Raw genomic sequence first — 72,089 nt, 5'->3', positions numbered from 1 at the left:
AGCTATGCCAATTTCCTTAAATTCAGCTTTTTTTCTTTTTGCCCACTGTCAGGACAAGGTTGAGTCTTTGGATTCAAGTTGGCTATTTTGTGCTTTTCCCCAATTAGAGAAAGCCTTTTGCTGAAGGCTGCTTTATATTGCCTTTTCTTAAACTACCTGACTGAAACATTGGTTTTCATAAATTCTAAAAATACTTTTTGCTTACTCAATTTCCCACATACCTGTCACCCCTTATTTCTAAAGGAACTTTCTTATTCCCTCTTTGAACATGTTCTCCACTCTGGAAAGAAATGACAAAGTTGAGGTAAAGACTCAGCCACTTTCTGATGTGCTATACCAATAGCGTGATAAGGTAAGGTTTACTTGAGAAAAATAGATTAATTGATCAAATAAGCAGCTAATGCTTAGTTTCCTCTCTTTAAGTAACCATCAGGTTTCTGATGGATGCAGAATATTTTCCAATCTGGCTTTATTCAGTCTCACAGTTCTCTCTGGACTTTTCCATCTATCATGACAAATAGATTCTAGCTCAAGCACCAATACATAGTAAGAAGGGTGAGGGTAGAAGGAGCTAAATACAGAAATACCTTTTCTGCAAACTGATAAATATCTAAATATAGTAGAAACTATACATCTCCTCAGAATAAAAATTATTAAAAACTACTATCATATTTTCTTAAATGAAATATGGCATACCCAACCCAGTGCCATAGATACGGCATGCAAAGTCTAAAAAAAAATAGAAATGAATTATTCAAGAAAATGAACTGGTAGATAGGATTGACATAGATAGAAATGATCCTCAAAGCAAAGAATCAAGACTGTCCAGCTTCCATTGAGCAGATGAGGGAAATTTACATGAAATCAGGATGATGGGCTCAAAGTCACTGTTTTCACTTACCACTCCTACCTCCAAAGTTAAAAAAAAAAAAAAGTTTTTTAGTCCCATGACCATCTGGTAAAATACTTCTGAGCTGAATTAGTAGAGCAAATGGCTATTTTAGATATGAAGTATGAACCATGTTTAGAGCAATAGTTATGTAGCATGGAAAGAGAGCGTTATTGTGTGGAAGGTCTCAGAATGAGCGCAGGTGTTGTGCACCGTTCCGATTCAGACAGATCTGGCAACCTGAGCAACCCGGACAGAGTTTATCTGAGTGAGAGCAAAGGATTTCCTCTGATAGAGCTCATCTTAATGATAAGACTCAGGTTTATAAGTATGGCCCAATAAAACAACTGGGTTACCAATATCAGTACCATGTGTGATATTGAATACAATAAGGGGTCTACCACCAATCAGATTTGCCTTCTGAATTGTCCTGATGTAGAAGTTCTAGGGAGATAAAGACTAAAAATTAGAAAAGAAAGCAAAATTTTAAAAGCTGTTTTTTTTTTTTTTTTTGGCTTTTTTTAGATAGAAAAAACCTTTATAAGATTGAGATACAAGCCAATCCTTTGAGATATAGTCACTGGAAAACATAGTAGTACTAAGACAACAGAGAAGCCCTCCTTCTACTCATCCAGTGATAATCTCTAACAGCTCTGCGGTATTGTGGGGTACACGGCATCAGCTATACTCTAGCTTAACAGGGAGTGGGAAGCAGCTCACGGCTCATGGGCCTGCAGTGGCAGGATTGCCCAAAAGCAATGGTATTAGAGATGCAGAGGGTAGACAGTAATGGATAGTAGGGACCATAGTTATCTGTGGAGAATGAGAACTTGTTAGAGAGCACACATATGGCCACCCAGCATAATTCCCAGATATTAGTAAGGCTTTGGATAGAGACAAGTTTTGACACAGCAGATGAAAGTGAGAGCCAAGGAAATATTGCTCATTTCTAATAATCCGTCTTCATACTCTGCCTTACCAGGTTGCTAGGCCTGGAGCAATAGGAGTTGTATATTTATCATAGATACCTACTAGGATTAGAAGTAGTTCAGATTCCAAGAACTCAGGAAAAATCTGATTCTTTGGCATTTTCAACCAGAACAGTTTTTTGGAATTTCATAAAAATGCATTGTTTTGTAAGTTTCCCAGCTTCATTTTTAAGCAGGAGGTAAATCAGAAAACTGACTAAAATATCAAATGTTTTTGGCATTATTGATTACATTCTTCTTATTAAAATTCTTCCTTTGGTTTCCATAAACCTGTCCCCCTCTCCCTAAAATACTGACCACTCCACCTTAGACTTTTCAATTTCTCCTTTCTCTGATCACCCCTTAAGTGGCCATATGCTATAAAGCTCCATCTTTTGTCATCAGATATTTCTCTATTTATTTTCCATAGAAGATGGTATCCCAAATAAGTTTTCACCCACTGCTTATGTGCTGGCAATTGTCCTACATAGTTAACACAGTTAAGAAACAAATTATTAAAAGTTTTCAAATCTTAAGGAAAAGGGATCTAGTGAGTAAAAGTAGAGGAAATTTCAGGTATGAAAAAGTAAAGTTTATAGCAGAGTCTAGAATATCTTTAATAACTGGGTGGCTTAAAAGATACTTTAATTGAGTTCAAATTCATAACCAATAAGAGCCATTTGTAGTCTTTTCAACAATAAAATCAGGTCCTCTGTGTGTTTGGAGAAACAATCCCTAAATCTCATACATCTTGTTTAGCCAGGAAAAATCCTTGAAGGATGAGGGACTCTCAGTCATTGTTCTGTTTTATTTCACTGATTCAAATGTACATCCTTTAAAAATGCAATCCAACGTTAGCAGATTCAGAAGAAAACACTGGGGTCAGAGCACTTGGCAGGTAAAAGAGAGTCCAGTGTTCAATACGCCAAACTCAGGCCCCAGAGGAAGGCCCTCCTTCTAATCATCCAATGGGTTAGACAACTACGTATATTTAAATCAACAGGTGTTTATCTCATAAAATACAAATATTATACTATTTGGCAGCCTCCTTGGCTGCCCTAAGGTTAAAAAAAAAAAAAAATACTTAGGATAAAATAAGAAGAAAACTCTTCCGGTCCCCGAGGTAATGATTTCCGCTGACTTGACCATGTCTCTGTGCATGTCTGTAGGATAATGGTGAGGAAGATAAGGTGAAAACATGGCCTTTCTTGCTTTTTACATCATCCATTAGATGAATTGAAGACGTTGACTTTACACCTATCAGCATTTGGCCTCTGAACAGTACCCTCTGCTCCGAAGAGAGCTTAAACTGCACCTGGAGCAGTGAGTATTGCCACCTCACCAGGCCCCACCGTGCAGAAACCTCAGTCAGACCCATGTGCAAGGTAAGACTCTGCTTGCTCAGTACAGTCAATGTCTAGCAAAGCTATAAACAACGAACAGTGTAAGTATGTAAGTTAGAGATACATATATTTTATATCTTATTTGAATGGGCCATAAGAAAGCAAGTCTTATAAAACTGAGTTAAAGTTTGAATATATTCTAGGTAAATCATCCTTTTCTATTGTGAGCACCGGCTCATCTCACTTAAGATCATTACAAAATGCCAGATTGAGTTTTACTTAAATTTCCCCTCATAACCTGTTTATAAACATAAATTTAATATTTACTGCATGCTTGATATGTTCAAAAGCCTCTGCTAGTAAATACAGGTTGTAAGGGAACACAGAGAGGGAGATGTGGCCCCTGCCTGAAACAGCTCACAATCTGTTTCAAATACAGGTAGTCGCTGACTTAACCATGTATTCAAGTTAAAATGAACTGCACTTACAACTGTCTGTTTTTTTTGTACATCTTATAGTTAGTACTATGTACTACATACAGTGTTGCAGCATGTAATTTGCTGATGTTATCATTCTCAGATGTAATGTTTCCAACCCCCAAAGGCAAGTAAAGATCAGATTTATAAAGATGCTGATAATGAAAGGCAATAATAATGAAAAAGAATGAGGTAGTCAACTTACATCAGAACTGACTTACAACAGAGTAGTCCTCTGAACGGAGCCCCATCATACGTCAGGGAGATGTGTAGAGAGAAAGGATGCTAACCCTAAAGCCAGGCACTTCATGGCAAGCAAGCTAACAGAAGCCACAAACTTTGAGCTGACCTCGGAGTTTGAGGACAAGTTTCCCCAAGTGAGGAAGGATAAGCTAGGCAGAAGGACAAGCATGGACAAAGGCACGGAGGCATGAAGAAATATATCAAAATTAAAATATTTCTTTTTCCCCTGGGAAAGAAAGGAAACAAGTTTGGGGGGAAAAGTAAAGGAACATTTCAGGACTGCTTATTCTACATGTAATCTGGAAATACTCAAATCTCTGTAGAAATTGTCTAACACACGATAAGTCTGCAAAGAAAAGAATATAAATGACTGAAAATACATTTTTAAACTTCAACATAACTGGATAGAAACACCCACTGCCACTGAGTGGATTCCGACTCCTAGTGACCCTGTAGTACAGAGTAGAACTGCCACATAGGGCTTCCAAGGCTGTAATCTTTACAGAAGGAGATTGCCACATCTTTCTTCCATTGAGCAGCTGGTGAGTTCAAACTGCTGACCTTTTGGTTAGCAGCAGAGCACTTAACCACTTCATCAGCAGGGCTCCTGGATATCAAAGGAACACAAATTAAAATAATGTATTCATTTTTCACTCGTCAAATGAGGAATTAAAAATAATTATACTCTGATTAGGCAAGAGTATGGACATTTTTATGTGTAGCCCTGGTGGCACAATTGTTAAGAGCCCAGCTGCTAACTGAAAGAAAGGTTAGCAGTTCAAATCCACCAAGTGCTCTTGGAAACCCTATAAGGCAGTTCTTCCGTGTCTTACAGTCATTATGAATCAGAACTGACTAGATGGCACATAACAACAACACAAGCAAATAATTATTAACCTATACAAAGGTATAGCAACAAAGATTTATCAGGACATCCTTTAGTAGTAAAAAACTTGGAGGCAAATTAAATATCCTACAATGAGAAACTGGTTAAATAAACTAATAATGAAATATTAAGCAATCATTAAAATATTGTAGAAGAATAGCCAATGTATTGGTTTTATTTGCACTCTTTATGTTAACTGAAAAAAATGATATCTATATATGTCTCAGTCATCTAGTGCTGCTATGACAGAAATACCACGAGTGGATGGCCTTATCCAAGAGAAGTTTATTCTCTTACAGACCACTAGGCTAGAAGTCCAAATTCAGGGCACCAGCTCCAGGGGAAGGCTCTCTTTCTCTGTTGCTCTGGAGAAAGGTCCTTGTCACCAGTCTTCCCTTGGTCTGGGAGCATCTCAGCACAGGAACCTCAGGTCCAAAGGATGCGCTCTGCTCCTGGTGCTACTTTTTTGGTGGTATGAGGTTCCCGTGTCTCTCTGCTTGCTTCAGTCTTTAATATCACAAAATAGATTGGCTTAAGACACTACCTAATCTTGTAGACCTCATCAGTATAATTGCTGCTAATCCAGCTTATTGCATCATAGTGACAGGATTTATAACACAGAGGGAAATCATATCAGAAAATAAAATGGTAGATAATCATGCAAGGGAATCATGACCTAGCCAAGCTGGCAGATATCTTGGGGGGACACAATTCAATTCATGACATATGTATCTAGATAGACAAACAGAGGATTAAAAGAATACATACAAAAATAGTAGCAGAAGTTATCTGTAGATGGCAGATATAATGATGGCTTTTCTTTTTCTGCTTATCTGTATTTTCTAAAATTCCTGAAGCAAGCGAGTACTAATTTTATATCAATTTTACTTACTCAACATACAGGAAGCAGGGGTACAGTAGTTGCTTCCTATATTGGGACCAGAGCAGGGTACTTTTGTAGTGAGTGTAATTTTCCTTCTGCCAGTGACAGGAAATATTTAGAAGGGGCAGAGGCCTTTAAGTCTTCTTTTCCTCAGAAATAATCACTTGTTATGTTGTGAAGTTATTGTCCTCCCTCATTTTCCCAATTGCCTCACCCAGCAAGGCCAAGTGCTCCCACGTGAATGTGTGCCAATCTGCCCACACACGGAATTGCATATATAACTTCCAGGGAGTTCTCCTCTCTCCAATATTGGCCTTCACTGGACCATTTTATTAGAGATATAAAGGAACATATTATCTTTTTCAAGTTGCTAGGGTGTTTTGCTCTGGCAAAATACAGTATCAAGTTCAACCAAATTAGGGAAAAATATTCAATTCTAGGAATTAAAAACATTACCAAGCAGAACATAGAAAATGTCCCACATTCAAACCAAAGTTATCTTTTGGGAGAGGGAACTCTTCTTGCTTCCTGTCTCAGAGGATAGACATTATTTTTAAGTGTATTTTTAAATTATATTCAAAATCCTCTGCATTTTTCCTCCTCAGCATTTAATAAGCCCAGTAGTTTATTTATTATAGAGGGAGGATGGTTTCTCCTAGTGGGTTTAGCACCTGGTTTAAAAATAAATGTCAGGACACATATGTGCCAAATGTGCCACTGAAAGGAAATATTTGGAAGGGAAAGAGGCCTTCAGAAAGGACATGACCCTATCGACACCCTCAATTTGGACTTCTAGCTTCTAGAACTGTGACAGAATAAGTTTCTGTTGTTTTAAGCCACTTCGCAGATAATGACTCTGTGTATTCCTTCCATCTCCTTCTGATGCTTCCTGCGTCGTTTAATATTTTCCGCATAGAATCCTTCACTACTGCAACTAGAGGCTTGAATTTTTTCTTCAGTTCTTTCAGCTTGAGAAACACCGAGAGTGTTCTTCCCTTTTAGTTTTCCAACTCCAGCTCTTTGCACATGTCATTATAATACTTTACTTTGTCTTCTTGAGCAGCCCTTTGAAGTCTTCTGTTCAATTCTTTTACTTCATCAATTCTTCCTTTTGCTTTAGCTGCTCGACGCTCAAGAGCAAGTTTCAGAGTCTCCTCTGACAGCCATCTTGGTCTTTTCTTTCTTTCCTGTCTTTTCAGTGACCTCTTGCTTTCTTCACGGATGATGTCCCTGATGTCATTCCACAACTCGTCTGGTCTTTGGTACTAGTGTCCATTGCAACAAATCTATTCTTCAGATGGTCTCTAAATTCAGGTGCGATGTGCTCAAGGTCATATTTTGGCTGTCGTGGACTTGCTCTGATTTTCTTCCGTTTCAGCTTGAACTTGCATACGAGCAATTGATGGTCTGTTCCACAGTCGGCCCCTAGCCTTGTCCTGACTGATGATATTGAGCTTTTCCATCGTCTCTTTCCACAGATGTAGTCAATTTGATTTGTGTGTTCCATCTGGTGAGAAATAGTCCATGTTCAACCATTTCAAGAGGTGGCATATGATCAGGAACAGATGGTACTGAAGGAAGAAGTCCAAGCTGTTCTGAAGGCATTGGTGAAAAACAAGGCTCCAGGAATTGATGGAATATCAATTGAGATGTTTCAACAAACAGATGCAGCGCTGGAGGTGCTCACCCGTCTATGCCTAGAAATATGGAAGACAGCTTCCTGGCCAACTGACTGGAAGAGACCCATATTTATGCCTATTCCCAAGAAAGGCGACCCAACCAAATGTGGAAATTATAGAACAATATCATTAATACCACACGCAAGAAAAATTTTGCTGAAGATCATTCAAAAATGGCTGTGGCAGTATATTGACAGGGAAATGCCAGAAATTCAGGCTGCTTTCAGAAGAGGACGTGGAACCAGGGATATCATTGCTGATGTCAGATGGATCCTAGCTGAAAGCAGAGAATACCAGAAGGAGGTTTACCTGTGTTTTATTGGCTATGCAAAGGCATTCGACTGTGTGGATCATAACAAATTATGGATGATATTGCGAAGATTAGGAATTCCAGAACACTTAATTGTGCTCATGAGGAACCTTTATATAGATCAAGAGGCAGTTGTTCGGACAGAACGAGGGGATACTGGTTGGTTTAAAGTCAGGAAAGGCATGCGTCAGAGTTGTATTCTTTCACCACACCTATACAAACTGTACGCTGAGCAAATACTACGAGATGCTGGACTATATGAAGAAGAATGGGGCATCAGGATTGGAGGAAGACTCATTGACAACCTGCGTTATGCAGATGACACAACCTTGCTTGCTGAAAGTGAAGAGCACTTGAAGCACTTACTAATGAAGATCAAAGACCACAGCCTTCAGTATGGATTGCACCTCAACATAAAGGAAACAAAAATCCTCACAACTGGACCAATGAGCAACATCATGATAAACGGGGAAAAGATTGAAGTTGTCAAGGATTTCATTTTACTTGGATCCACAACCAGCAGCCATGGAAGCAGCAGTCAAAAAATCAAAAGATGCATTGCATTAGGTAAATCTGCTGCAAAGGACCTCTTTAAAGTGTTGAAGAGCAAAGATGTCACCTTGAAGACTAAGGTGTGCCTGACCCAAGCCATGGTATTTTCAATTGTATCATATGTGTGTGAAAGCTGGACAATGAATAAGGAAGACCGAAGAAGAATTGACGCCTTTGAATTGTGGTGTTGGTCAAGAATATTGAATATACCATGGACTGCTAAAAGAACGAAAAAATCTGTCTTAGAAGAAGTACAGCCAGAATGCTCCTTAGAGGCAAGGATGGTGAGACTGCATCTTACATACTTTGGAGGGAGTATGTTGTCAGGAGGGATCAGTCCCTGGAGAAGGACATCATGCTTGGCAGAGTACAGGGTCAGCGGAAGAGAGGAAGACCCTAACGAGGTGGATTGACACGGTGGCTCCAACAAGGAGCTCAAGCATAACGATTGTAAGGATGGCTCAGGACCGGGCAGTGTTTCGTTCCGTTGTGCATAGAGTCACTATGAGTCAGAACCAACTTGACAGCACCTAACAAGAACACTCTGTGGTACTTTGCAATGCCAGCCCTAGGAAAATAATATACCACTGTACTTGAGTTTCTATTGCATGCATTCAAATGCAATCCTTGACTGATAGAGATACCGGTTTAGTAGACAGATTTATCCAAGGTGAAAGTTTTACCAGGCAGTTACAGCAGAAAGTCTAAGGAGTAAATAAATTGAAGCTATTGGCAAGAGACTGATGGAAGTCAAATCTAGATTATATGGTGTAGAAAAAAAAAAAAAGAAGTGTATAAAGAAGGACCTATTTAATAAAAAAAAATTAAAAGGAAAAAAAGGTCTTAATAAATTTGGAGAAGTGATGTGGAGGGAGTAAGTGAATAAAATGACCAGAAAGATAAAAATAGTGGTCAGAATGATACACTGGAGTTTAAGATTTCATGATAGAATGGTTGCGGGTAGTAACAAGTTCCATGATATAGCCAGAGGTAGCTCAAGCAGAAGAAAGTAAAGTTCATTAGAATTGAGGTCAAGGATGTCATCCACACAGATAGTGATGACAGACATGAAAATGACAGGAAGTGTGTTAGAATGGAAGACTATAGGTTATATACTAAAAGAATAAAAAAAAAGGACGTGTGTAAATGTTACCAATAGGTGACAATGTTGAGGAGTACAGGAATATAGCTGGATCAAGTGAATGTCAAGAGAATGGACTTTTATAGGAACAGCACACTACCAGTACATATTTTCCTCCCAATTCCTGGATATTGGGAAGGAGTTTTCACTTTTCTACCCAATTATCTTTTAAGCAGACACTCATTAAATATTTATCAAGTGAATAAATGATGACTACCTTCTCAATTCCAGACCACATTCAGTCCCTTACAAAGATACCCTGTTAATACAGGAAAGAGCTAATGATAGTTTTCTAACTTCCTTACCCATTTTCTTGAGAAAGAGAGTAGCCTGGTGTTTTAGCAAGTCTTTAGACATTGAAAAAGTAACCTGATTAGTCTTAAGCCATGGTGATGTGTCCCACTACAAAGAACTGGGCGTACATACTATATTTTGGCAAAGACAAATTAAGCATGCCTATCTTCAATTTCTACTAGCCATGTTCCATCAGATTTAAAAAAAAAAAAAAAAACCGTTGCCATCAAGTCATTTCTAACTCATAGCAACCCTATAGGACCGAGTAGAACTGCCCTACAGGGTTTCCAAGGAGCAGCTGGTGGATTTGAACTGCCAACTTTTTGGTTTGCAGCCATACCTCTTAATTACTGCACCACCAGGGCTCCAATAACCTGTCACGTACTTTTAAAAAAAAAAATTATTTATTGTGCTTTAGACGAAAGTTCACAAATCAAGTCAGTCTCCTATATAAAAAGCCATACGCACCCCTCTGTGCACTCCCAGCTGCTCTCCACTTAATGAGACAGCGCATTCCTCCTCTCCACCCCATATTCCTCATGTCCATTCAGCCTGCTTCTGTCCCCCTCTTCCTTCTCATCTCACCACCAGCCAGGAGTCTCCCACAGAGTCTCACGTGTCTACTTGAGCCACAAAGTTCACTTCTCACCAACATCATTGTCTTTCTTATAGTCCAGGCCAATCCCTGTCTGTAGAGTTGGTTTTGGGAATGGTTCCAATCTTGGGCTATCAAAGGGTCTGGGGACCATGCCCATCAGTGTCCCTCCAGTCTCAGTCAGACCATTAAGCCTGGTCTTTTTATGAGAATTTAAGATCTGCATCCCACTGTTCTCCTGCTCCATCAGGGATTCTCTGTTGTGTTGCCTGTCAGGGCAGTGATCGGTGGTAGCTGAGTGCTGTCTAGTTCTTCCAGTCTCAGGCTGATGGAGTCTCTGGTTTATGTGGCCCTTTCTGTCTCTTGGGATCATATTTACCTTGTGTCTTTGGTGTTCTTCATTCTCCCTTGCTCCAGGTGGGTTGAGGCCAATTTATGCACCTTAGATGGCTGCTTGCTAGTGTTTAAGACCCCAGACGCCTCTCACCAAAGTGGAAAGCAGAACATTTTCTTAATACATTTTGTTATGCCAATTGACCTAGATGTCCCCTGAAACCACGGTCCCCAGAGCCCTGTAACTGATCTCAGTCCTGTCTATATCCAATGTTTAGAACCTTTCCAATCTCAGCCCACTAAGGATTACTGAGATACCAAAAAAAAAAAAAAAAAAAATTCTAGCTAGGTTGTCAAGAAGATATCTAGTTAATGCCAGGTGCTTTTAACCCATGTGAAGTTTAGTGACTACCATTTCTCTCTTGGAATGTGGCAAGAAAAATAAATAAATAAATGCAAAGATTTATCTGTTTGTTTACCCTAGTTCCTAAATCCTATATAATTTATATTCAACCTATCTCTCCCATCTCTACTCATACCAATTTTCTCCTAGGTCACGAAGATGCAGCAACACTGGCCTTCTCTTTTTCTTTACACAGTCAAATGTGTACCTAGCTCTATCTTTTGCCTAGAGTGCTCTACCACCGGATCTTCTCAGGTCTGCCTCATTTTTATCATCCAGATTTCAGTTTAAAAAGCCCTCTTGCCTGACCACTTATAGTAGCAAGTAGCTGCCCTTTATGGCATTATCAGTATTAGCTCTCTACATCTCACTTAACACTAGGCTGAATAATGGCCCCCAAAGATGTTCTTATCCTAATCCCTAGAGCCTATGAATATGTTACCTTACATGGTGTTATGGGTTGAATTGTGTTCCCCAAATAATGTGTGTCAATGTAGCTAGTCCATGATTCCCTGTATTGTGTCATTGTCCACCATTTTGTCACCTGATGTGATTTTTCTGTGTTATAAATCCTACTTCTATGATGTTAATGAGGCAAGATTAGAGGCAGTTATTTAATGAGGCAAGACTCAATTTACAAGATCAGGTTGTGTCTTTAAATCAATGTCTTTTGAGATATAAAAAGAGATGAGAGCAGAGAGACATGGAGATCTCATATCACCAAGAAAGTAGAGCCAGGAGCACACATCCTTTGGACCTGAGGTCCCTGTGCTGAGAAGCTTCTAGAACAGGTGAAGATTGACGACAAGGACCTTCCCTGAGAGCTGACAGAGAAAGAAAGCCTTCCCCTGGAGCTGATGCCCTGAATTTGGACTTCTAGCGTACTAGACTGTGAGAGAATAAATTTCTGTTTTTTAAAGCCATCCACTTGTGGTATTTCTGCTATAGCAGCTAGATAACTAAGACACATGGCAAAAGGGGTTTCACGGATGTGATTAGGTTAAGGATTTTGAGATGGAGAAACTATCCTGAATTATCCAGGTGGGGCCAATGTAATCACACAAATTTTTATAAGAGAGAGGCAAGAGCATCAGAGAAAGGAGATATGAGACAGAACCAGAGGTCATAGTTTTGAACTTTGAAGACGGAGGAAGGGGCCAAAAGCCAAGAATTGTAAAAATTGTAGGAGGCCTCAAAAAGCTGGAAAAGGCAAGGAAATCGGTTTTCCCCGAAAGCCCCTCAGAAGGAGCTCATCCCTGCCAAAGCCTTGATTTCATCCCAGTGAAACCAATTCCAGACTTCTGAACTTTAGGACTATAACAAATTTGAGTTGTTTTAAATCACTAGGTGTGTGGTAATTTGTTATAGCAACCAATATACTACCTGACATTTTTCTTATTATACTCATTTCTTCTTTCTTTATTGTCTTTCTTCTCTTACTAGAATATAAACTTCATAAGGACAGAATCTTGTTTTTCATATTTACCGTTCCTGTTCTTAGAGCAGCGCCTGGAACACAGTTGTTGTTGTTGTTGTTTTTAGTCACCATTGAGTCAATTCAGACTTATGGTGGCCCCATATGTGCAGAGTAGAGCTGTTCCATAGGGCTTCCAAGGTCATGACCTTTAGGAAGCAGATTGCCAAGCCTGTCTTCTGAGGTATCTCTGGTTTGAACTGCCAACTTTTTGGTTAGAAATTTCACTGAGTTAATGATTGATTTTTTTTTATATGAAAAATTTTCATTCTGTCTGAGAACAACTTTTATTCTTTCCCTAGACTTTAAATTGAAGTTGTCAGTGATTTCATTCTACTTGGATCAACACTCAATGTTCATGGAAGCAGCAGTTAAAAAAACAAATGACTTTGCATTGGGCGAATCTGCAGCAAAAGACCCGTTTAAAGTTTTCAAAAGCAAAGATGTCACTGTGATAACTAAGGTGTGCCTGACCCACGTCATGCTCTTTTCAATTGCTTCATATGCATGTGAAAGCTGGACAATGGAAAAGGAAGATAGAAGAATCAATGCTTTCAAATTGTGGTGTTGGTGAAGAACACTGAATATACCATGGACTGCCAAAGAACAAACAAATCAGCCTTAGAAGTAATACAACCAAAATACTCCTTAGGAGTGAGGATGGAGAAACTTCACCTTTCTTATGTTGCACAGATCATCAGGAATTTTCAATACCTAGAAAAGGGCATCATGTAGAGGGTCAAAGAAAGCGAGAGAAACCCTCATCGAGATGGACTGACACAATAGTCACAACAATGAACTCAAACATACCAATGATCATGAAGATGACACAGGACCTGGCAACATTTTTCCTGTTATACGTAGGTTGCCATGAGTCCTATCTGACTTGATGGCAACTAACCACAACAACAAAACTTTAGATATTTATGTTTTCAGACCGGGAAAGGAAAATAAATGTTTGGCAGGGATAAAAGTACATTGGTCTTTCTAATCTCAGGCAATGTCAGAGAATTGTTGTATCTGTGAGTCTCCTATACCAAGAATAAGTTCCTTTTCATCTGCCTTGAAATTTGTAATCCTTTGTCAAGGCACATGATATTGGGTTTTGAGTCTTTTGACCTCCATATTATCTATTAACCTAGAGTTGACGTAATTATTTTTAGAGCTATAAATGGCAAGATTGGTAGTGGAGATCTCATCACCTTATCTGGAGCTTATTTGGAAATGAAAAAATATTTCATTGTGGTTTATTTTTCCAGGGATATTTATTTGTGAAAATTTCCTGGCAATACAGATTTTAAAATACATTTAAACATTTCTAAGTTCCAGAATTTTTTTTTCTGAAAATAAGTATAGGGACAATTTTACTGCTACTTTTAGAGGTTACACTTATAGACTAACATTCTATTTAGAACATTCATGAGATAGATTCAATAGACCATGTCTAAAACAACATTTCCAAGTTTTCTTAACCAATGACATAATTTCCCCTGGGCCCATATGTACCCAAAGTTAGGCTGGTGAGTTACAGAGTTAAGAAGACTGAAATGAAGTAAAGGACTCAGTTTAAAAGTTATCTTTTGTCAACTGGAAGATTTTTACCAGTTCTGCTCTCATAGATTCCACTTCGTCCTAATCAAATTCTTATTGTCAGTAACTGATCTCAGTCCTGTCTATATCCAATGTTTAGAACCTTCCCAATCTTAGCCCTCTAAGAATTACTGAGATACAAAAAAAAAAAGAAAAAAATTCTAGCTAGGTTGTCAAGAAGATATTTAAAGTAAACATAAAATAGACTAGAAACTTATCAAACTTAAATATTAAAAGTTTATTCTGTCTCCAAAAAGCCTTAGTCAGTAACAGCCTTATGGAGATATAATTCACATACCATAAGATTTATCCATCTGAAGCATAAAATTCAATGGTTTTTAGTATATTCATAGTGTTGTGCAATCAACACCATAATCAGTTTTATAATATTTTCATCACCCCAAAAAGAAACCCCATACCCATTAGCACTCACTCCCCATTTTCTCCCAACCACCCATTTTCCCTAGCCCTAGGCAAACACCAACCTAGTATCTGTCTCTATGGATTTGCCTATTCCGGACATTTTCATACAAATGGAATCATACAATGTGTGGTCTTTGTGACTGGCTTCTCTCAGTCAGCATAATGGTTTCAAGGCTTATCCTAGTTGTAAAAAAAAAAAAAAAAAAAAAAAGTTGTAGCATGTATTATTACTTCATTCCTTTTTTTATGATTGAATATTATTCCACTTTAGGTATAAATCACATTTTATTTATCCATTCACCAGTTAATAGACACTTGTTTCCAGTTTTTGCCTATTCTGAAAAGTGTTTCTCTGAACACTTGTGTACAAGTATTTGTGTGAGCTTTCCAATAGTGATTATATTTTTGAAGTGCAACATTGACCCCAAATTCTGTTACCAGAGTTGTTATTACTAAGTCAAAAAGAAACAATTATACACACGCACACAAGCCTATACTCATGTCTTTTCATTTCTCCACACTCTATAATCTATTTACTCATAAAAATAATGCTCATTAGGAAGTAGGAAAGAATAATTTTTTCATAATGTATTTGTTAGGATTCTAAAAATATTTTCAAAACAGCAGTTTTTCCTGAGTCTAATGTGTTTAGTTACAGTAGCCACGGAAAAACCTCAAAAAGTGTTAGATTTTCAAAATTCAGCAAATTTTAATTTTAGAAATCACAAGGAAAGCCAATAACCTAATTTTTAACCAGAGAACTTGGCACTTGGAGTTGAACACCAAAAAATGTCTTCTCTGAAGCATGACCTCATAGTATTACCATTTTTACCCACAAGAAGATAAATAGAACACTTTCATTTGAATGCTAATTGAATAGATTATTATTCTGGCTTATTATTGTGGCTGATTGACTATCCAAAATAAAAACATCCAAGTCATACAATTACTGAGTCTTTATTGGACTACTAGCAATTTTAGTATCCAAAAGCATTTAAGAAGATTGTTATCAAGCAAAAGCATAAACTTTGCATTTGCATGGTATTCATCATAATTCAATTAATTAAACAAAAAATTCAAACACAAAATATTTTATCTGAAATATTTATATAATTGATGTGCAAAGTAATTTTTTCTCTTTAGTTGAATTATCCAAATGTTTTTATGTATCTGTCTCCAATTATAATAACACTTCTGTCATTTCCTGTTGGCTTTCATTGTCCCTTAGGAAAACCAAATGATAACATCTTTCATTTGCAATTATTTTTTTTCCAGTAATATCACCAACATAAATGGTGACTATACACATGGACCTCGCCAGATGGAATACACAGGAATCAAATCAACTATATCTGTGGAAAAAGATGATGGAAAAGCTCAACATCATCAGTCAGAACAAGGACAGGGGCAGACTGCAGAACAGACAATCAAATGCTCATATGCAAGTTCAAGTTGAAACTGAAGAAAATTAGAACAAGTCTACAAGAGCCAAAGTATGACCTTGAGTATATCCCACCTGAATTTAGAGACCATCTCAAGAATATAGGAAGCACTGGTGTCATAGTGTTTAAAAGCTACGGCTGCTAAACGAAAGGTCAGCAGTTCGAATACACCAGGCGCTCCTTGGCAACTCCATGGGGTAGTTCTACTCTGTCCTGTAGGGTTGGTATGAGTCAGAATCGACTCAATGGCAGAGGGTTTGGTTTGGTTTTACTCAAGAATATATTTGATGCATTGAACACTGATGATTGAAGACTGGACAAGTTGTGGAATGACATTAAGGACATCACCCATTTAGAAAGCAAAAGGTCATTAAAAAGACAAGAAAGAAAGAAAAGATGAAAATGGATGTCAGAAGAGACTCTGAAATTTGCTCTTGAATGTCAAGTAGCTAAAGCAAAAGGAAGAAATGATGAAGTAAAAGAACTGAACAGAAGATTTCAAAGAGCAGCTCAAGAAGACAAAGTAAATTATTATAATGACATGTGCGAAGAGCTGGAGATAGAAACCCAAAAGGGAAGAACATGCTCAGCATTTCTCAAGCTGAAAGAACTGAAGAAAAAATTCAAGCCTCGAGTTGCAATAGTGAAGGATTCCATGGGGAAAATATTAAATGACTCAGGAAGCAGCAAAAGAAGATGGAAAGGGTACACAGAGTCATTGTACCAAAAAGAATTTGTCGACGTTCGACCATTTCAAGAGGTAGCATATGATCAGGAACTGATGGTACAGAAGGAAAAAGTCCAAGTTGCACTGAAGGCACTGGCGAAAAACAAGGTTCCAGGAATTGACAGAATATCAAATGAGATGTTTCAACAAATGGGTGCGGTGATGGAAGCACTCATTTGTCTATTCCAGGAGATTTGGAAGACAGCTACCTGGCCAACTGACTGCAAGAGATTCATGTTTATGCCTATTCTCAAGAAGGGTGATCCAACCGAATGTGGAAATTATCGAATAATATCATTAATATCCCATGCGAGCAAAATTTTGCTGAAGATCATTCAAAACTGGCTGTAGCAGTATATCAACAGGGAACTGCCAGAAGTTCAGGCCGGATTCAGAGGAGGATGTGGAACAAGGGATATCATTGCTGATGTCAGACGGATCCTGGCTAAAAGCAGGGAATAACAGAAAGATGTTTACCTGTGTTTTATTAACTGTGCAAAGGCATTTGACTGTGTGGATCATAACAAATTATGGGTAACATTGCAGAGAATGGGAACTCTGGAATGCTTAATTGTGCTCATAAGGAACCTGTAAATAGATCAAGAGGCAGTTGTTCAAACAGAATAAGGGGATACTGCATCGTTTAAAGTCAGGAAAGGTGTGCATCAGGGTTGTATCCTTTCACCGTACCTGTTCAATCTGTATGCTGAGCAGGTAATCCAAGAGGCTGAACTGTACGAAGAAGAATGGGACATCAGGATTAGAGGAAGACTCATTAACAACCTGCATTATGCAGATGACACAACCTTGCCTGCTGAAAGTGAAGAGGACTTGAAGCATTTACTGATGAAGATCAAAGATCACAGTCTTCAGTGTAGATTACACCTCAACATAAAAAAAAAAAAAAACCTAAAACAAAAATCCTCATAACCGGACCAATAAGCAACATCATGATAAACGGAGAAAAGTTTAAAGTTGTCAAGGATTTCATTTTACTTGGATTTACAATCAACACCCATGGAAGCAGCAGTCAAGAAATGAAGAGACGCATTGAGTTGGGCAAATGTGCTGCAAAAGACCTCTTTAAAGTGTTGAAAAGCAAAGATGTCACCTTGTGCACTAAGGTGCGCCTGACCCAAGCCATGGTGTTTTCAATTGCCTCATACGCATGCAAAAGCTGGGCAATGAATAAGGAAGACCAAAGAATTGACGCTTTTCAATTGTGGTGTAGGTGAAGAATATTGACTATACCATGGACTGCCAAAAGAATGAACAAATTTGTCTTGGAAGAAGTACAACCAGAATGCTCCTTAGAAGCAAGGATGGCGAGACACATCTTACATACTTTGGACATGTTATCAGGAGAGATCAGTTCCTGGGGAAGGACAGCATGCTTGGTAGAGTACAAGGCCAGTGAAAAAGAGGAAGACTCTCAGCAAGATGGATTGATTGACACAGTGGCTGCAACAGTGGGCTTAAGCATAACAATGATTGTGAGCATGGAAAGGACCAGGCAGTGTTTCTGTGGTACATAGGTTCGCTATGAGTCAGAACTGACACAACGGCACCTAACAACAACAACATAAATTTTAACCCTAGAACATAAGTATGCAATAAATATTAATGCTTATTATTATTTTTCTATCAAGAGACATCTTGGAGATATTACTTCTGGAATGGAGGCATGAGAAACTTTTAAGACCCTCTCCCTAGTAAATAAAAATAACTGGTGAAAATTATTTATAACAACTATTTAAAGTCTCTGGAAATTGTTCTAAGGTCATATAGAAAATGAAGAAATTATTTTTGAAGAAAATCTATTAAATCTCAGTTAGAATGAGTCTTAGCACTTGAATTATGACTCACTCCCGGACTCCCAAATCCCAGCTCAGTATGATGGAAGCTGTGTTCCCAATGGGTACAGCCAAGAACATAGGGCTATTTTCCCCAGCTGTGATTCAAGGCCTACGGTATATCCCTGGGAGAAGTGGGCCAGCATTTCTCATCCTTAAAGTGCCATGTTTCAGAGGCTAAATTTCAGAGAGGATGTGGGATGCCTTCCTCCACCCAGCCCCATTTGTAGGCATGGCAGGTTGAAAATACTGTGGTCCCAATAAACTTCACCCCAACTCACACATAGGGTAGAGGTTCCATGCCAGCAGAAGTAAACCTGCAAGACCAGAAGTTACTGCCCCTATTCCTCTTAAAGCAGGGATGTCACTCTGAGAGTTCCCACCATCTGCTCCAGAGTAGTAGTTCAGGGATTTTGCCCAGGTGGAGAGGTAGTTTATAAGAACAGAGAGCTCTGAAGTACTTTTCCAAAAAACTGACTTTACTTACCCAAGAGTGTGGAGAGAAGTTCAAGCCTATGGGGCTTTTGAAAAAAATAAGAGATTTTGGTGGTAAGCAATTAAGGGGAGGCTGATAGCTCCATAAGAACAACAAGCTAAACTGTAGGTCAGCTAGTTTATTAGAAAGAACCAGGGAAAGAAATGGCTAAGAAGAGACCTCATGGGTTCAGAACAAATCTCAAAGACTGGCTTCAAAAATACCCCTACAAAGGGGCCCAAATCTAATTGGAACAGTGTGGGAACAATTTATGCCACCAGGAAGTGTAAATATAAAAGTAGTGCTAAGAGCCAGAAATTAGTAGAGCCTAAGAGCTGGGTTTCGTAGCCGTTAAGAGCTACGTCTGCTACCCAAAAGGTCAGCAGTTTGAATCCACCAGGTGCTCCTTGGAAACTCTGTGGGGCTGTTCTATTCTGTCCAATAGGGTCGTTACGAGTTGGAATTGACTCAACGGCAATGGGTTTGGTTTTTGTTTTTTTTTTTTTGGAACAGGTGGGTAGGAGTTCTGGTGGTGCAGTGGTTAAGTGCTTGGCTGCTAACCAAAAGGTCGGCAGTTCAAATCTACTAGGCACTCCATGGGAGAAAGATGTGGCACTTTGCCTCCAATAGTAAAGATTATAGCCTTGGAAATCCTGTGAGAGCAGTTCTACTCTGTCCTACAGGGTCTCTATGAATCAGAATTGACTTGATGGCAATGGGTTTGCTTTTTTTGGTTTTTACAGCTGGATGTGTTAACAACAGAGGTAGATAGCTTAATAGAAAAATCAGGGAAATAAACAGTCAGAGAGCCTTGTTAAAACCACTGTCATCACAGGGTGACTGGTTCATAACCGAGGCTGCTCCCTCTGAGGACAGATATCAAAGAATTCACACTGGGGGAAACACACTTCGCTAAAATAGTCCAGTCAAAAAAATCAAATACAAAAACAATAAGACCTTGGTAGGAAGGGGACATAATTCAGAGTGGCTACGAAGTATTAAATAAAACATTGAGTTTTCAATGAAAAAATGCAAGGCATGGGAAAAACAAACAAAAAATCCAGAAAAGTATGGATTATGCATAGGTGGAAAAAAAAAAAAAAAGCAGGCAACAGAAACTATAAGAGGGCCCAGATATTGGACTTAGCAAACAAAAACTTCAAAGAAGCTATAATAAATATGTTTAAGGAACTAAAGGAAGTTATGTTTAAAGAAGCAAATGAAGGTATGATGACTGTATCTCATCAAATTGAGAATATCAACAAACACAAAAAAATAGAAATTATAAAATAGAACAAAATGTAAATTCTGGAGTTGAAAAGTACAATAATTGAAATGAGAAAATCACTAGAGGAGTTCAACAGTAGACTTGAAGAAGAAGGAAGAATCAGCAAATTTAAAGATGCTGCAATAGAAATTAGGGAATACAAAGAATGTAGAAAAAAATGAAAAAAAAAACTAACAAAATCTCATAAAAATGTGGGACACTATTAAGTGCATAAATCTATGCATAATGGGAGTACCGCAATAAGAGGAGAAAACAAAAGGAGCAGAAAAAACATTCAAAGAAGTAATAGCTGAAAACTTCTGAAATCTGATTTAAAAATTAGTTATACAACCAATAAGGTCAACAAACTTCAAGTAGGATAAGTTCAAAGAGATCAACCCAGACACATCCTAGTAAAAATATTGAAAAACAAAGAGAAAACCTTGAAAGCGAAAACAGAAAAACAACTTGTCACATACAAGAAAACTCCATAGCTGACTTTACATCAGAAGCAAAGGAGACCAGAAGGCAGTGGAATGACATATTCAAAGTGTTGAAAGACACATAACTACCAACAAGAATCTTAAATCTGCCAAAAATATCTTCCAAAAATGAAGCCAAAATAAAGGCATTCTGAGAGGATCAAAAACTGAGGCAGTGTATGGCTATCAGATCTGCCTTATAAGAAATACTGAAGGAAGTTCTTTGAGATGAAAGCGAGTGACAAAGGACAATAATTCAAAATGAGAGAAGAAAAACAAAACGAAGAATACCACTAAAGGTAATTATGTAATTATGAAAGAGAATATAAATGAACATGTCTTTCCTTTCTTCTTTTAATAGATTTTTAAAAAGAACTGTATAAAATGCTGTTATTATTGTTAGATCCCCCACGTGTCTATCAGTTTGTTGTACTGTGGGGGTTTGGGTGTTCCTGTGATCCTGGAAGCTATGCCACCAGTATTCAAGTACCAGCAGGGTCACCCATGGAGGACAGATTTCAGCTGAGGTTCCACACTAAGACAGACTAGGAAGAAGGACCCGGCAGTCTTCTTTTGAAAAGCATTAGCCAGTGAAAACATTATGAATAGCAGCAGAACATTCTCTGATATAGTGCTTGGAAGATGAGCCCCCAAGGTTGGAAGGCACTCAAAAGATGACTAGGGAAGAGCTGCCTCCTCAAAGTAGAGTCGACCTTAATGACATGGATGGAGTAAAGCTTCCGGGACCTTCATTTGCTGATGTGGCACGACACAAAATAACAAGAAACAGCTGAAAATGTCCATTAATAATAGGAACCTGGAATGTTCGAAGTATGAATCCAGGGAAATTGGAAATTGTCAAAAGTGAAATGGAAAGCATAAACATCAATATCCTAGGCATTAGTGAGCCAAAATCGACTGGTATTGGCCATTTTGAATCGGACAATCGTATAGTCTACTATGTTGGGAATGACAAGTTGAAGAGGAATGGTGTTGAATTCATTCTCAAAAAGAATGTTTCGAGATCTATCCTGAAGTACAACGCTGTCAGTAATAGGATAATATCCATACGCCTACAAGGAAGGCCAGTTAATATGACTATTATCCAAATTTATGCACCAACCACTAGGGCCAAAGATGAAGAAATAGAAGATTTTTATCAGCTGCTGCAGTCTGAAATTGATCGAACAGGCAATCAAAATGCATCGATAATTACGAGTTATTGGAATGCGAAAGTTGGAAACAAAGAAGGAGGATTGGTAGTTGGATATGGCCTTGGTGACAGAAACAATGCCGGAGATAGAATGATACAATTTTGCAAGACATACAACTTATTCATTGCAAACACCTTATTTCACCAACATAAACAACGACTATACACATGGATCTCACCAGATGGAACACAGAGAAATCAAACTGACTACATCTGTGGAAAGAGATGATGGAAAAGCTCAATATCATCAGTCAGAACAAGGCTAGGGGCCGACTGTGGAACAGACCATCAATTGCTCATATGCAAGTTCAAGCTGAAACTGAAGAAAATCAGAGCAAGTCCACGAGAGCCAAAATATGACCTTGAGTATATACCACCTGAATTTAGAGACCATCTGAAGAATAGATCTGATGCATTGAACACCGGTGACCGAAGACCAGACGAGTTGTGGAATGACATGAAGGACATCATCCATAAAGAAAGCAAGAGGTCATTGAAAAGACAGGAAAGAAAGAAAAGACCAAGATGGATGTCAGAGGAGACTCTGAAACTTGCTCTTGAGCGTCGAGCAGCTTAAGCAAAAGGAAGAACTGATGAAGTAAAAGAACTGAACAGAAGATTTCAAAGGGTGGCTCGAGAAGACAAAGTATTATAAGTATTATAATGACATGCGCAGAGAGCTGGAGATGGAAAAACAAAACGGAAGAACACACTTGGCTTTTCTCAAGCTGAAAGAACTGAAGAAAAAATTCAAGCCTCGAGTTGCAATAGTGAAGAATTCTATGGGGGATATATTAAATGACGCAGGAAGCATCAAAAGAAGATGGAAGGAATACACAGAGTCATTATACCAAAAAGAATTAGTCTATGTTCAACCATTTCAAGAGGTGGCACATGATCAGGAACGGATGGTACTGAAGGAAGAAGTCCAAGCTGTTCTGAAGGCATTGGTGAAAAACAAGGCTCCAGGAATTGATGGAATATCAATTGAGATGTTTCAACAAACAGATGCAGCACTGGAGGTGCTCACTCGTCTATGCCTAGAAATATGGAAGACAGCTTCCTGGCCAACTGACTGGAAGAGATCCATATTTATGCCTATTCCCAAGAAAGGTGATCCAACCGAATGTGGAAATTACAGAACAATACCATTAATACCACACGCAAGAAAAATTTTGCTGAAGATCATTCAAAAATGGCTGTGGCAGTATATCGAGAGGGAACTGCCAGAAATTCAGGCTGGTTTCAGAAGAGCATGTGGAACCAGGGATATCATTGCTGATGTCAGATGGATCCTAGCTGAAAGCAGAGAATACCAGAAGGATGTTTACCTGTGTTTTATTGACTATGCAAAGGCATTCGACTGTGTGGATCATAACAAATTATGGGTAACATTGCAAAGAATGGAAATTCCAAAACTCCTAATTGTGCTCATGAGGAACCTTTACATAGATCAAGAGGCAGTTGTTTGGACAGAACAAGGGGATATTGAGTGATTTAAAGTCAGGGAAGGTGTGTGTCGGGGTTGTATTCTTTCACCACACCTATTCAGTCTGTATGCTGAGCAAATAATACGAGAAGCTGGACTATATGAAGAAGAATGGGGTATCAGGATTGGAGGAAGGCTTATTAACAGCCTGCATTATGCAGATAACACAACATTGCTTGCTGAAAGTGAAGAGGACTTGAAGCACTTACTAATGAAGATCAAAGACCACAGCCTTCAGTATGGATTGCACCTCAACATAAAGAAAACAAAAATCCTCACAACTGGACCAATGAGCAACATCATGATAAATGGAGAAAAGATTGAAGTTGTCAAGGATTTCATTTTACTTGGATCCACAATCAACAGCCATGGAAGTAGCAGTTAAAAAATCAAAAGATGCATTGCATTGGGTAAATCTGCTGCAAAGGACCTCTTTAAAGTGTTGAAGAGCAAAGATGTCACCTTGAAGACTAAGGTGCACCTGGCCCAAGCCATGGTATTTTCAATTGCATCATACGCATGTGAAAGCTGGACAATGACTAAGGAAGACCAAAGAAGACTTGACACCTTTGAATTGTGGTGTTGGCGAAGAATATTGATTATACAATGGACTGCCAGAAGAAGGAAGAAGTCTGTCTTGGAAGAAAAATGGCCAGAATGCTCCTTGGAAGTCAAGATGGACTGCCAAAAGAATGAACAAATCTGCCTTGGAAGAAGTGCAGCCAGAATGCTCCCTAGAAGCATGGATGGCGAGACTGGGTCTTACATACTTTGGGTATGTTGTCAAGAGGGATCAGTTCCTGGAGAAGGACATCATGCTTGGCAGAGTACAGGGTCAGCGGAAAAGAGGAAGACCCTCAAGGAGGCGGATTGACACGGTGGCTCCAACAATGAGCTCAAGCATAACAAGGATTGCGGGGATGGCTCAGGACCGGGCAGTGTTTCGTTCTCTTGTGCATAGGGTCGCTATGAGTCAGAACTGACTCAATGGCACCTAACAACAACAACAATATTGTTAGGTGCCTACAAGTCAATTCTGACTCATAGCAACCCTATGTAATACAGAACAAAACACTGTCCAGTTTTGTACCTTCTTCATAATTATTGTTATGTTTCAGCCCGTTGTTGCAGCCACTGTCAGTCCATCTAGTCAAGGGTCTTCCTCTTTTCCAATGACCCTCTACTTTACCAAGCAGGATGTATTTCCCAGGGACTGGTCCTTTCTGATAACATGTGAGACAAAGTCTTACCATCTTGACTTCCAAGGAGCATTCTGGCCATTTTTCTTCCAAGACAGACTTCTTCCTTCTTCTGGCAGTCCATTGTATAATCAATATTCTTCACCAACACCGTAATTCAAAGGCATCAATTCTTCTTCAGCCTTTGTCGTTCATTGTCTACCTTCTGCATGCATATGAGGCAATTGAAAATATCATGGCTTGGGTCAGATGCACCTTAGTCCTCAAACCAACATCTTTGCTTTTTAACACTTTAAAGGGGTCTTTTTTGCAGCAGAATTGCCCAATGTAATATGTGGTTTGATTTCCTGACTGCTGCTTCCACAGCATTAATTGTGGATCCAAGTAAAATGAAATCCTTCACAATATTAACCTTTTCTTTTCTCCATTTATCATGGTGTTCCTTATTGGTTCAGTTGTGAAGATTTCTGTTTTTTATTGAATATAATCCATAATGCAGGCCGTATTATCAGTAAGTGCTTCAAGTCCTCTTCGTTTTCAGCAAGCCAGGTTGTGTTATCTGCATATCACAGGTTGTTAATGAGTCTACAATCAATCCTGATGCCACATTCTTCATATAGTCCAGCATCTCGGATTCTTTGCTCAGCATATAGATTGAATAAGTACGGTGAGATGATGCAACCCAGACACACATTTTCTTGATGTTAAACGATGTAGTATCCCTTTGCTCTGTTTGAACGACTGCCTTTTGGTCTAACAGGTTCCATATAGGCACAATTAAATGTTCTGGTATTCACACTCTTCACAGTGTTATCAATAATTTGTTATCACCCACATAGTCCAACGCCTTTGTATAGAACAATAAAACAGAGGTAAACATCTTTCTGCTATTCTCAGTTTTCAGCCAGGATCCATCTGACATCAGCAATGATATCCTTCGTTCCATGTCCTCTTCTGAATCTGGCTTGAATTTCTGACACTTCCCTGTGGATGTACTGCTACAACCACTTTTGAATGATTTTCAGCAAAATTTCACTCGCTTGTGATATTAATGATATTGTTCAATAATTCCCACATTCTGTTGGATCACCTATCTTTGGAATGGGTACAAATATAGATTTCTTCCAGGCCATTAGCCAGGTAGTTGTCTTCAAATTTTTTGGTATAGAGGAGTAAGTGACTCCAGCGCTGCATCCATTTGTTGAAATATGTCAATTAGTATTCTATCAATTCCTGGAGGCTCATTTTTCGCCAGTGCCTTCAGTTCAGCTTGGACTTCCTCCTTTAATACCATCTGTTTGTGATCATATTCTACCTCCTGAAATGGTTGAACGTCGACCAATTGTTTTTATTACAGTGGCTCCGTGTATTCCTTCTATCTGTTTCTGATGCTTCCTGTGTCATTAAATACTTTGCCCATAGAATCTTTTCAAAATTGCAACCCAAAGCTTGAATTTTTTCTTCAGTACTTTCAGCTTGAGAAATGCCAAGTGTGTTCTTCCCTTTTGGTTTTCTAACTCCAGATCTTCACACAATTCATTACAATATTTTATTTTGTCTTCTCAACCTGCCCTTTGAAATCTTCCATTCAGTTCTTTTACTTCATCACTCTTTCCATTCACTTTAACTACTCTGCATTCAAGAGCAAGTTTCAGAGTCTCTTCTGACACTCATTCTGGTCTTTTCTTTCTTTCCTGTTTTTTTTAATGACCTTTTTCTTTCTTCATATATGATGTCCTTGATGTCTTCCCACAACTCATCTGGTCTTTGGTCATTAGTGTTCAATGCATTAAATCTATTCTTGAGATGGTCTCCAAATTCAGGTGGGATATAGACTCAAGGTTTTATTTTGGCTCTTGTGGACTTGTTTTAATTTTTTTCAGCTTCAACTTGAACTTGCATGTGAGCAATTGGTGATCTGTTCTGCAGTACATCCCTGGCCTTGTTCTGACAAATGATATTGAGATTTTCCATCATTTCTTTCCACAGAAGTAGTTGATTTGATTCCTGTGTTGTCCATCTGGTAAGGCCCATGTGTATAGTTGCCGTTTAAGTTGTTGAAAAAAGGCGTTTGCAAGAAAGGAGTAATTGGTCTTGCAAAATTCTATCATGCGATCTTCAGTGTCCTTTCTATCACCAAGGCCATAATTTCCAACTCCCAATCCTTCTTTGTTTCCAGTTTTCACATTTCAATTACCAGTAGTTATTAATGCATCTTGATTGCATGTTTGATCAATTTCAGACTGCAGAAGTTCATAAAGATCTTTAATTTCCTCGTCTTTGGCATTAGTGGTTGGTGTGTAAATTTGAATAATAGTCGTAATAACTGGACTTCTTTGTTGCCATATGGATATTATTTTACCACTGACAGCGTTGTACTTCAGGATAGATCTTGAATTGTTCTTTTTGATGATGAATGTGACACCATTCCTCTTTACTTTGTTATTCTAGTAGGCCATTAAAATTGTCCAATTCAAAATGACCAATATGAGTCCATTTCAGCTACTAATGCCTAGGATATCAATCTTTATGCATTCCATTTCATTTTTTATGTCTTCCTCTTTACCTAGATTCATACTTCACACATTTCAAATTCCTGTTATTAATGGATGCTTGCAACTGTTTCTTCACATTTTTGATTCATGCCACATCAGCAAATGAAGGTCCTGAAAGCTTGACTCCATCCACATCATTAAGGTCAACTCTACATTGATGATGCAGCACTTCCGCAGTTGTATTTCAAGTATCTTCCAACCTGAGGAGCTCATCTTCTGGCACTATATCAATGTTCTGCTGCTATTCACAAGGTTTTTACTGGCCAATTTTTTCAGAAGTAATCTGCCGGATCCTTCTTCCTATTCTGTCTTAGTCTGGAAGCTCCACTGAAGCCTGTCCATCAAGAGTGACCCTGCTGGTATATGAAATACTGGTGGCAAAGTTTCCAGTATCACAGCAACACACAAGCCACCACAGTACAACAAACTGACAGATGTATGGTGGCTATATAATGTATATAATTGTATTATTGGGCTTATAACATATAGAAATGTAAAACATTTGGTAATAATGGCACAAAGGAGTTGGGGGTGTGGGAGGAGCAAATCTGTATTAGGTTAAGAAAATTATACCAGGTGGTAATTTGAATTCACAAGAACCATGAAGAGAAAAAGAAATGGTAACTAAGATAGTATAACAAAGAAGTTTCCCCTTTCTTAATCATTTTCTTTAAAAGACATAAAATTATATAAGGCAATAATTATAACACTGAATTCTTTGGTTTGTAGCATATACAGGCATAATACATATAACAATAACAGTACAAAATAGGGAAAAGGAAATAGAGCTACATAAGAGTAGCATTTCTATATATCTTTGGAATTAAGTTAGTATAAATCTAAAACTGATTTTAATAATTTGAAATGTATTTGGTAAACTGCAAAGGAATCACTAAGATTATAACTCAAAAAATATACGAAAAAATCACTAAAAGAGGTAAAATATTACAGTAGAAAATATACATTTAATGCAAAAAGAAGAAATAAAGAAACAAAACCACATGAGACATATAGAATACAAAAAAGTACACTGGAAGACATAAATCCAACTATATCAATAGTAATATTCAATGTGAATAGATTTGAAAATCCAATCAAAAGGCAGAGACTGTTACACCAAATAGAAAGCAAGATTGAACTATGTGCTGTCTATAGGACACACATTTTAAGAAAACTGGAGTGTCTAAATTAATATCAGACAAAATGGACTTTTACAAAATTAATAGAGATAAATAGGGATATTTTATAATTATAAAAGTATCAATCCATCAGGAAGATATAACAATTACTACATGACATGGATCCAACAACAGAGCCCATGGAGGAAAAAAATCTTGTCAGAATTGAAAGGAGAAAGGCACAATTCAACAGTAATAACTAGAGATTTTAATACCACACTTGAAAATGGATAGAACAACTAGGAAGAAGATCAACAAGGAAATAGAACACTTGAGCCACACTACAAACCAACTGGACTTAACAGTCATCTACGTACCACTGGTGATATAGTGGTTAAGGGCTACCGCTGCTAACCAAAAGGCCAGCAGTTCGAATTCACCAGGCTCTCCTTGGGAACCCTATGGGGCAGTTCTACTCTGTTCTATCAGGTCGCTATGAGTCATAACAGACTTGACAGCAATGGGTTTTACATACCACTACCCCCAACCACAGCAGAATACCCATTCTTCTCAAGTGCACATGGAACATTCTTCAGGATAGACCATATGCTAGTCCATAAAACAAGCCTCAATAAATTTCAAAAAATTGATATCACATAAAGTTTGTTCTTGGACTACAATAGAATGAAATAAAAATTAATCACAAAACAAATTTCAAGAATTCACAAATATGTATAAATTAAATAACACCATCCTAAATAACCAATGGGTCAAAGTAGAAATCACAAGGGGAAGTAGAAAATACTTAGAAATGAATGAAAATAAAGACATAGTATATCAAAACTTTAGCAGTGTTCAGACTTTGAAGAAAAATTTATGATTGTAAATGCCTACAATTAATAAAGAAAAATCTCAAATCAATAAAGTAACAAACAACCTTAAAACACTGGAAAAAAGCAGAGCAAACTAAACTCAAAGCAAGCAGAAGGATGGAAATAACAAGGATTAGAGCAAAAAGTCATGTAAATGAGAATAGAAAAAGAGTAGAGAAAATCAACAAAACCAAAAGCTGGTTCTTTGAAAAGATGAACAAAATTGACAAAACTTTAGCCAGATGGACCAAAACGAAAAGAAAGAAGACTCAAATTACTAAAATCAGGAATGAATGATGGCACATTACTACTGACCTAACAGAAGAAAACACGTTTACAAGACAATATTATAAACAATTATATGCAAATTATGTAACTCGAAAATGAAAAATTCCCAGAAAGATATAAACAACTGAAACTGACCCAACAAGAAATGAAAAATCTGAATAGATCTATAGCAAATAAAGACAGTCAATTAGTAATTGAAAACTACCTACAAAGAAAAGCCCAAGCCTAGATGGTGTTACCAGTGAATCCTTTGAAATCATTAAAAAAGAATTAGTACCAATTCTTTACGAACTCCACCAAAAATATAGAAGAGGAGGAAACATTTCCCAACTCATTCTATAGACCAGTTTACACTGATGCCAACTCCAGACGAACACATCACAAGAAAACTACAGACCAAAATCTTTTATGAATATTGTTGCAAAAATTCTCAGCAAAATACTAAGCAAATATTAAAAAAAAAAAAATGTTGCCATGGAGTCGATTCTGGCTCATCGCAATTCTTTTAGGACAGAGTAGAACTGCCCCACAGGGTTTCCAAGGAGTGGCTGGTGGATTCAAGCTGCCAACCTTTTGCTTAGCAGCTGTAGCTCTTAACCACTGCACCACAGAATATAGCAACATATGAAAAGAGATTATACACAATGACCAAATGGGTTTTATTCTACGAATGCCAAGGTAGTTTAACATCTGAAAATCAATTAATGTAACGTATCAGATCAATAAAATAAAGGCAAAAAACACCTAATAATGTCATTAGGAGCAAGAAAAGCATTTGACAAAATTCAGTGCTCCCTCATGATGAAAACACTCAACAAACTAAGAACAGAAGGGAATTTCCTCAATTCGATAAAAGGCATCTACAAATAACTCACAGCTAACATCATATTTAATGGTGAAAGATTTCCCCCTCAGAGAGGAACAACACAAGAATATCTACTAACATCACTTCTGTTCAACACTGGGCTAGAGAATCTAGCCAGGATAATTAGGCAAGAAAATAAAGTAATAAATGAATAAGTAAAATTATCTCTATCTGCAGATGACATGATCAAGTACACAGTAAATCCTTTGGAATCCACTAAAAAACTATTAGCAATAATAAATGAGATCCAAATATCAAAATACAAAAATTAATTTTATTTCTGTACAGTACAATGAACAAATGGAAATCTACATTAGGAAAACAAATACATTTACAATAGCATCCAAAATAATTTAAAAAAAGAAAATTTTTTTTAAATAATTACTTAGTAATAAATCTAACAAAAGAAGTGCAAACCTTATACTCTGAAAACTATAAATATTGTTGAAAGAAATTAAAGAAGGCCCAAAGAAATGGAAAGCATCCCATGTTCAGGATTTAGATGATTTAATTTGTTAAGATGGAAATACTCTCCACACTGACCTACAGATTCACCAAAAGCCTCATCAAAATCCAGCCGCCTTCTTTGCAGAAAGAAGCCCCTGGGTGGTGCACGTGGTTAAGGTCCTTGACTGCTAATAGAAAGGGTAGAGAATCGAGTCCGCCCGTAGGTGCATCAGGAGAAAGTCCTGGTGATCTGCTTCTGAAAAAAACAATCAGCCACTGAAAATCCCATGGAGCGCAGTTCTACTCTGACGCACATTGGGCCGCCATGATCTGGAGTTGATGCCAAAGGGTTCCTTGCAGACATTTACAAGCTGATTCTAAAATTCATATAGAAAATCAAGGGAACCACAATAGCAAAAAAATCTTGGAAAAGAAGGACAAGTTTGAAGGATTCACACATTCCATTACAAAACTTACTACAAAGTTACGGAAATCAAGAAACAGACATACAGGCATACAAATAGATTTTTAGATCAATGGAGTAGAATTGAGAGTCTAGAAATAAACCGTCTCGTTGATGGCCAACTGATTTTTAACGTGGTGCCAAGACAATTCAGTGAGGAATGAATAATCTTTTCAACAAATGATATAAAGACAACCGGGTTTCCAAACACAAAACAATGAAGATTTAGGATTAAATCCTATGACACTGGTTACGCAAAGGCCCCTTAGATATTATATCAATCAAAAAGCACAAGTGACGATAGAAAAAATAGATAATTTGAGCATCATCAAAATTAAAATGCTTGTGTTCCAAAGGACACTATCAAGGAAGTAAAAAGATGAACCACAGAATGGGAAAAAAGAATTGCAAAAGGTATATCTGATAAGGGATTTTTTTTCCAGAATATATAACAATTTTTTTAATTCAACAAAGACAAATAACAATTTAAAAATGGGTAAAGGATCTGAATAGAAACCTGTCAAAGTACACACACAAATAAGCACATTGAAAGATAATCAACCATCAGTGGAATGCATATCAAAATTAAAATGGGATACCCCTTCACACCCACTGGAATGACTATAATCAAAAGGACAGATAATAATAAGTGTTGGAGGTAATATGGAGAAAATGGAACTCTCATACACTGCTGGTGAAAATGTAAAATGATGCACCTGCTTTGCAAAAGTTTGGTAGTTCCAAAAAAGGTTATACATAGAGTTGCCATCTGACACGGCAATTCTATCCTTAGGTATGGTGTTGTTGTTGTTGTTGTTAGGTGCCATCGAGTCAGGTCCGACTCAGAGCAACCCTGTGCACAACAGAATGAAACACTGCTCGGTCCTGTGTCATCCTCACAATTGTTGCTATGCTCCAGCCCATTGTTGCAGCCACTGTGTCAATCCATCTCATTGAGGGTCTTCCTCTTTTTCGCTGACCCTCTACTTTACCAAGTATGATGTCCTTCTCCAGGGACTGATCCCTCCTGATAACATGTCCAAATATTTGAAATGTAGTCTCACCATTCTTTCTTCTAAGGAGCATTGTGGTTGTACTTCTTCCAAGACAGATTTGTTTGTTCTTTTGGCACTCCATGGTATATTCAATATTCTTCGCCAACACTACAATTCAAAGGCCTCAATTCTTCAGTCTTCCTTATTCATTGTCAAGTTTTCGCACGTGTATGAGGCAATTGAAAACACCATGGCTTGGGTCAGGTGCACCATAGTCCTCAAGGTGACATCTTTGCTTTTCAACACTTTAAAGAGATCTTTTGCAGCCGATTTGCCCAATGCAATGTGTCTTTTGATTTCCTGACTTCTGCTTCTATGGGTGTTGATTATGGATCCAAGTAAAATGAAATCCTTGACAACCTCAGTCTCTGTTTATCACAAAGTTGCTTATTGGTCCAGTCGTGCGGATTTTTGTTTTCTTTATGTTGAGGCCATGGTCTTTGATCTTCATCAGTAAGTGCATCAAGTCCTCTTCACTTTCAGCAAGCAAGGTTGTGTCATCTGCATAATGCAGGTTGTTAATGAGACTTCCTCCAGTCCTGATGCCCCATTCTTTTCATATAGTCCAGCTTCTCAGATTTTTTTTTTCTCAGATTATTTGCTCAGCATACAGATTGAACAGATAAGGTGAAAGGATACAACCCTGCCACACACCTTTCCTGACTTTAAACCATGAGGTATGGCCTTGTTCTGTTCCAGTGACTGCCCTCTTGATGCATGTACAGATTTCTCATGAGCACAATTAAGTGTTCAGGAATTCCCATTCTCTGCAATGTTACCCATAATTTGTTATGATCCCCTCAGTTGAATGCCTTAGCATAGTCAATAAAACACAGGTAAACATCTTTCTGGTATTCTCTGCTTTCAGCCAGGATCCATCTGACATCAGAAATGATATTCATGGTTCCACATCCTCTTCTAAATCTGACTTGAATTTCTGGAAGTTCCATGTCGATATATTGCTGCAGCTGCTTTTGAATGATCTTCAGCAAAATTTTGCTTGCATGTGATATTAATGACATTGTTCAATAATTTCTGCATTTGATTGGATCATCTTTCTTGGGAATAGGCATAAATATGGATCTCTTCCAGTCAGTTGGCCAGGAAGCTGTCTTCCAGATTTCTTTGCATAGATGAGTGGGCACTTCCAGGGCCGCATCCATTTGTTGAAACATCTCGTTTGGTCTTCCGTCAATTCCTGGAGCCTTGTTTTTCGCCAGTGCCTTCAGTGCATCTTGGACATCTTCCTTCAGTACCATCGGTTCCTGATCATATGTTACCTCCCAAAATGGGTTGAACTTCAACCAATTCCTTTTGATATAGGACTCTGTGTATTCCATCTTCTTTTGATTCCTCCTGAGTCATTTAATATATTCCCCATAGAATCTTTCAGTATTGCAACTCAAGGCTTGAATTTTTTCTCAGTTCTTTTGGCTTGAGAAACGCCGAGTGTGTTCTTCCCTTTTGGTTTTCCATCTCCAGCTCTTTGCACATGTCATTTATAATACTTTACTTTGTCTTCTCGAGCCGCCCTTTGAAATCTTCTGTTCAGCTCTTTTACTTCAATATTTTTTTCCTTTTCCTTTAGCTACTCGATGTTCAAGAACAACTTCCAGAGTCTCTTCTGACATCCATTTTGGTCTTTTCTTTCTCTTTGACGACCTCTTGCTTTCTTCATGTATGTTGTCCTTGATGTCATTCCACAACTCGTCTTGTCTTTGGTCACTAGCGTTCAATGTGTCAAATCTATTCCTGAAATGGTCTCTAAATTCAAGTAGGATATACTCAAGGTCATACTTTGGCTCTCGTCAACTTGTTCTAATTTTCTTCAATTTCAACTTGAAATTGCATATGAGTAATTGATGGTCTGATTCACAATTGGCCCCTAGTCCTGTTCTGACAAATGATATTGAGCTTTTCCATCGTCTCTTTCCACAGATGTAGTTGATTTGATTCTTGTGTATTCCATCTGGTGAGGTCCATGGGCATAGTCTCTGTTTATGTTGGTGAAAAAAGGTATTTGCAATGAATAAGTCATTGGTCTTGCAAAATTCAATCAGGTGATCTCCAGCATCGTTGGCCATATTTTCCAACTACTGATCCTTCTTTATTTCCCGACTTTTGCATTCCAATCACCAGTAATAATCACTGCATCCTGATTGCATGTTTGACCAATTTCAGACTGCAGAAGCTGGTAAAAATCTTCAATTTCGCCATCTTTGGCCTTAGTGGTTGGTGTTTAAATTTGAATAATGGTCGTGTTAACTGGTCTTCCTTGTACATGCATGGATATTATCTTATAACTGACAGCATAGTACTTCAGGATAGCTCTTGAAATATTCTTTCTATGATGAATGCAAAGCCATTCCTCTTCAAGTTGTCATTCCCAGCATAGTAGACCATAGGATGGCCCGATGCAAAAGGGCCAATACCAGTCCATTTCAGCTCACTAATGCCTAGGATATGGATGTTTATGGGTTCCGTTTCATTTTTAATGATCTCCAGTTTTCCTGGATTCATACTTTGTACATTCCAGGTTCCAATTACTAATGGATGTTTGCACCTGTTTCTTCTCAATTTGAGTGGTGCCACATCAGCAAATGAAGGTCCTGAAAGCTTTACTCCATCCACGTCATTAAGGTTGACTCTACTTTGAGGAGGCAGCTCTTCCCCAGTCATATTTTGAGTGCCTTCCAACCAGAAGGGCTCACATTCCAGCACTGTATCAGACAGTGTTCTGCTGCTATTCATAAGGTTTTCATTGGTTAATTCTTTCCAGAAGTAGATTGCTGGGTCCTTCTTCCTAGTCTGTCTTAGTCTGGAAACTCAGCTGGAAACTGTCCACCATGGGCAACCCTGCTGATATTTGAATACTGGTGGCATAGCTTCCAGCATCACAGCAACACACAAGCCCCTACAGTACAACAAACTGACAGACATGTGGGGGTATACACCCAAGAAAATGAAAGGCTATTTCCACACAAATATTTGTACATGAGTGTTCATAGCAGTATTATTCTTAATAGCCAAAAAAAACTGGACACAACCCAAATATCCATCACCTGATAAATGGATAAATAAAATGTAATATATTTTTAAAAATGGAATAGTATTCAAACATAAAAAGGAATGAAGTGTTAATACATACTACAACATAGATGAATCTTGAAAACATTGTTAACTGAAAGAAGCCAATCACAAAGGACCACATATTATTTGATTCTACTTACATGAAATACCCAGAAAAGGCAAATCCAGAGATACAAACTAAATTGGTGGTTCCCTAGGGCCTGAGGAATGCATGACTGGGAGGAAACTAGGAGTGAGTACTAATAAATATGGAGTTTCTTCTGGGGTGATGAAAATATTCTAAATAGATTATGGTGTTGATTGTACAACACTGTGAATATATGACTATAAATTAAATTTTATATTTTAAATGAGTGAATTGGATAGTATGTGAATTATATCTCAATAAATCTGTTATATTAAAATGAAAAGAGAGAGAAAGAGATCTAGTTGGAAATATTTGCTTGAAGGACGGTGTCAATTTTACTCTTAAATGTATCAATCCTCTGGTTTCTGTCTAGGATGTACGAAACTTCAAATAGCATTACTCCTATGCTTTAAACAACACCAAAAAACTCAGATATATGCAAAACTTCAAATTATATTGAAGTCATCATGGAGTCCAAGTTGCAGGGCAAGCAATTAACATAAAAAGAAAAACAGGTGCAGCCAAGGACAGACTGTGACATGAGCATTGTATACTGAGGGTGGACACAGAATGTCTTATAAACTAGTAAGAAACATTAAGATAATTTTTTAAAATAAATTGCTAAAGTTCAAGTGTGGGTTCATGTGATAGTATAGAATCCTTACAGGCCACAACATAAGAGGGATTTATATTAATCCTTAGTGTTTTCTCCACTGGTCTCACTGGGTCCTCACCAGAATGACTGGGACAGAGCAAGAGACCCGGAGAAAGCTTCATTTGTGGTTCAGACTTTTGGGGAGGGGTACAGCATCTGCTATGGGAAAAATCCAAAGGTCACCACTCCAAAATCCCTCTTCCCATTTCCCATATGGAACAACAGCTTTAAACAACTGGGAGAAGGGGAGCAAGCTTTGTCAGTCTCAGGGCACAAATGAAGATCCATTAGAGCTGGGTCAAGGGTAAGAAAAAACATTCTACCCCTGAGGTAGAGGCAGGTATATGTCCTAGGCCCAGATCAGTAGAGATCCCCTAACACTAGGGAAAAGGAGAATCACTGAAAAGGTCCAAAGTCTGAGACCCAAGGTCATAGCCCCTGGCTATGAGGAGGATGAAACAGAAAACCAGAGAACAACCTCAACCACCCTCATGCGCACCCCTGCAGGGTAATAAGAATCAAGTAACAACTAACAACAGTCTACTGCTGGGGGGAATAACAAGATGGCAGAGAGAGAGCTTCTCTGAAGCACAAGTACGAAAGAAAATTACCGAAACTTGAGGCTGACTATTATGAATCGAATTCCATTTCCCCAGAATATGTGTTGAATCCCTGGATCTTTAACCTGTGGAAGTGATCCTGTTTGAAAATAGTTGTTCTTTTAATGTTAATGAGGTCATACCAATATGAGGTGGATTTTAAACCTAATCACGGCTGAGTTATAAAAAGACAAGAATAGTTACTGAGACACACACAAGGGAAGACAGACCTCGCCAAGGAACCAAGAAATGCCAGGGCATTTGGACTTTCAGCCTCCAGAAGCATGAGAAAATAAATTTCTGTTCTTTATAGTCACTCACTTCTGGTATTTGTGTTATAGTATCACTAGGTAACTAAGACAGTGGCACAGACATTGAAAATCCCTCTGGTAAACAAACTTCCATTCTAAAAACAAAGTAATTCTAGAGGAGTTTGAACCATAGAAGTAACAAAGCCTGAACCTAGTTCAATTTCTGACTGCATCGACTCAATGCTATGCACAAAAGCTATAGCAAAAGAAGAGATGTGCTAGTTTTCAAGCATAGATAAAATTTACTTCAGTCTCGCTATTCAGCTTTCAGCCAACAGTTATGAGATGCAATAGAAGAAAGAAAAAAACAACATAATGTCCAAAGGCAAAGGAATTGACCAGGTATGACCAAGATGTTGGACTATGAGACAGGGAATTTAAAATAACTACCAACATGCTGGAACCCTGGTGGCACAGTGCTTAAGAGCCTGGCTGCTAATCAAAAGGTGAGCAACTTGAATCTACCTGCTGCTCATTGGAAACCCTATGAAGCAGTTTGATAAGAGAAATAAAGATGCTTTCAATGGGCTCATCAGTAGACTTAACACAGCCAAGGAAACAACCAGTGAACTTGGAGAAATTATCCAGGTGAAATACAAATTATCCAAGATAAAACACAAAGAAGAAGAAGTGGAAAAGATAGAGTGAACACGATCATTAGCCATTAGAGAAACACAAATCAAAACTACAATGAGATTCCATCTCCAGCAAGGCTGGCATTAATCCAAAAAAGACAAAATAATAAATGTTGGAGAGGTTGTGGAGAAACTGGAACACTTATGCACTGGTGGGAATGTAAAATGGTACAACCACTTTGGAAATCAATTTGGTGCTTCCTTAGGAAACTAGAAATAGAACTACCATACGATCCTGCAATCCCACTCCTTGGAATATATCCTAGAGAAATAAGAGCCTTTACATGAATGGGTATATGCACACCCATGTTCACTGCAGCACTGTTTACAATAGGAGGAAGATGGAGGCAACCAAGGTGCCCATCAACTGATGAATGGATACATAAATTGTGGTATATTCACACAATGGAATAGTATGCATCAATAAAAAACAATGATGAATCTGTGAAATATTTCATAACATGGAGGAATCTGAAAGGCATTATGCTGAGTGAAATTAGTCAGCTGCAAAAGGACAAATATTGTATAAGACCACTATTATAAGAACTCGAGAAATAGTTTGGACAGAGAAGAGAATATTCTTTGATAGTTACAAGGGAGGAGGGAGGGAGGGAGAGAGAGAGTTTCACTAATTAGATAGTAGTGAAGGGAAAGACAACACACAATACAGGAGAGGTCAGCACAACTGGATTAAACCAAAACCAAAGAAGTTCCCTGAATAAACTGAACGCTTCAAAGGCCAGCATAGCAGGGGCAGGAGTTTGGGGACCATGGTTTCAGGGGACATCTAAAATAAAATCTATGAAGAAAACATTCTGCATCCCACTTTGGAGAGTGGTGTCTGGGGTCTTAAATACTAGCAAGTGGCCATCTAAGATGCATCAATTGGTCTCAACCCACCTGGAGCAAAGGAGAATGAAGAACACCAAAGACACAAGGTAATTATGAGCCCAAGAGGCAGAAAGGGCCACATAAAGCAGAGACTACATTAGCCTGAGACCAGAAAAACTAGATGGTACCCGGCTACAACTGATGACTGCCCTGACAGGGAACACAACAGAGAACCCCTGAGGGAGCAGGAGAGCAGTGGGATGCAGACCCCAAATTCTCTTAAAAAGACTAGGCTTAATGGCCTAACTGAGACTAGAATGACCCCAGAGGTCATGGTCCCCAGACCTTCTGTTAGCCCAAGGCAGGAACCATTACCAAAGCCAACTCTTCAGACAGGGATTGGACTAGGCTATGGGATAGACAATGATACTGGTGAGGAATGAGCTTTTTGGATCAAGTAGACACATGAGACTATGTTGGCATCTCCTGTCTGAAGGGAAGATGAGAGGGTAGAGGGGGTCAGAAGCTGGCTGAATGGACACGAAAAGGGAGATTGGAGGGAAGGAGCGTGCTGTCTTATTAGGGGGAGAGCAACTAGGAGTATATAATAAAGTGTTTGTAAATTTTTGTGTGAGAGTCCGACTTGATTTGTAAACTTTCACTTAAAGCACAATAAAAATTAAAAAAAAAAATAGAACAGAATATGCAAGAGTTGCAGGACAATATCAAATGTTCCAATATACGTGCAATCAGAATTCCAGAAGAAGAGAGGACAAAGTAAGAGAAATATTTGAAGAGGTACTGTCTTAGAAGCTTCCATATGTAACGACAGACACAAAGCCACAGGTTCAAGTAGTTTGGAGAACACCAAGCAGAGTGTATACCAAAAAATATGTGTCACTTTACCAAGTTAAGGAGACCTGGTGGCTCAGTAGTTAAGCACTTGGCTGCTAATCAGAAGGTCAGCACTTTGAATCCACTAGCTGCTCCTCAGGGAGAAAGATGTGTAAGTCTGCTTTCATACAGGCTTAGTCTTGGAAACCACATGGGGCATTTCTACTCTGTCCTGTAGGATCAAAATGAGCCAGAATTGACCATGGCAATGGGTTTGGTTTTACCAAGTTAAAACAAAAAACAGATGCGAAACGACCATATTAACCACCACAAAGATAAGTATCTCAGACTGATGTGCTACTTAAAGCTAATGATAAAACTTATAATTATTCTGTCAACACCTGGTGAGATATTGTGTACTTTATCCTTGTGCCCATGTTATTCAACTGTTGTTTCTCATTTGTTATTTGATATTTAATTCAGGGCACAGTTTGTTCATTGACAGTCACTCAACAATATTTATTTAGCATCTACTAGGCAATATGTTAGGAATCAGGAAACCTTAGTGAACACAACAGAGTTCCTGCCTTATGGAGTTTACATTTGAGCTGAATAGATATTTGATTACACAATTGTTTAATTGCAATTGTGTGGGTGCAACAAAGGAAACATACAAGTAGGAAAATATATTACACAGCATATAATTTATTATCCAAAATTTAACATTTTTGAGAGTGAAAAGGGGTGCTCTTCATAATTAAACATGCATAATAAAAGTCAACCAGGACTGTCAGGGAAAAACAAGAACATATAGTCACTCAAGGCGTAGCAGACCAAGAAGGCATATAATGGAGCAGACCTGGTTCAAGGAGTCACCAAAGTGTATCTTGAGGAAGTACCATCTGAGATCAGCACTGCAGAATGTGTAGGGATTACTGAGATAAAGGAAGATAAGAGCATTCCAAGTAAAGGGAGCAGCATGTGGAAAAGTTCTGAATCTAGAACCAACAAGTCTGAGGAATTGAATCAAGGCCAATGTAGCTGAAGTGCAGAGTGAGAATGGAAATGGTGGTATGAGTTTGATGATGTAGGAGGAACAGGTCACAAGCAATGGGAGACTTGAAGAGTTTTAAACATCGGAATGACATGAGCATGTATGCATTGATAAAATAACAACCTGACTGCATTGTGGTTAATGGATTATGATTTTCAAAGATGCAAGAATTGATGTGGGGAGACCAGTTAAGGAAGCTACTGCTAGAGCCCAGGAGACAGATAATATTGCCTTGGTTTGAGGGAGGTTACAGTGGATATGGAGAAAAGATGACAGATTTGAGATATAAATAAGAGTAAAATCATTGGAGTTTACTGATTGATTGAATATAGATTGTGAGTGAAAGGGTCAATATTGGAACCCAAGTTTGTGCAAAAATTATATGTTCTTCCCTATAAATCCTAAAAAAGGAATTATCTTCTCTATGAGAAAATGTGGCTACAATGGCCAATATATGTCCAATGACATCATACAACATAACACAAATTCTATCTGTGGCAGCACCATTTTATTTGCAAGCTGGTATTGTAGCAGAATGAAATGAATTTGGGCATTCGGGGTCAAACAAACCTTAATTTGAAACAGCTCTTCTGTTAACTATAGGATCTTGGGCACATTATTCAAGCCCTCTGGGTTCCAGCTTCCAAGATATAAAAAATAGGTGTTTATGTAAATTAGATAATTTATATATGGTGAGAATAAAAATTAACGATTTTAACTGGATTTTACCTGTAATTCTTTATTCCCAACCCCATAAGTCTTCTCTCCCATTTATAAAAAAAAAAGAAAACAAATACATTGCATGGCTTTGAGTTTCAAAATTGATTTTTAAAAATTATGGTATAGATAAGTGTCTCAGATGTCGAGAGTTTTTATTTGCCTGATCTGAGTATTATGGAACTCTTGGTTAAGCCATGAAGGAAACCAGACATAAAAATATATACGTAGGGCCAGAATTTGGCAGGACTGCCGTATTTTTCTGAGCCTCACAAGTTTTCTGCCTTTGACAGGGTGCAGTCTTACCCCTTTTCTATCCTCTCTAGTAGTGGAAAATATTTGCATTTTCCCTGACAGGTTTCCACTTTATACAGATTCCAGCTTTCGCAGGCTTTACTGTATAATCTTCATTGTCCTGAGACTGTAGACTAGTTTGCCTACCCTGGGTGAGGTGAGCTTCAGAGATGGAAAAGAATAGTGCCCTGCTCTCTAGGAACTTAGCTAGAGGGGGCAATGGTAGACAACAGAATCCCTAGAAATGTCTGGTGAAACCTCTGTTTTGTTGTCCAAATGAAGCCTAAGGAGATAGAAACCTCATGGAAACATCTCCTATTAAAGAAAAAAGTATGGCTCCAGTAAAATTAAAAATTTGGCCAGTCCCATTTGCAACTGTGAATTGCAATTGTCTCCCATATGGTTCCACATCACAATGTCATAGCAGCAGTAGAAATGACTAGAAATTAGAGTAAAACTGGCAAAAGCCAGAACCTGCGTAAGGTGGAAACCTGTCATAAAAGGAAAATGCAAATATTTTCCACTAATAGAGAGTGACAGAAAAGTGGTAAGATTGCACCCTGTCAAAGGCAGAAAACTTGTGAGACCCAGAAAACAAGGCAGTCCTGGAGAACTTCCGCTTTCACAGGTTTTATATCCTGTGTTAGCAGGGAATTGGAGCCAATCGGTGTCCATCAGTTGAGGAGTGATAGTTAAAATCTGGGGTATTATGCTACAGGTAGAAGAAACAGATTAGGTAAACAAAAAGCAATAAAGGTAGATCTTTAAAAAATATGTATTTCTTAGGGGAAAATTAGAAACAGAATAAGAGCTACAGCCTTACCATTAGACTACTCATCCAGTCCCTCCATAATTACTAAATCTGTAAAAACTCTTTACATGCTTGTACATCCATTCATTCAACAGATATTTAAGTCCCTGTTATGTACCAAAGGGGCACTTGTAGTGCAGTAGTTAAATGCTCAACTGCTAACCGAAAAGTCAACTATTCAAATCTACCAGCTGCTCCTCGGTAGAAAGATGTGGTAGTCTGCTTCCATAAGGATTTACAGCCTTGGAAACCCTGTGGGCAATTCTACTCTGTTCTACAATCACTACGAGCTGGAATTGACTCGACAGCAATGGGTTTTTTTTTGTGTGTGTGTGGTTATATACCAGCTACTGGGCTATGTGCAGGATATTCAAGGCTGAACATATTCTCTACCCTCAAGAAGCTTAAAATCTTGTAGGAGAGGCAGAAAAGAAAATAGGCAATCATAATGCATTTGAATAATTATTAGCATTTATTCATTCTCCTTCCTACCATTTCATCTTCTTTCCAGGTAATATGTCAGGTTAGTAACTAATAAAAAGAAAGACACACTTGGGAGGACCATCTTAGTGCCTAAGAACCCAAATGACTATAATGGCCTCTAAGTATGTCAACCAAGTGAGTAATGTCTTATACATTATCTCTTAGACACCTGAAACTCATTAGTATTTTTGGACAGTCCCATCAAATACATCCTCCACCCAAACATGAACAACAGTAGGTCCCGACCTTAGTCAGAAAACAGACAGCCAAATGTCCTGTGTGTGATGCATCTGAGGTATTCACTATGACAACAAGAACCACTTCAAAAAACAATATGTGGCATTTGATAAAATAGAAGGTGCTGGAGGGAAGAGGCCAGCAGTTCAGTGAAATTAGATCCAGCTGTGAGGCACTCAGGCCAGGGCTGTCTGTAAATTGCTCTTTTTTTTTCCTACCCTGTACATTTTAGCAATCTACTACAGATCACAAGAGCACAGCCAAAAGCCATATGTTTGGCATCATGTGGACAGCATCTGGTATTTTTTAAGATACAACTAAAAATGTTGAAAACACAATAAAACAACTGTCATTCACTTAATGCTTGTGCTTATATCTTAGCTCATGGATGGTTTTATGACAAATAAACAGTTGTATGAAGTCTCAGTTAAGCCACCTTCCATTATACATTTTTTTCCTTGGTGAATTAAACTTTTGTCTTTCCTTTTGACATGGTCCGAGTGTGCTTTGGTGTATGTGTGTGTGTGTGTGTGTGCGCTACTGTAGATGGCGAAACGTTACTGTATAAGCAGAATGAAACAGTCTTTTAAGGTGGATTCAGTAAGGTAGTCTTCAAGGTCATATTACTTATACTTTGATTCTGTTCACTAGAAGTCAGTAGAGGTCTGGCTAACATGCTTCATAATGTCTAGAATTTAGGCTAGATTTAGGAAGAAACACATGTGACTGGCACTTGGGAAAGTGGGTGTGGACAGTTTTGTTGGCCCTTCTGAATTATATATGAACTATCATTTCAGATCAAGTCCACCCTCTGATTTGGGAACTAATCTAGGCATGTGAACAAGTGTATCTGTTAATAATTGGTAGCCTCAAAGCAGTTTATGAAAAACTTGGAATAGTTATCATTTTAGGAAGACACTTAATCTGTTGCTGGAACAAATGATCGATATTGACTAATTCACATCTTGGCATTTGTCCATACATTAGTGCTGATAGGCTTACAATTCTCAGGTAAGAATCATGTTTGCTTTCTCACTTAAGTGCTGGCTCAGGAAAGGATAAGTATACTAATGGCCTTTGAAATCACTCTATATTATTTTATATAGTGAGGGTGACAAAGTCTTTATTTTAATTAGAAAACCAAGGTAGAATAATAACATCGCTTCTCTGTAGAATTTGCATACAATTTGCAAAATTAAGGTACACCGAATATAAAACACCAAAATTATATTTGATTCCTCAAACTACTTTTTCATACTTCAGTGTTTACTTTTTTTGCTGTTATTTATCTTGGAGAGTAGTCAGGACGTGGCCTGGTCTGGGGACACATAACAGCTCATGTCCAAAAAACACTATTGTAGAGTTCGCTGGGGGCTATTTAAAAAAAAAAAAAAAAATTAGGATGAGTTAGGACAGGTCCTCAGTGGAAAGTTAGAAATGGCTGGAATTTGTTAAGCTTGGAGAAAAACTGGAAAATTATTTTATTAATTTAGTTATTTAATTTATAGTCAAAATTAATGATCTATACTCTCGACTTATTCTTTCACTAGATACTGAGTTCTTTAATTATTTATCTCTAAATAAATCATTTACTAATTTTAAAAGGTTTAGCTTATCGGTGGTACTATTACATGGACTAAATTTCAAAAAGTCTGCTTCATTCAAGTGAAAAATTTCATTTTTAATCATGTTGGTGTCCATATTTGTGTTCTATGCCACTTTACTTATCTACCACAACTGAATTTAATATAGATCATGTGCATGATTTTGAAAAATCAATTTTTACAGAATGGTTTAAATAACCCCTTCTAACTCTAAATCCCACTCTCCAGAGATAATCACTATTGCCTTTAATGAAATTTCATATTTCAAAAGAATGCATTTATACTGCTTTTTCTTGATTTATGAATTTTAGATATTGTTACTTGAATTCTGGTTATATGAAAGTTTAGCTTAATTACAAGACTCTAATCTCTTCTCTTCCTTCTTCCCAGTATGGACAAGTAATATCTTAGTTCTTTTACTTCTTGTTGCATTAACCAAAAAATGATATGTCTCAAATCCTGACATTGTATAATGAGCTATTACCTTCCCTATGGAAAGAATACACAGAGTCACTGTACCAAAAGAATTGGTAGACATTCAACCATTTCAGAAGGTAGCATATGATGAAGAACTGATGGTGATGCAGGAAGAAGTCCAAGCTGCACTGAAGGCACTGGCCAAAAACAAGGCTCCAGGAATTGACAGAATACCAATTGAGATGTTTCAACAAACAGATGATGTACTGGAGGTGCTCACTCATCTACGCCAAGAAATTTAGAAGAGACCTACCTGGCCAGTCGACTAGAAGAGATCCATATTTGTACCCATTCCAAAGAAAGGTGATCCAACAGAACGTGGAAATTATTGAACAATATCATTAATATCACACGCGAGTAAAATTTTGCCAAAGATAATTCAAAAACGGATGCAGCAGTACATTGACAGGAGATTGCCAGAAATTTGGGCCAGATTTAGAGAGGATGTGGAACAAGGAATATCATTGTTGATGTCAGATAGATCTTGGCTGAAAGCAGACAATACCAGAAAGATGGTTACCTGTGTTTTATTGACAATGGACAATGCAAAGGCGTTCAACTATGTGGATCATAAGAAATTATGGATAACATTGTGAAGAATGGGAATTCCAGAACACTTAACTGTGCTCATGAGGAACCTGTACATAGATCAAGAGGCAGTCATTCCAACAGAACGAGGGAATACTTTGTGGTTTAAAGTCAGGAAAGGTATGCGTCAGGTTTGTGTCCTTTCAACATACTTATTCAATCTGTATGCTGAGCGAATAATCCAAGAAGCTGCACTGTATGAAGAATGGAGCATCAGGATTGGAGGAAGACTCATTAACAACCTGCCATATGCAGATGACACAATCTTATTTGCTGAATGTGAAGATGGCTTGAAGCACTTACTCATGAAGATCAGACCACAGCCTTCAGCATGGATTACACCTCAACATAAAAGGAAAATCCTCACAACTGGACCAATAAGCAACATCATGATAAATGGAGAAAAGATTAAAGTTGTCAAGGATTTCACTTTACTTGGATCCACAATCAATGCCCATGGAAGAAGCAATCAAGAAATCAAATGACATATTGCATCAGGCAAATCTGCTGCAAAAGACCTCTTTAAAGTGTTAAAAAGCAAAGATGTCACTTTGAGGACTAAGGTGCATGAATAAAGATAACCAAAAAAGAATTGATGTCATTGAATTATCGTGTTGGTGAAAAATACTGAATATACTACAGACTTCCAGAAGACTGAACAAATCTGTCTTGGAAGAAGTATAGCCAGAGTACTCCTTAGAAGTGAGGATGGCAAGACTTTGTCTCACAAACTTTGGACATGTTATCAGGAGGGACCAGTCTCTGGAGAAATGTCATGCTTGGTAAGGTAGCAGGTCAGCGAAAAAGGGGAAGACCCTCAACAAGGTGGGTTGACAGTGGCTGCAACAACGGGCCCAAATATAGAAAATATAGTGAGAGTTTTCCGGGGAGTGTTTCATTCTGTTGTATATAGGGGTCGTTATGAGTCAGAACTGACTGGATGGCCACCTAACAACAAAATACTACCCTTTACCTCTCCTTTTTCTTCTACCTCAATTTTTTGTAATCTGCTCTTATATATCATCACGGTTTAAAACATTTACTTTCTTTCCTTTAAACACAATTCCCCCAGGCTTTACCTGTAATACAATTTTAAAAGTTGAAATTCAATAGTTTTATATCATTACAACTATGTTATTCACTACATATCCCAGTAATAGTGTAGTGTGCTTATATTTCCTTTCTTGTGCATCATTTCTGTTTTCCCTGGCACTTGCAAATGCCTTTATTATTATTTTTTCTTATACTATTTACACCTACCATTCCCTAAATTTTTCCGATTTCTCCTTCCAATGTATCATTTCACATTTTCCCATATATTTCCCATCTTAATGTTATTTATAAAAGATAGTTTTAAAAAAAAGTCCAGAAATACATGCCTGAATAAACGATAATATATGGGACATTTTTAATATTAAATAGGTATTTATAGTAATGTGGTAGAGTTAACATTAAATGATATGTAACAATGTCCATAGTTAGTTGGTAGTGAAAACAAAAAGTATATATAGAATGACACAATTTTGTTTGAAAATTTGTTGAAATAAAATAAAATGACTTGAAAATATATATAGTAAAATTATAGTAGTGATTATATATAAATTATAAATCACCTATAGTTTATACATTATGGGTGATGATTTTTTCTTTTGAGTCAGGCCTTCTCAAGTCAGGTCTCAGCTCCACTTGTGTCGCTTTGGGAAAGTTACTTAACACCTCTACTGTCACAGTTTTTTCATCTGTGAAACAGAGGTATAGATAACACTTACAAGATTGTTATGAAAATCAGCTTAAACAATCAATTTCTATACAGCACTCAGAACATACCTGGCTGTTATTAAATGCTACTGGAATTTCCTAGATGTTCTATAATAAATACAGATAGTCCTGAATTACAGTGTATTCAAGTTCAGAGGAACTGCACTTACGAGCATCTTTTTTTTTTTTAACATCTTATCTTTAATAATATTAATGATACAATGTTGCAGCACATGATTTGCTGATGTTATCATTCTCAGATGTTCACATGTAGTGTTTCCAACCCCCAAAGATAAAGATCAGATTTATAAAGATACTGATAATAAAAGGAACTAATAATGAAAACTAAAAAAAAAAAAAAAGAGTTTTTCAACTTATGTCAGAACTGACTTGTGATGGAGTCATCAGAATGGTACCCCATCATAAGTCAGGGACCACCTGTATTATATTTATGTCACCTCTAAAAAAAAAAAACCCATTACCATCAAGTCAATTCCAACTCATAGCGTGACCCTGTAGGACAAAGTACAACTGCTCCATAGAGTTTTTGAGGCTATAACCTTTTCTATAAGCAGGTTGTCACATCTTTCTCCAGCGGAGCTGCTGGTGGGTTTGAACTCCAGACCTTTCAGTAAGCAGCCGAGTACTTAACCACTGAAACACCAGTGACTGTATTTATAATCAGAAACAAAAGCTTTAAAACCTGTAAGAAATCCACTCAGGGAAAAGAAGTTATATTAGTTGTGGCAAGTCTAGAATGAATATGGTAATAATGATGTTACTAGAACTGTTACAGTTTTGTTTTTTTTTAATCTTGGACCTATATTAATCCTCTAGCAAATAATCTCAAATAATCTGATTCTCCTTTAAGACAGGCAAAATCCTGGAGCAGGATAAGGGTCCCAGAGATAAGAACCTGTTTCAAGGGTGGGCTCTTGCATGAATAACTTCAGGGTAGGGCCAAGAAAAAAAGAGACCAGGAAGAAGGCGGAATAGTTGTTGGGGGGATAGGGAGGGTGCCATGGAGATGTTTATGAGTGAGGAGTATATACTAGGTGGTATCAAGGGCAGAACTTTGAGGAGATGTCAAATTAAAAATTTGGCCAACTGCCCTAAGACATTTTCAGTACAAAGGGCAAATCGGAAGAAAAGAATCTGGAGCAAAATAGAGCCCAGGAAGCCCAGCCAACAGAAACGAAGCAAAGCGAGGGAGGCAGTGACGGATGCTGTTTCGGCACTGACAGTGAGCCCTTGACAATTTTTGAAGAGTTCCTGTCACACATGAAACCTGCCGATCGTTCCCTGAATAGTGGTCACCTAGAACAAACATTAGAAAACCAGCAGAAAAACTAATCTCTTAAGAGATTTTTGCTTAAATCCTTTCAATTTTGCAATAATTTGTGAAAAACAGTATGTTGGAAACACTATGAAATCTATTACAGGTAAACCCTAACATTTGTGAGGCCTGGGGCAAGGGTCTAGATGAAAGTCCACATACCATATTCTAAATGTTTAGAAATTATAAATCAAGGCAACTAACTTTTTGACAAATTTATTCTACCCTCCTACTTTGACAAATTTAATTTCAAACAGAAAAATGAAAAAAATAGGTAAAGCTATATTTTACACATGATTAAAAGTCAGCAAAATATCAGAAACAACTGGACTTAATAAGTATATTATACATTCCTAAGTGGTTTGTTGATGGCTAATTCATAAACTATATATTTTTAAAATTTTATTTTTCTAGACTTTGTCAGCAAAATCACTTATTATATTGCTAAAATCAAGACTTTTAGTGTGTTATTTTGAAAGTAATCATTTGAATTAAAAATATAACATTATCATAAACAAAGTATATAAAATATGAACATATTTTATGAAAAATATAAATTAAGGTAATTGCAAAAATTAAAGTATTAAAATTATTTTAATTAATATTTTTGAAAATATTTATTAGAAATTAAAAATAAAGTACAAATTATATCAAATTTTAAGTATAGATTATTTAAATAATGCTGAATTTGATATGACTTTTTGAAAATTGAATTAAATTTATTAAGCATTCTAATAAAAATGTAGCTACTAAAAAAAAAACTAGCAATTCTAAATTTAAATTCTAAAATTCAGTGCCTGCCTAGTTATCAACTGATATCATGCTTTAGATATATTACATGTATACCTACATAGCTACCTACATAGATATAAATTTAAAATAAAATATGAATAATTAAATATTAAAATATGAATTATTAAATATTCTTCAGTGGCCTCATACAAATATTGCAAATATCATGCTAATTCCTGAGTACCTCAGAACAAAGAGAAAACAGAAGAGTAGATGTTAGGTGCTACTAGTAATTTTTTTTTTTTTTTTTACTAGTAATAGATACTTTGTTAAGAGAGAATGATTGGACAATTTATCTTTTCTTTTACCTAAATGATTTGCCACTCAAATCTTTGCCCCACTCTGAAGCTGTATTCATCTGCAAGGTCAATAGCAGCACAACCCATAAACATTCACCTCATTCAGATACAGTTGCATGTTTTCCAAGAATACAGGGCAAGAAAAGTAGAGAAGCATTTCCCTGGGGCCTGAACAATATAAGTCTTGAAAACAGATGTCCAGAATGTTTCAGGTTACTAGTTGCATTATCTCATGGCTGGACACTAGATCATGAGTAACAGAGGTGCTCATGTGCTCTTTAATAAAGTGTGTGTGTGTGTGTGTGTGTGTGTGTGTGTATTTGGAATAATTTTGAGTATCTAGTCATCGATCATCAGTATCTAGACAAGTTATCAGGAGTGACCAGTCCCTGGAGAAGGACATCATGCTTGGTAAAGCAGAAAGTGAAAAAGAGGAAAACCCTCAACAAGATGGATTGACACAGTGGCTGCAACAATGTGGCACAGGACCAAGCAGCGATTCATTCTGTTCTACATATGAAGGGTCAGAATCAACTCAACGGCACCTAACAACAACAACACTCATCAATTAGATCTTTAAAGAAGTGTGGGACCCAGGGTGAAGGCCCCTCTTGCCTAGTTCTAAGGGTGGTGCTGCCAGCAACAGGAGTGAGTCAGATGCCAGTAAAGGTCCTAAGACAACAAGAAGAACATCACTACTAGCAGTGACTCTCAGAAGTTCCTATGTTATTGTTGTCATTATTTCAGAAAACGCAATAAACAAATTAATAATTTCAACAAACTCTAGACTCCAAGTTCCATGAAGGCAGGTATCATGCCTGTGGAGGTCACCACTATATACCTTATATACCTTATGAACAATACTTGGTGTGCATATGACCTAAATATTCATGGAATAAATTAATGAAATATTTTGATTGTGCCTACTATATATTATGGGAAGAGCTGATTAAGACAGTTGATGCCTCCCCCGCCCCACCAACACCATAACCTCAGGGAGGTACCTGAAACAAGATTCACATGCCAGAGAAGAATTTGGCAATTTCTTCATGTCTTTTCCATGGCTTCTAGAAAACTCAACCTAAAACAGAACGAGCCTCTTCCGCCAAGACGAAGTTTAGGGACAACGGCAGGGACACTGCTCATTTCTAAGCTCACAGACAGGTTTCAGGGTTAAGTCAATACCAGATCGGAGATCTCATTACTGAACTTTCAATTCAATACACAATTTGAGGGCAGCCCAGTGAATCTGAGAAGAAATGTTTCAATAATACGACAGCCTTATTCCAACTTAAGCTTGTATTTACACTCCCTTTTTACCTCTGCTCCCTAACGTAAATCAACTTCCAGTCTGTTTCAAATTGGAGTTGTGTCACAAGCATTTCCCCTGGAAATAAGACACTTCACCCATGAGTTTTAGGGGTTGGTGGCACAATTCATGAACTCTAAAAAAAAAAAAAAAAAATTTTTATTTTTATTTTTTTTTATCTGGGCAGTGGGTCATTTAGAACTGGTAATGAAACTAGGTTCAGTTCATCAGCCAGCTAAAATATTTAAAAACATTCAAACATCAAAAATTTATAGGGACTTCATTTATTAAAAAAAAAAAAAAATGGAGAAATGGAGTCCTGGTGCAGTGGTTAGGGTCTCAGGCTGCAAATCAAAAAGTCGGCAGTTTGAATCCACCAGCCACTCCTAGGAAACCCTATGGGGCAGTTCTGCTCTGTCCAGTAGGGTCACTATGAGTCAGAATCGACTCAATGGCAACGGGTTCAGTTTTTTATTTAAAAAAAAAAAATGTGGAAAAATTAAAATTGTTAAAATAAAATGAAACATTTTTAGAAAATGCCTACTTTTATAACCATAGTTTTCGTGAAAATATACTTCAACTCTTTTTTTTTTTTTTCTTTCTCTAGAATAATCACACTTACTCAGGCTCCCAGTCCAGGTAATTACATGAACATGTCAACTCATTTAATGACAGCATGGAGTTTTTAACCAATTATGAGTAAATAATGTATTTGTATAACTAGAAACGATCAGCAAAGAATTTGATTTAGCAAGCATTACTAAGTTTAGCACTGATAAATATTAGTAAAATGCTGGATAGGATTCAGACCACATTGGTTGGAATAAACCAGAGTAGGTTTCAGGGGAAGCAGAGGGTTAGTAGCATAATAAAAATCAAGAGCGTTAAATTCACCTAAAGGGCCACTCTGATAGCACTGGAGTCCAATTTCTTTCCTTTATTCCCAAAGCATGTATAATTTAGGCTTCAGGCTCAAGTATTACTAAGATTTCATCTACTGTTCCTCCAATAAACTTAACATATTTCCATAAAGAAATACCTCATAAGAAGAAAAGGTAAAGTTTCTACCACATGATTTAAATTTTAATCTTAAAATTTTTCAAAAAGAACAATTATTTCCTGGGATTATGGGAACCTCTACAATGAGTTTCATATATTTGAGACTCCTTGGAGATAGAGATTATGTCTTTTATCTTTATAATCCATGTTCCTTAGAGAAGGCCTGATACAAAGCTGGTGTCTACTCATGTTTATCAAGTAAATTTATTAATATAACTGACTCATTTTTCAGCACTTTTTTATTTTTCAATTTCAATAAATAAAATAGTCAACATATGATTTGAAACAGGCATAAAAAGACCAGATACTGAAGTGCCAATTATTTACCTACCAAAAAAAAAAAAAGTTGATGGAGTTGTACAGTAAAATAAATCGTTTAGTTTTTCTACAGTAAAATAGGAGCCCTGGTAGTGCAACAGTCAAGTGCTCAAAAGGTTGGCAGTTTGAACCCACTCAGCAGCATGTGAGAGAAAAGACCTGGAGATCTGCTCCCATTAAGATTACAGCCTAGGAAATCCTATGTGGCAGTTCTACTCAGTCACATGGGGTTGCTACGAGTAGAAATTAACTACTTGATGGTACCTAAAACAACACGTAATATAAGGTTAAATTCTTTAAGGTCCATACGTATTGTATTTCTATTTACAACACTAGTAGCTAACCTTTCCTGCTTCTTCCTTATTCAGATTTATACATGATCTTTTTCCATGTATAACCACTAACCAAAAGGTCAGTGAATTCAAACCCACCAGCAACTCCAGAATCAATGGCACACAACACCACCATCCATACATACTCTTCTGACTTTTCATTCAGGTAGGTCAACAATTATAAGTATTTTGGTAGAAAAATTAAGTTTTTGTTTTCTCTGAATTAAAGGACGAGATAATTTGGAGCACTCAGACCTTGAGGGTGCTGGGCAGGGCTGTAGCTAATTTGGGGCTTAAAAGATAGGAAAGCATCTCCTCATTATTTCATATCACTTTCCTCTTTGAAGGAGTTCTTAAGCAAATGTTTACTTTGTGATCATGTGTAGCTTGGGCAATATGTTCTGAGTATTATGAGGTTACGTACTGTCCACTGTGGGTTATTCACAAAATTTCCTGAAGTTGTTGTGCAAAGCAAGTTACTGTGAAGGTCTGCCAAGATTTTGGTTCTAAGATTTGGAATAAGTCTTTTGTTGTTATTTGCTCTCTGACGGAGGGACTGCAAATTGTCTGGACTTGGAGCTGACTTTGTGATGTTTCGATAATGCTCTCAGAGTGAGTGTGTATTAGCATGTGGCTTACTTATGCAAAACAGGTCAAAAGATGGATTTAAAGTACATTTCTTAAAAATATGAGTGTATTTGAGAAAAGATCCGAACAGCCCCAAATTTGCGATACAACATTCTCACACTGGCCAGAAAACCTGGAAAGGAATTTAACTATCACCTTCTGAAATCTGAATTTAGCAACTCTGCAGAAACTATTACTAACTTAGAACCACATCTTTAAAATTAAGTAGACACTTGCCTGCCACTCCATTTTACCAAGGTCTAAAAGAAAATTTTAGACCAATAATGGCGACACGAATCTAGCATCTAGCTCAATTCAATAGAAACTCTGGATTTTTTTCTGTACAATAGAAGGCTGCAGGTTAGATGAACTGCTGGATATGTAAAAGCAGTGAACAGTTAATTAGAGGGTGCTTGTATAGTCTGTGTACTTGCTACTACTACAGCAAATAAATCGGACATTTGGAAAACAATACTTTGTTCTAATAAATCACTAACAATGTCAAATGGCAATAGAATAAGACAGCAGAGGTCCTGGAGTAGAAGAATTAAAGATTCCAAATTATAGTCCTGAGTAGTACAATCCATAGCCTTACAATTAATTTTTGGGAAGCTTTAACAAATTTTGTTTCCGAGGCCCTCAATATTTGGAGTTTGTTAAACAATAAAATACTAAATTGAACACTGATTATTTTTAAGGCTTCTCAGAAGTCAAGAGTCCATTGCACATTTAATTTTTGAGGCTTCTAGTATCTAAAGGAAAAAAAAAAACAACAACGAAGCAATCTCAGAACAGAATCACAATAATTGTGGCCTATTTTATTTATGACTTAAAAATGAATGTTTTAAATTTAAAAACACAATGCAATATAACTGTACTCTTCACAATGACAGTGTTAAAAATTATTAATGCATACTATAAGAATACATGGGTGTGTTTTCATAAAAGTAGTATCTTTGTGACCCTCTATATACAGGGTCACTATGAGTTGGAATCGACTAGATGGCAGTGGGTTTTGGTTTTGGATATATAGAAGCCCTGGTGGTGCAGTGGTTAAAGCAGTCAAAAGGTCAGCAGTTTGAAACCACCAGTGGCTCTGTGGGAGAAAGACGTGGCAGTTGGCTTCCCTAGAGATTTACAGACCTGAAAACCCTATGGGGTCGCTATGAGTCGGAATCTGCCAGTGGCTCTGTGGGAGAAAGGTGTGGCAGTCGGCTTTCCTAGAGATTTACAGCCCTGAAAACCCTATGGGGTCGCTATGATTCGGAATCAACTTGACAGCAGTGGGGTTATATAACTTTAGTTGAAAAACAGAAATATTATTTAATGCTTCCAAATAATATAAATAGTCAAAGAAACTGGGGAGCAGAGACAACTTGGGTAGTGGGAATGCTGATTTCTCCATACGGTTCAGGTGTATCTTGTAGAAACTGATTATGTTCATCTATAGCACAGAAACAGTGTCAGTGTGTGGAAATAACAGGAACAAAGGTTGCAGCCTAATATATTACATAAAGAACTTTCAAAAAATTAAAACATTTTACACTTCATGGATCTCTTCAGTATTGATCGATTCATATAGCAAGTAATCAACAAAAGCTATTCATATAGCAAGTAATCAACAAAAATAAATGAATGAAGGGAATTTGTTTATCATATACCTGGAGTTGCTTTTGCTATTTAAATTCCAAAGTGGCAGCAGTTCTAATGACTTGCTTTACTGATAATTCACTCTACTCTTATTTCACACCATACAACATTATCCTACGGTCAAGACTTATTTGTTCACAGGAGATATGTACTGTTCCCTGAGCTGCCAGCTAACGAATCTAGGTTGCCACTTGCACTCTACCAAGCTTAGTCATTCAGGAAACAAAAGCCCCAAGCCACATCTATACCTGTCTTTTCTTGTCATCTATTCAAAAAACATTCTGCCCCTCTGATTAGTCTGGCATTGTCCAGATACCAGAAGAAAGCTAAAATCTGATGGACGCCACAGGAAGTTCTTCATCATCTTATTATAATGGTTACATTTCAAAATGATTATAATTTTATAATGGTTTAATTTTAAAGAGCCACTGGCTTTGCTATTGTTAAAAGAACGTGTTCCTCCTTATTTAGAATTCCATCAGCCCTTAAAAAACATCTACTTCCTATGCATTTTCACTACTCCTTTCTACATTAAGTGAAACTAGCAATGCTAGCTCTGATGACTATTACCTTGGGTCACATTTTTTTTAGAATTTATATTAATCCAATGGCTTTGCTTTCTTCTCTGTGTATCTTTGCACAGGCTACTCTTCCTGCAGAGGACCTCATAATTACCCCTCCCACTCCCATCCACCTCATGTCCTCTCTTCTACTGAGTCTTTATAGCCCAGGAAATGGCCTCAGCTACTCCTTGGAGCCTTCCTCAGTCACCCAAATTCAGAAACATCCTCTCTCTTAGGCTTTTCACAGCAATTAAGGTCTAGACCATTAATCAGGCAGTGTGGTAGCTATTCTCCAAAGATGGCATCTAAAAATGCCTTCACTCATTGTTCGTCAATTTACATCGAGTTAGAGTTTATTCCCACCCCGATCTCCCCCTCCTTCTGCCAAAGAAGAGTATGGGCTGTTCCTGTGACTCGCCTTGACCAAGAGAATGTGTGGAAAATGAATATTCTGGGATTTTGACCCCAGCACTTAAAGTACTAAAATTCTCCACTTTCTAACTCTTAGAACCCTAAACCATGATAAGTCGAGACTATCCTACTGGACGAAGGAAAAAGTCCAAGCTGCACTGAAGGCATTGGTGAGAAACAAGGCTTCTGGAATTGACAGAGTATCAATTGAGATGTTTCAAGAAACAGATGCAGCTCTGGCAGTGCTCACTCATCCATGCCAAGAAATCTGGAAGACAGCTTCCTGGCCAACTGACTGGAAGAGATCCATATTTATGCCTATTCCCAAGAAAGGTGATCCAACCAAATGTGGAAATTATCAAACAATATCATTAATATCACACGTGAGCAAAATTTTGCTGAGGATCATTCAAAAACGGCTACAGCAGTATTTCAACAGGGAACTGCCAGAAATTCAGGTCGGATTCAGAAGGGGATGTGGAAACAAGGATATCATTGCTGATGTATCAGATGGACCCTGGCTGAAAGCAGAGAAGACCAGGATGTTTACCTGTGTTTTATTGACTATGCAAAGGTGTTCAACTGTGTAGATCATAACAAATTATGGACAACATTGAGAAGAATGGGAATTCCAGAACACTTAATTGTGCTCATAAGGCACCTGTACATAGATCAAGAGGCAGTTGTTCAGACAGAAAAACGGGATACTGAGTGGTTTAAAGTCAGGAAAGGTTGTATCTTTTCACCGTGCCTGTTCAATCTGTATGCTGAGCAAATAATTCGAGAAGCTGGACTATATGAAGAAGAAGGCACCAGGATTGGAGGAAGACTCATTAACAACCTGCATTATGCAGATGACACAACCTTGCTTGCTGAAAGTGAAGAGGACTTGAAGCACTTACTGATGAAGATCAAAGAGCACAGCATCCGTTATGGATTATGCCTCAACATAAAGAAAACAAAAATCTTCACAACTGGACCAACATCATGATAAACGGAGAAAAGATTGACGTCAAGGATTTCATTTTACTTGGATCCACAATCAACACCCATGGAAACAGCAGTCAAGAAATCAAAAGGCACATTGCATTGGGCAAATCTGCTGCAAAGGACCTTTTAAGTGTTGAAAGGCAAAGATGTCACCTTGAAGACTAAGGTGCACCTGACCGAAGCCATGGTGTTTTCAATTGCATCTCATGCATGTGAAAGCTGGGCAACGAATAAGGAAGACAGAAGAAGAATTGACACCTTTGAATTGTGGTGCTGGTGAAGAATATTGAATATACCATGGACTGCCAAAAGAACAAACAAATCTGTTTTGGAAGAAATACAACCAGAATGCTCCTTAGAAACAAGGATGGCGAGACTGTGTCTTGCATACTTTGGACATGTTGTCACGAGGAATCAGTCCCTGGAGAAGGACATCATGCTTTGTAAAGTACAGGGTCAGTGGAAAAGAGAAAGACCCTCAAAGAGATGGACTGATACAGCGGCTTTAACAATGAGTTGTAGCATAATGATTGTAGAGATGGCACAGGACCGGGCGGTGTTTCATTCTGTGGTGCATGGAGTCACTATGAGTTGGAACTGACTCAACAGCACCTAACAACAACAACATCCTACTGGAGAAAGAGGCCACGTAAAGAGGATCAGATATCATGGGGAAACGCCACATGGAGGCCCCAGACACGTGAACTAAGAAGTTACCTTGACGCTCCAGCCCAGCTAACATCTGACTACAGTGGTATGGAAGACTTCAAGTGAAACCAGAACAACTGACTAGCTGAGCCCCAGCCAACCCAAGGAATCATGGGACATAAAAAAATTACAATTGTTTTAAGCCATTAAATTTTAGGATGGTTTGCTGTGCAGCAATAAATATCAAAACAGGCAGTCATGTTAGCAGCACATATTTTTAGAGCTGGAATATGCTTTAAATATTAGTAACTATCCTGTGTCATCAGTTATTCTCTGCTCAAACTATAAACTTAAGGGCAAGGAATGTGTCTTAATGGCTCTTTTTTTAATGTCTCTTACTACTTAAGAATAATACCCTAAAAATAGTAGGTACTGAAATAATATTTATTATCATGTCCACAGATTAAATACTTTAGAGGTCCATGTAGTTTCTTTTAGCTCTTGGAAGCTTTGGAATAATTTTGTTATAAAACCATATCCTTTTTTATGAAAAATTTTTGAAGGCTATATCATCTTCAGACCATTTATATCTTGTACCTTTATTATTTTTCATATGTGAAGAAGCACTAATATATATTCAACTATAGTAATATAATAAGAGAATATAATTACTTTGAAGTCTCATGCAGAAAACAAAGAAGAAAAATAACTCGGTTGCATCTAGAAATAAAGTAACATTTAAAATTCCAAATGATTAAGAGTAATATTTCATTATTCAAGGGCATAGAATCTGTATTATTGTTAATGCCCCAGAGCACTTTAGAAGACTGATGTGAGTAACAATGAAATGATTGCATTTCCAGAAAGGACACTTAGAAAGTTTATTGCTGGTTCTTTCTGCACTTCTTCAGTGATTTGATCTTTTGGCTAAACATTATAACGACTTCTACTTCAGTGGAGGTTTGTCCAAAAAAAACATTTCAAATAACCACACACCTTCAGTGTCTCATTCTTAAAACCTTCAGGAGTATTTCACCAATTCAATGATGTCATTGACTAAATATCTGTAGCTTTATAATTTTTCACCCACATCACATATAATCTGGGGAACAAACTATAGTAGGTACACCTGATAATCTATGTGGCTGCATTTATTTTCTATTATAGAACTTTTTTAAGTATATTCACCATCCATTTAATTTAAAAGCTTTCCTTCCTCCGGAAACACAGGTGGTATTAGAAAGCAAGAGAATAAAATCATACAAAATTCTAAAAATATAATTTAAGATGTTAAAGGTTTAAAATGGAATACAAATTTATTTTAAAGACACTTAAAACCATATATTTATATACTTTTAATACTTATAAATTGGTCCTCAGAGTGCATGTATTTTCTATATTTTCTTGCAAGGTTAATCTCGATTCCTCTGGCTACACAGTCTGGACAAACAATAACCAAAAGCAAACCAAACCCAGGGCCGTCGAGTCAATTCCAACTCATAGCGACAAATGATAGGTTCAGAGTTACAGTAACAAAAGAAAATGTCTTGATTCAGTACCCAATATGTTACAGTTTTGATTTTATGATTTAATGAATTTTTTGTAGACTCAATGCACTAAAACAACTTTTCTGTCAGAGATGCCTACCCAGTATCTGTTTTTCCTTCCCTTAACAAAAGATCCTTGATTGTACTCAGAGAAACACAGTACCAAGTCAGAAAAATTCACTTCCTCCAGACTCCACTGCAGCTGATGGTGTTCAAGTGACAAATTCAAGTAAAAAAGATAAAACACCTTTTCTCTCCTGCTATAGGCACCATTCTTTCCTCTTTCTTCTTCCAGTATGGAACACAAAAGTTATATCTGGAGAAGCAGTTGCTATCCTGAAACTACAAGGATATACATAAACATGAAGGCAACCCTTCATCCCAAAGATTGAGTAGAAATAAAGACTAGACAGTGATGAAATTTTTCCTTTTTTCCAAGCTGTTATATTTGAGATTTTGATTACTTAACATTCCCGATTTAAGTTTCTAGTTGTTGTTGTTGTTGTTAGTTGCCATCAAGTAGGCTCCAACTCATAGCGACCTTATGTGTAACAGAACAAAACACTGTCCGGTTCTGTACCATCCTCACAATCTTTGCTATGTTTGAGCTCATTGTTGCAGCCACCATGTCAATCTATCTCAAGGAGGGTTTTCCTCATTTTCAATAACCCTCTATCTTACCAAAGATGATGTCCTTTTCTGTTAAGTGGCCTTTTTCGATGATGTGTCCAAAGTAAGCAAGATGAAGTCTCTCCATGCTCGCTTCTATGGAGAATTCTGACTGTACTTGCTCCAAGACAAATTTGTTCGCTCATCTGGCAGCCCAATATTCTCCACCAACACAATTTGAACGTGTCAATTCTCCTTTAATCTTTCTTTTTCACTATCCAGCTTTCATATGCATATGAGGCAACTGAAAAGACCATGACTTGGGTCAGGCACACTTTAGTCATCCAAGTGACATCTTTGTTTTTTAACATTTTAAAGAGGTCTTCTGTAAATTTTTCCAGTGCAATGTCACTTGATTTCTTGACTGCCATTTCCATGGGCAATCACTTGATCCAAGTAGAATAAAATCCTTGACAACTTCAATTTCTTCATCATTTGTCATGATGTCGTTTATTGGTCCAGTTGTGAGGATTTTCATTTTCTTCACGTTCAAGTGTAATCCATATTGGAGGCCTTTGACCTTCATCAGTAACTGCTTCAAGTCCTCTTTACTTTAGGCAAGCAAGGTTGTATCATCTGCATATCACAAGTTTTTAATGAGTCTTCCTCCAAACCTGATGCCATGTATAGTCCAGCCTCTTGGATTATTTGTTCAGCAAATAATTGAATAAGTAAGGCAAAAGGATACAACCCTGTCACACACCGTTTCCAATTTTAAACTACACGGTATCCTCTAGTTCTGTTCGAACAGCTGCTTCTTTATCCATGTAAAAGTTCCACATGAGCACAACTAAGTGTTCTGCAATTCCCATTCTTCATAATGTTATCCATAATATGATTTGTATAGCCAAATACCTTCATGGTTTAAATCAAAGCTATATTTAATCAGTTTCTACTCTTAATTGGTTAAAAGTAAAAGTCAAAATTATTTAGATATTAAACAAAGGATTTTATATATATATTTTTTCCCTCATGCGCTCTTCCAAATCTAGTTCTTCCTATTTCAGAACTTTGAGCCTTTTGTGTAATTTTCTCATACATAACCCATTGCAACAGCTTTTGAATTAGTTTAACTGTCTCTATTATCTCTTAGAGCCCTGGTGGCACAGTGGTAAAAAGCTATGGCTTCTAACCAAAAGGTCAGTAGTTCAAATCCACCAGCCGCTCCTTGGAAAACCCTATAGGGTGGTTCTACTCTGTCCTATGGGGTTGTTATGAGTCTGAATTGATTCGATGGCAATAGGTTTTGTTTTGTTTTTTTGGTATTATCTCTTAACCCGCTCATAGTTACCAAAATAATCTTCTTCCAAAAACTATTTCTCTACTTAAAATTCTACTGGAAGAACCTATTTCCTGCCCACAGTATTGACTCCAAACCCCAGGAGTTTGAAATTTTCCACCACTTGAGTCTTTCTGAGAATCTCTTCAATCTCATATATCCCCTGCACTCTAATCTTGTGTTAATTTAGTGGTTTATTCCTTCCTCCTTATCTGAATTATTTCTTATGTAATTGCTGATTTTCAACCCTCCATTATCATTTTCCACCAAGTCTGAAGACAGTGCAAAAAAAAAAAAAAATGCATCAGGAAACTTTTCTGATCCAAATCTTTTACATTATATTTCCATGATTACTGTGACTTTGATTTTTTTTAATTTCATTTACAAATACTTAAGCAAATTCTATAATACTTCCGCATAGGTAGTAAACTTCTTGAGTGAAGGAATATTGTTTCTTTTTTCACTGAAATATTTGAGTGTTCAGCACACAGCAAATACTAAACAAATTAACATGCCCAATCAGATTATTTGAATGTATGATATACATTTTACTAATTTAAAAATTATTCACAAGATGGCACTCATAAAGTATTACTGAATCTCAAAGATACCTATGCAAGTATGATTCATTAATATCTAAAATCAACATAAATCTAAATTGATCAAAATATAAAAGGTACATAAATCATGGAAAAATTGTTCCTAGCAGTATATTTAAATATCAAATTTTAAAAATAGAAACTTATAAATGGTATAAGTTACAACTAAAATTTTAATGTTCTGTAACATACTTTAAGGAGGCCTAGTTGCACTGGGGTTAAGTATTCGGCTGCTAACCAAAAGGTCAGCAGTTCAAATCCACCACCACTCCTTGGAAACCCTACGGGGCAAATCTAATCTATCCTATAGGGTTGCTAAGAATCAGGATCAACTCAACAGCAATGGGTAACATATTTTAAAAACTTGTATACCAAAAACCAAACCAAACCCGTTGCAGTCAATTCAAACTCATAGCAACACTATATAGCTTTGAAAATTGCCGCTATTTCATTAACCAAACTGTTTATTCAACAGAATTCATAAAAGATAAAAGGATCCCCAGTGGCACAATAGTTAAGCGCTTGGCTACTATCCGAAAGGTTGGAAGTTTGAACCCACCCAGCACCTCTACGGGAGAAAGACACGGCAATCTGCTCCTATGTAAAGAATACAGTCTAGGAAATCCTATGAGGCAGTTCTACTATGTCACATAGGGTCATTATGAGTACGAATTGACCTTATGGCACACAACATAATATTATACCTTAGATTTCATAATAAAACGGGTACAGCAATTTTAAAAAAATAACTAAAGTAATATTTTGTAAGAGAAAAACTCACTTCTAGCACTCTAACTTGAACGTGCAATACAAATCAAATGTAACTATATGTATGTTAGATTTCATTGTTTTTCCCTGCATAGTAAACATAATGAAGATTAAAAAAAAAAAATTTTTATAGCACACTCAAATTCCAACTTTATTTCCAAATCTGAATTATTTTTACTAATTATTTTATAACTGTAAAGTCTTAAAGTTTAATGCCAGTAGCAATGAAAATGTTTTTCCTCAAATTTTTTTTACAATTTTTTTAAAATTGTGCTTTAAGTGAAAGTTTACAGCTCGTTAGTCATACAAAAATTTATACACATTGTTATATGACCCTAGCTGCTCTCCCTATGTGACAGCACATTCCTCGTTTGCACCCGATTTCCCATGTCCATTCAACCAGCTCCTCTCACTTCCTGCCTTCTCACCTCTCCTCTGAACAGAAGCTGCCCGTTTAGTCTCATGTTTCTGCTTGAACTAAAAAGCATACTCCTCACAAGTATCATTTTATGTCTTATAGTCCAGTCTAATCTTTGTCTGAAGAGTTGGCTTCAGGAATCATTTTAGTTCTGGGTTAACAGAGTCCGGGGCCATGTCTTCCAGGGTTCCTCCAGTCTCAGTCAGACCATTAAGTCTGATCTTTATATTTGAGTTCTACACCCACTTTTCTCTTGCTCTCTTAGGTACTCTCTGTTGTGTTACCTGTCAGGGCAGTCATTGGTGGTAGCTGTGTACCATCTAGTTTTTCTGGTCTCAGGCTGAAAGTGTCTCTGCTTATGTTGCCCTTCCTCATTTTAAATCTTGGCAACCTTAACTCTCAAAGCTCAGAGATAAAAATTTGATTTACAAGTTCACAGAGAACAGATTCCTTAATCAGAGATTTGGAGTTCGCAATTAAGGAATTTCATCAACAACAAAACAAGGGGAAAAAACTCTCACTGCCACAATACATAAAAATGTTCATTTTCATTTAATGATTTGTGGGCCAGAATTTGGGTGAGAAGAAACAGACATGTTTTTCTTGCTTTATTAGTTACTGAAAACCCTAAACATTAGTTTTAGAATAGCTTCTTTCCGTTGCTAATACGTATTTTTATATACGGGTAAAATTATTTTTCTTTATACTGTGAGATTCCAGTTGTGGTTTATACCCAACTCATATAAACTCCTGAAAACATATAAAAAGCACATAATTCCATTTTAATTTTCTCTGGCCCCCAGGTTTAAAATATTTAAAGTAAGAATTAGGCCAGGTAATCCGATGCTACAATAATATAATGCTACAGTCCCAATAGTCTGTAGTTTGACTTGAAAATTAAGAAATTCACATCACCCAAGTCTACCACACTGAGACTCACCAGGACTGTTGTCTTCAGCCTTTTTGTCTATATGAAATTTTTGAGCATGATTCTGAGCATCAAGTTACTTCTGTCTGGTTCTTGGTTTCCTGCTTTATGAATTAAGGACAATAATATCTTAGAGTCTCCCAATGAGGACTAAATACCTCCTATAAAGCCCTCACATCTGTCAGTTGTCCTACTATGAGGGCTTGCGTGTTGCTATGATGCTGGAAGCTATGCTACTGGTATTCACATACCAGCAGGGTCACCCATGGAGGACAGGTTTCAGTTGAGCTTCCACACTAAGACTAGGAAGGACTCTGAGGTCTACTTCCGAAAAGAATTAGCCAGTGAAAACCTTATGAAGAGCAGAGGAACATTGTCTGATACAGTACCAGAAATGAGCCCCCCAGGTTGGAAGGTACTCAAGACAACTGGCAAAAAGCTGCCTCCTCAAAGTAGAGTCAACCTTAATAACGTGGATGGAGTAAAACTTTCGGGACCTTCATTTGCTGATGTGGCATGACTCAAAATGAGAGGAAACAGCTGCAAACATCCATTAGTAATTGGAATCTGGAATGTACGAAGCATGAATCTAGGAAAATTTGAAATTGTCAAAAATGAAATGAGACATGTAAACATCAATATCCTAGGCATTAATGAGATGAAATCGACTGGTATTGGCTATTTTAAATTGTACATTCATATGGTCTACTATGCCGGGAATGACAATTTAAAGAGGAATGGTCTTGCATTCATCATCAAAATAACACTTCAAGATCTATCTTCAAGTACAATGCTGTCAGTGATAGGATAATATACATATGCCTACAAGGAAAAAAAACAAAAAAGAAAGCCAGTTAATACAACTATTATTCAAATTTAAGCACCAACCACTAAGGCCAAAGATTAAGAAACTGAATATTTTTATCAGCTTCTGCAGTCTAAAATTCATCAAACATGCAATCAGGATGCATTGATAATTACTGGTGATTGGAATGCAAAGGTTGGAAACAAAGAAGAAGGATCGGTAGTTGGAAAATATGGCCTTGGTGATAGAATGATACAATTTTGTAAGACCAACGGCTTCTTCACTGCAAATACTTTTTTTCACCAATAGCGACTATACACATGGATCTCACCAGATGGAACAAACTGGAATCAAATTGACTACATCTGTGGAGAGAGACAATGGAAAAGCTCAATATCATCAGTCAGAACAAGGCCAGGAGACGACTGCGGAAAAGACCATCAGTTGTTCATATGCAAGTTCAAGCTGAAACTGAAGAAAATCAGAGCAAGTCCACGAATGCCAAAATACAACCTTGAGTATATTCCACCTGAATTTGGAGACTACCTCAAGAACAGATTTGATGCATTGTACACTAATGACTGAAGACCAGACGAGTTGTACAATGACATCAAGGACATTAGACGTTAAGAAAGCCAAGAGGTCGTTGAAAAGACAGGAAAGAAAGAAAAGGCCAAGATGGATGTCAGAGGAGACTCTGAAACTTGCACAAGAACATTGAGCAGCTAAAGCAAAAGGAAGAAATGGTGAAGTAAAAGAACTGAAGATTTCAAAGGGTGGCTTGAGAAGACAAAGTAAAATATTATAATGACATGTGCAAAGAGCTGGAGATAGAAAACCAAAAGGGAAAATACACTTGGGCATTTCTCAAGCTGAAAGAACTGAAGAAAAAATTCAAGCCTTCAGTTGCAACAGTGAGGGATTCTATGGGGAAAATATTAGATGACACGGGAAGCATCAAAAGAAAATGGAAGGAATACTCAGTGTCATTACACCAAAAAGAATTAGTCAATGTGCAACCATCTGAAGAGGTAACCGATGGTACTGAAGGAGGAAGTCCAAGCTGCTCTGAAGGCATTGGTGAAAAACAAGGCTCCAGGAACTGACGGATTATCAATTGAGATATTTCAACAAATGGAGGCAGCGCTGGAAGTGCTCACTTGCGTATGGCAAGAAATTTGGAAAACAGCTTCCCGGGCAACTGACTGGAAGAGATCCATATTTATGTCCATTCCCAAGAAAGGTGATCCAACCAAATGCAGAAATTATCAAACAATATCAATAATATCACACGTAAGCAAAATTTTGCTGAGGATCATTCAAAAGCGGCTGCAGCAGTATATCAACAGGGAACTGCCAGAAATTCAGGCTGGTTTCAGAAGAGGACGTGGAACCAGGGATATCATTGCTTATGTCAGATGGATCCTGGCTGAAAGCAGAGAATACCAGAAGGATGCTACCTGTGTTTTATTGACTATGCAAAGGCATTCAACTGTGTGGATCATAACAAATTATGGATAACACTGCAAAGAATGGGAATTCCAAAACAGTTGTGCTCATGAAGAAACTGTACATAGATCAAGAGGAAGTTGTTCACACAGAACAAGGGGATACTGAATGGTTTAAATACAGGAAATGTGTACGTTAGGGTTGCATCATTTCACCATACCTATTCAATCTGTATGCTGAGCAAATCCGGAAATCTAGACTATATGAAGAACAGGGCATCAGGATTGGAGGAAGACTCATTAATAACCTGCATTATGCAGATGACATAACCTTGCTTATTGAAAGTGAAGAAGACTTGGAGCACTTACTGACGAAGATTAAAGACCACAGCCTTCAGTACGGATTGCACCTCAACATAAAGAAAACAAAAATCTTCACAACTGGACCAATAAGCAACATCATGATAAATGGAGAAAAGATTGAAGTTGTCAAGGATTTCATTTTACTGGGATCCACAATCAACAGCCATGGAAGCAGCAGTCAAGAAATCAAGAGATGCATTGCATTGGGTAAATCTGCTGCAAAGGACCTCTTTAAAGTGTTGAAAAGCAAAGATGTCATCTTGAAGACTAAGGTGCGCCTGACCCAAACCATGGTATTTTCAATCGTATCTTATGCATGTGAAAGCTGGACAATGAATAAGAAGACAGAAGAAGAGCTGACGCCTTTCAGTTGTTGTGCTGGCGAAGAATATTGAATATACCACAGACTGCCAAAAGAACGAAAAATCTGTCTTAGAAGAAGTACAACCAGAATTCTCCTTAGGAGTAAGAATGGCAAAGACTGCATCTTACATACTTTGGACATGTTGTCAGGAGGGATCAGTCCCTGGAGAAGGACATCATGCTTGGTAAAGTACAGGGTCAGGGGAGAAGAGGAAGACCCTCATCAAGATGGACTAACACAGTGACTGCAACAATGGGCTCAGGCATAACAACGATTGTAAGGATGGCACAGGACCAGGCAGTGTTTCCTTCTGTTGTGCATGTGGTCACTATGAGTCAGAACTGACTTGATGGCATCTAACCACAACAACAGTATAAAGCCTTAAGCAACAGTGGGTAGGCCCTAAACAAATACTTTCTTTTTCCCTAAATGATTTCATCCTCTGAAAGCCTTTATACCAGTCAGTCCTTATGATGACTGACTGCATTCACAAGAGTGGCCCATACATTTACTATATAAAGCTTCTCTACTTTTTTAAAAATGCCGATGCTCAGGCAGAGTTGTAAATTCTACTAACAGCCTCTGAGGTAGGTCTTCATGACTAGAAGAGGTTTGACCTTGGGTCTCTGCAGGCATCTACTGAATTTGTCTTCTTTAAGAAAATATTTAAATTATTTCTCTCAACTTCTCAGCATTCCGCAGGTTTTTACTCTTATCTCTCTACTTCTCCAAACTCATCTCTCAGCTTCTCCCAAGACCAGATGCTTGTGCTTTGCTGATTCCTACCTCTGTGGTTTCAGTTATTCTGTTGTCCTTGTCATACATTCTCCATTCCCACTTCTAAAGCATTTCACTACTCTCATTTTATTTTAGACTAAAGGTGTACTTTAAGATTTTTTCCTGTCTAACACTGCCTGATGCTCATCCCTTCTAGGTAGCACAGTTACTACACTGCAATACTATGTTGTTGCTGTTGTTAGCTGCAGTCCACTTGATTCTGACTCATGGCGACCCCACGTGTGCAGAGAAGAATTGCTCCATAAGGTTTTCAAAGCTGTGACCTTTCAGAAACAGGTTGCCAGGTCCAACTTCTGAGGCACCTCTGGGTGAGTTTGAACTGCCATTCTTTTTGCTGGTAGATGAGCACTTAACTGTTTGTGCCACCCACGGGCTCCTTTTGCTTTTTTCTATTTTTCTCCTAATTATATACTAATTAAGGAACAAGAATATGCTTTCTACTTTCATAAAATCTTGTTGTTGAAGAAACAAGTGAATAAATTACTTTGTCCTTGATATCATTATATACCTGATTTCTTACCAGTTTAGGAGGGAAGTACATGTCCTTAACCACGCAGCAGTATGAATATGCCATAATAATTGCTTCAAAGCCTTGAGGAATAAAGTAAGATGTAAGTAATTCCATCCATTAATCAATCAAGAACTCTATCACCATTTCCTTAGGATGCTGTGTTTCATATTCTTTCAGAATATGCATTTGCAACTATTTTGATTTATCACAAATATTGTTAGGAGCCAGCCACAGTAAATCCATTATCAAAATTATAAAATTACACTTAAAGCAGTAAATTACCATTACATAATTCACTTAAATGATTAGCTTGTCTCCTCCTTTCACCCTTGTCTAAATAATTTTCCTTCTACATTTTTCCCTACTCTCTACTTCTTCATGCTCTCTAGAAAGATTGAAGCAATAAAAATTTAAAATGCCAGTCCAGAGATCTGACTTTATCAATCCTATTTTTTTTACCTCTAGTCAGGATGTCCTAACCTTGTTACAGGTTTTACTTTCATTTTCTTTCTTATAATGTATCTTTTGTAAGATAATAGTATATTACTAAACTTTTTTCTGTGACCATAAGAAGTAGACCATTTTATCCCTATGTTGATTCAATTCATTAATCTATGTTTTTCAAAGATCTAAATGGGAATTTATTTCCAAATATACGCAGGAGAGAGAAAGGACAGTGGGTATTATAAGGAAAAGACAGTAGGGGAACCTAATCAATTCACTCGAGATAAAAGACTAGACTGGAATCCTAGCAATACCTAGGACATGAAGAGCCCTAAGCTCCTAAACCCCCAAGTCTGTAAGTTTGTCTTATTGTGGTGGCTTGTATGTTGCTGTGATGCTGGAAGCTATGCAACTGGTATTTCCAGTACCAGCAGGATCAGGTATAAACTGAGCTTCCAGACTAAGACAGACTAGGAAGAAAAACCTGGCAGACTACTTCTGAAAAAATTGGCCAGTATAGCAGCAGAACACTGTCTGATATAGTGCCAAAAGGTGAGCCCCTCATATTGGAAGACACTCAAAAGACAACTGGGGAAGAGCTGCCTCTTCAAAGTAGAGTCAATCTTAATGATATGGATGGAGAAAAGCTTTTGGGACCTTCATTTGTTGAGGTGGCACAGCAAAAAACATGAAGAAACAACTGTAAACATTCACTAATAATAGGAACATGGATTATAGGAAGTTTGAAATCATCAAAAATGAAATGGAATGCATAAAATCAATATCCTAGGCATAACTGAGTTGAAATCATCTGGTATTGGTCATTTTGAATTGGATAATCAATCATACAGTCTACTATGCCAGGAATGACAACTCAAAGAGGGATGGCATTGCATTTATCATCAAACAGAACATTTCAAGATCTATCCTGAAGTACGATGCTGTCAGTGATAGTATAATGTCCATATGCCTACAAGAAAGGCTGGTTAATACGACTATTATTCAAATTTACGCACCAACCACTAAGGCCAAAAAAGAAAAAACTGAAGATTTTTACCAACTTCTACAGTCTGAAATTGATCAAACATGCAATCGGGATGCACTGATAATTACTGGTGATTGGAATGTGAAAGCTGGAAACAAAGAAGGATCAGTAGTTGGAAACTACAGCCTTGGTGATAGAAACGATCCCAGAGATCCCATGCTAGAATTCTGGAAGACTGAAGACTTCTTCATTGCAAATACCTTTTTTCACCAACGTAAACGGCGACTATACACATGGACCTCGCCAGATGGAATACACAGTAATCAAATCGACTACATCTGCAGAAAGAGACGATAGAAAAGCTCAATATCATCAGTCAGAACAAGGCCATGGGCCGAGTGATTATGTGCAAATTCAAATTATGAAGCTACTTGACTGATATGGAAGCAACTAATTAATAACTGGAAAATGGAATGTATAAAGTACAAATCTAGGAATACTGGAGGTCAGCAAAAATGAAATGAAGCATATAAAGATCTATATACTTGGCATTAGTGAGAGGAAATGGACTGATATTGGCCATTTTGAATCGGACAATCATACAGTCTACTATGCCAGGAATAAAAAATTGAAGAGAAATGGCTTCACATTCATTGTCAAAAAGAACATTTCAAGATCTATCCTGAAGTACAATGTTGTCAGTGGTAGAATAATCACACGCCTACAAGGAAGACCTGTTAATAGGACTATTATTCAAAATTACGCACCAACACACAACCAGGATACACTGATAATTACCGATGATTGGAATGAGAAAGAAACAAAGAAGAAGCGTTGGTAGTTAGAAAATACAGCCTCGATAATAGAAAATGCCAGAGATTCTGTGATAATATTTTCCAAGACCGACTGACTGTTCATTGCAAATACATTTTTCAACAACATAAATGGCTACTACACACGTGGATTTTGCCAGAAAGAATATAGGAATCAAATCGGCTACATCTGTTGAGAGACAGTGGGGAAACTCAGTATCTTCAGTCAGAACAAGGCCAGGGGCTGACTGTGGAACAGAGCATCAATTCCTCCTATGCAAGGTGAAGCTGAAGCTGAAGAAAATTAGAGCAAGTCCACGAGAGCCAAAATACAACCTTGAGAACATCCCACCTGAATTTAGAGACCATCTCAAGAATAGATTTGATGCATTGTACACTAATGACCAAACACCAGATGAGTTGTGGAATAACACCAAGGACATCCTATATGAAGACAGAGGTCATCAAAAAGACAGGACAGAAAGACCAAAATGTATGTCAAAAGAGACTCTGAAACTTGCTCATGATCTTAGAGTAGCCAAAGTGAACGGAAGTAATGATGAAGTAAAAGGGCTGAACAGATTTCAAAGGGTGGCTCAAGAAGACAAAGTCAAGTGTTATAATGAAATGTGCAAAGATCAGGCATTAGCAAACCAAAAGGGAAGACCACGCTTGGCATTTCTCAAGCTGAAAGAACTGAAGAAAAAATTCAAGCCTTCAGTTGCAGTAGTGAAGGATTCTATGGGGAAAATATTGAATGACATAGGAAGCATCAAAAAAAGATGGAAGGAATACAAAATCACTGTACCAAAAAGAACTGGCTGACATTCAACCATTTCAGGAGGTTGTTGTTGTTGTTGTTAGGTGCCGTCGAGTCGGTTCCGACTCATAGTGATCCTGTGCACAACAGAACGAAACACTGCCCGGTCGTGCGCCATCCTTACAATCATTGTTATGCTTGAGTTCATTGTTGCAGCCACTGTGTCAGTCCACCTCATTGAGGGTCTTCCTCTTTTCTGCTGACCCTGTATTCTGCCAAGCATGATGTCCTTTTCCAGGGACTCATCCCTCCTGAGGAGCATATGATTAAGAACCAATGGTACTGAAGAAAGAAGTCCAAGCTGCACTGAAAGGAATAGAGAAAAACAAGGCTCCAGGAAATGATGGAATATCAATTGAGATATTTCAACAAATGGATGCAGCGCTGGAGGTGCTCAGTTGTCTATGTTAAGAAATTTGGAGGACAATGACAGGAATCACAACAGGGTCCAGACACAAAGGTAGAAAAATGTAGAACAAAATTCTAACTCACACACACACACACACACACACACACACACACACACACACACACAAAAAAAAGGCCAGACTTACTAGTCTGACAGAGACTGGAGAAACCCCCAGAGTATGGCCTCCAGACATGAAGTCACTCCTGAGGTTCACCCTTCAGCCAAAGATTAGACAGGCCCATAAAACAAAATGAGACTAAATGGGCACATGAGGCCAGGGGCAAGGACAAGAAAACAGGAGGGGACAGAAAAGCTGCTAATGGGGAACCCAAGGTTGAGAAGGGGAGAGTGATGACATGTCATGGGGTTGGCAACCAATGTCACAAAACAA

This window comes from Elephas maximus, chromosome 1 (assembly GCF_024166365.1).
Source record: "Elephas maximus indicus isolate mEleMax1 chromosome 1, mEleMax1 primary haplotype, whole genome shotgun sequence".
In the NCBI taxonomy this organism is placed as follows: Eukaryota; Metazoa; Chordata; class Mammalia; order Proboscidea; family Elephantidae; genus Elephas; species Elephas maximus.
This window is presented reverse-complemented; position numbering follows the sequence as displayed.